Here is a 72,089-nt window from a genome sequence, read left to right as displayed (position 1 = left end):
CTGATATGGAAAATATGTAAAATTTTGACTTTTCGTTTTAATTGATTAATTAATTAGTGATAACGTGAAGGCCGCTTCAACAAGACGATAATATAGGTATGAAGGCATGAATCTGTAGATTTCATGATACCATGATCATTATGTTTCGAGGAGGGTAACTCGTGATATATGAGCTGATATGGGAAAATATGTAAAATTTTGACTTTTCGTTTAAATTGATTAATTAATTAGTGATAACGTGGAGGCCGCTTCAACAAGACGATAATATAGGAATGAAGGTATGTATCTGTAGATTTTATGATACCAAGATCATTATGCTCCGAGGGGGGTAACTCGTGATATATGAGCTGATATGGGAAAATATGTAAAATTTTGACTTTTCGTTTTAATTGATTAATTAATTACTGATAACGTGAAGGCCGCTTCAACAAGACGATAATATAGGTATGAAGGTATGTATATGTTGATTTCATGATACCATGATCATTATGTTTCGAGGAGGGTAACTCGTGATATATGAGCTGATATGGGAAAATATGTAAAATTTTGACTTTTCGTTTTAATTGATTAATTAATTAGTGATAACGTGGAGGCCGCTTCAACAAGACGATAATATAGGTATGAAGGTATGTATCTGCAAATTTCATGATACGAAGATCATTATGTTCCGAGAGGGATAACTCGTGATATATGAGCTGATATGGGAAAATATGTAAAATTTTGACTTTTCGTTTTAATTGATTAATTATATAGTGATAACCTGGAGGCCGCTTCAACAAGGCGATAATATAAGTATGCAGGCATGCATCTGTAGATTTCATGATACCAAGATCATTATGTTCCGAGGGGGGTAACTCGTGATATATGAGCAGATATGGGAAAATATGTAAAATTTTGACTTTTTGTTTTAATTGATTAATTAATTAGTGATAACGTAGAGGCCGCTTCAACAAGTCAATAATATAGGTATGAAGGTATGTATCTGTAGATTTCATGATAACAAGATCATTATGTTCCGAAAGAGATAACTCGTGATATATGAGCTGATATGGGAAAATATGTAAAATTTTGACTTTTCGTTTTAATTGATTAATTATATAGTGATAACCTGGAGGCCGCTTCAACAAGACGATAATATAAGTATTCAGGCATGTATCTGTAGATTTCATGATACCAAGATCATTATGTTCCGACGGCGGTAACTCGTGATATATGAGCTGATATGGGAAAATATGTAAAATTTTGACTTTTCGTTTTAATTGATTAATTAATTAGTGATAACGTGGAGACTGCTTCAACAAGACGATAATATAGGTATGAAGGTATGTATTTGTACATTTGATGATACCAAGATCATTATGTTCCGAGGGGGGTAACTCGTGATATATGAGCTGATATGGGAAAATATGTAAAATTTTGACTTTTCGTTTTAATTGATTAATTAAATAGTGATAACGTGGAGGCCGCTTCAACAAGTCAATAGTCTAGGTATAAAGGTGTGTATATGTAGATTTCATGATACCAAGATCCTTATGTTCCGAGAGGGGTAACTCGTGATATATGAGCTGATATGGGAAAATATGTAAAATTTTGACTTTTCGTTTTAATTGATTAATTAATTAGTGATAACGTGGAGGTCGCTTCAACAACACGATAATATAGGTATGAAGGTATGTATCTGTAGATTTCATGATACCAAGATCAATATGTTCCGAGGGGGGTAACTCGTGATATATGAGCTGATATGGGAAAATATGTAAAATTTTGACTTTTTGTTTTAATTGATTAATTAATAAGTGATAACGTGGAGGCCGCTTCAACAAGACGATAATACAGGTATGAAGGTACGTATCTGTAGATTTCATGATTCCAAAATCATTATGTTCCGAGGGGGGTAACTCGTGATATATGAGCTGACATGGTAAAATATGTAAAATTTTGACTTTTCGTTTTAATTGATTAATTAATTAGTGATAACGTGAAGGCCGCTTCAACAAGTCGATAATATAGGTATGAAGGTATGTATCTGTAGATTTCATGATACCAAGATCATTATTTTCCGAGAGGGATAACTTGTGATATATGAGCTGATATGGGAAAATAAGTAAAATTTTGACTTTTCGTTTTAATTGATTAATTAATTAGTGATAACGTGGAGGCCGCTTCAACAAGACGATAATATAGGTATGAAGGTATTTATCTGTAGATTTCATGATACCAGATCAATATGTTCGGAGGGGGGTAACTCGTGATATATGAGCTGATATGGGAAAATATGTAAAATTTTGACTTTTCGTTTTAATTGATTAATTAATTAGTGATACCGTGGAAGCCGCTTCAACAAGACGATAATACAGGTATGAAGGTACGTATCTGTAGATTTCATGATTCCAAGATCATTATGTTCCGAGGGGGGTAACTCGTGATATATGAGCTGATATGGGAAAATATGTAAAATTTTGACTTTTCGTTTTAATTGATTAATTAATTAGTGATAACGTGAAAACCGCTTCAACAAGACGATAATATAGGTATCAAGGTATGTATCTGTAGATTTCATGATACCAAGATCATTATGTTCCGAGAGGGATAACTTGTGATATATGAGCTGATATGGGAAAATATGTAAAATTTTGACTTTTCGTTTTAATTGATTAATTAATTAGTGATAACGTGGAGACCGCTTCAAGAAGACGATAATATAGGTATGCAGGTATGTATTTGTACATTTGATGATACCAAAATCATTATGTTCCGAGGGGGGTAACTCGTGATATATGAACTGATATGGGAAAATATGTGAAATTTTGACTTATCGTTTTAATTGATTAATTAATTAGTGATAACGTGGAGGCCGCTTCAACAAGTCAATAATATAGGTATGAAAGTATGTATCTGTAGATTTCCATGATACCAAGATCTATATGTTCCGAGGGGGGTAACTCGTGATATATGAGCTGATATGGGAAAATATGTAAAATTTTGACTTTTCGTTTTAATTGATTAATTAATTAGTGATAACGTGGAGGCCGCTCCAACAAGACGATAATACAGGTATGAAGGTACGTATCTGTAAATTTCATTATTCCAAGATCATTATGTTCCGAGGGGGGTAACTCGTGATATATGAGCTGATATGGGAAAATATGTAAAATTTTGACTTTTCGTTTTAATTGATTAATTAATTAGTGATAACGTGAAGGCCGCTTCAACAAGACGATAATATAGGTATGAAGGTATGTATCTGTAGATTTCATGATACCAAGATCATTATGTTCCGAGAGGGATAACTTGTGATATATGAGCTGATATGGGAAAATATGTAAAATTTTGACTTTTCGTTTTAATTGATTAATTAATTACTGATAACGTGGAGGCCGCTTCAACAAGACGATAATATAGGTATGCAGGTATGTATTTGTACATTTGATGATACCAAAATCATTATGTTCCGAGGGGGGTAACTCGTGATATATGAACTGATATGGGAAATATGTGAAATTTTGACTTATCGTTTTAATTGATTAATTAATTAGTGATAACGTGGAGGCCGCTTCAACAAGTCAATAATATAGGTATGAAGGTACGTATCTGTAGATTTCATGATACCAAGATCCTTATGTTCCGAGGGGGGTAACTCGTGATATATGAGCTGATATGGGAAAATATGTAAAATTTTGACTTTTCGTTTTAATTGATTAATTAATTACTGATAACGTGGAGGCCGCTTCAACAAGACGATAATATAGATATGAAGGTATGTATCTGTAGATTCATGATACCAAGATCAATATGTTCCGAGGGGGGTAACTCGTGATATATGAGCTGATATGGGAAAATATGTAAAATTTTGACTTTTCGTTTTAATTGATTAATTAATTAGTGATAACGTGAAGGCCGCTTCAACAAGACGATAATATAGGTATGAAGGTATGTATCTGTAGATTTCATGATACCATGATAATTATGTTTCGAGGAGGGGTAACTCGTGATATATGAGCTGATATGGGAAAATATGTAAAATTTTGACTTTTCGTTTAAATTGATTAATTAATTAGTGATAACGTGGAGGCCGCTTCAACAAGACGATAATATAGGTATGAAGGTATGTATCTGTAGATTTCATGATACCAAGATCATTATGTTCCGAGGGGGGTAACTCGTGATATATGAGCTGATATGGGAAAATATGTAAAATTTTGACTTTTCGTTTTAATTGATTAATTAATTAGTGATAACGTGGAGGCCGCTTCAACAAGTCAATAATATAGGTATGAAGGTATGTATCTGTAGATTTCATGATAGCAAGATCATTATGTTCCGAGAGGGATAACTCGTGATATATGAGCTGATATGGGAAAATATGTAAAATTTTGACTTTTCGTTTTAATTGATTAATTATATAGTGATAACCTGGAGGCCGCTTCAACAAGACGAAAATATAAGTATGCCGGAATGTATCTGTAGATTTCATGATACCAAGATCGTTATGTTCCGACGGCGGTAACTCGTGATATATGAGCTGATATGGGAAAATATGTAAAATTTTGACTTTTCGTTTTAATTGATTAATTAATTACTGATAACGTGGAGACTGCTTCAACAGGACGATAATATAGGTATGAAGGTATGTATTTGTACATTTGATGATACCAAGATCATTATGTTCCGAGGGGGGTAACTCGTGATATATGAGCTGATATGGGAAAATATGTAAAATTTTGACTTTTCGTTTTAATTGATTAATTAATTAGTGATAACGTGGAGGCCGCTTCAACAAGTCAATAATATAGGTATGAAGGTATGTATCTGTAGATTTCATGATACCAAGATCCTTATGTTCCGAGGGGGGTAACTCGTGATATATGAGCTGATATGGGAAAATATGTAAAATTTTGACTTTTCGTTTTAATTGATTAATTAATTAGTGATAACGTGGAGGCCGCTTCAACAAGACGATAATACAGGTATGAAGGTATGTATCTGTAGATTTCATGATACCAAGATCAATATGTTCCGAGAGGGGTAACTCGTGATATATGAGCTGATATGGGAAAATATGTAAAATTTTGACTTTTCGTTTTAATTGATTAATTAATTAGTATGAATGATAACGTGGAGTCAACAAGTCAATAATATAGGTATGAAGGTATGTATCTGTAGATTTCATGATAACAAGATCATTATGTTCCGAGAGGGATAACTCGTGATATATGAGCTGATATGGGAAAATATGTAAAATTTTGACTTTTCGTTTTAATTGATTAATTATATAGTGATAACCTCGAGGCCGCTTCAACAAGACGATAATATAAGTATGCAGGCATGTGTCTGTAGATTTCATGATACCAAGATCATTATGTTCCGACGGCGGTAACTCTTGATATATGAGCTGATATGGGAAAATATGTAAAATTTTGACTTTTCGTTTTAATTGATTAATTAATTACTGATAACGTGGAGACTGCTTCAACAAGACGACAATATAGGTATAAAGGTATGTATTTGTACATTTGATGATACCAAGATCATTATGTTCCGAGGGGGGTAACTCGTGATATATGAGCTGATATGGGAAAATATGTAAAATTTTGACTTTTCGTTTAATTGATTAATTAATTAGTGATAACGTGGAGGCCGCTTCAACAAGTCAATAATATAGGTATGAAGGTATGTATCCGCAGATTTCATGATACCAATATCCTTATGTTCCGAGGGGGGTAACTCGTGATATATGAGCTGATATGGGAAAATATGTAAAATTTTGACTTTCGTTTTAATTGATTAATTAATTAGTGATAACGTGGAGGCCGCTTCAACAAGATGATAATATAGGTATGAAGGTATGTATCTGTAGATTTCATGATACCAAGATCATTATGTTCCGAGGGGGGTAACTCGTGATATATGAGCTGATATGGGAAAATATGTAAAATTTTGACTTTTCGTTTTAATTGATTAATTAATTAGTGATAACGTGAAGGCCGCTTCAACAAGACGATAATATAGGTATGAAGGTATGTGTCTGTAGATTTCATGATACCAAGATCATTATGTTCCGAGAGGGATAACTCGTGATATACGAGCTGATATGGGAAAATATGTAAAATTTTGACTTTTCGTTTTAATTGATTAATTAATTAGTGATAACGTGGATCCCGCTTCAACAAGACGATAATATAGGTATGCAGGCATGTATCTGTAGACTTCATGATACCAAGATCATTATGTTCCGACGGGGGTAATTCGTGATATATGAGCTGATATGGGAAAATATGTAAAATTTTGACTTTTCGTTTTAATTGATTAATAATTAGTGATAACGTGGAGGCCGCTTCAACAAGTCAATAATATAGGTATGAAGGTATGTATCTGTAGATTTCATGATAACAAGATCATTATGTTCCGAGAGGATAACTCGTGATATATGAGCTGATATGGGAAAATATGTAAAATTTTGACTTTTCGTTTTAATTGATTAATTATATAGTGATAACCTGGAGGCCGCTTCAACAAGACGATAATATAAGTATGCAGGCATGTATAAGTAGATTTCATGATACCAAGATCATTATGTTCCGAGGGGGGGTAACTCGTGATATATGAGCTGATATGGGAAAATATGTAAAATTTTGACTTTTCGTTTTAATTGATTAATTATTTAGTGATAACGTGGAGGCCGCTCCAACAAGACGATAATACAGGTATGAAGGTACGTATCTGTAGATTTCATGATTCCCAAGATCATTATGTTCCTAGGGGGGTAACTCGTGATATATGAGCTGATATGGGAAAATATGTAAAATTTTGACTTTTCGTTTAATTGATTAATTAATTAGTGATAACGTGAAGGCCGCTTCAACAAGACGATAATATAGGTATGAAGGTATGTATCTGTAGATTTCATGATACCAAGATCATTATGTTCCGAGAGGGATAACTTGTGATATATGAGCTGATATGGGAAAATATGTAAAATTTTGACTTTTCGTTTTAATTGATTAATTAATTAGTGATAACGTGGAGGCCGCTTCAACAAGACGATAATATAGGTATGAAGGTATGTATCTGCAAATTTCATGATACCAAGATCATTATGTTCCGAGAGGGATAACTCGTGATATATGAGCTGATATGGGAAAATATGTAAAATTTTGACTTTTCGTTTTAATCGATTAATTATATAGTGATAACGTAAAGGCCGCTTCAACAAGACGATAATATAGGTATGAAGGTATGTATCTGTAGATTTCATGATACCAAGATCAGTATGTTCCGAGGGGGGTAACTCGTGATATATGAGCTGATATGGGAAAATATGTAAAATTTTGACTTTTCGTTTTAATTGATTAATTAATTAGTGATAACGTGAAGGCCGCTTCAACAAGACGATAATATAGGTATGAAGGTATGTATCTGTAAATTTCATGATACCATGATCATTATGTTTCGAGGAGGGTAACTCGTGATATATGAGCTGATATGGGAAAATATGTAAAATTTTGACTTTTCGTTTAAATTGATTAATTAATTAGTGATAACGTGGAGGCCGCTTCAACAAGACGATAATATAGGTATGCAGGTATGTATTTGTACATTTGATGATACCAAGATCATTATGTTCCCAGGGGGGTAACTCGTGATATATGAGCTGATATGGGAAAATATGTAAAATTTTGACTTTTCGTTTTAATTGATTAATTAATTATTGATAACGTGGAGGCCGCTTCAACAAGACGATAATATAGGTATGAAGGTATGTATCTGTAGATTTCATGATACGATGATCATTATGTTTCGAGGAGGGTAACTCGTGATATATGAGCTGATATGGGAAAATATGTAAAATTTTGACTTTTCGTTTTAATTGATTAATTAATTAGTGATAACGTGGAGGCCGCTTCAACAAGACGATAATATAGGTATGAAGGTATGTATCTGCAAATTTCATGATACCAAGATCATTATGTTCCGAGAGGGATAACTCGTGATATATTAGCTGATATGGGAAAATATGTAAAATTTTGACTTTTCGTTTTAATTGATTAATTATATAGTGATAACCTGGAGGCCGCTTCAACAAGACGATAAAATAAGTATGCAGGCATGTATCTGTAGATTTCATGATACCAAGATCATTATGTTCCGAGGGGGGAAACTCGTGATATATGAGCTGATATGGGAAAATATGTAAAATTTTGACTTTTCGTTTTAATTGATTAATTAATTAGTGATAACGTGGAGGCCGCTTCAACAAGTCAATAATATAGGTATGAAGGTATGTATCTGTAGATTTCATGATAACAAGATCATTATGTTCCGAGAGGGATAACTCGTGATATATGAGCTGATATGGGAAAATATGTAAAATTTTGACTTTTCGTTTTAATTGATTAATTATATAGTGATAACCTGGAGGCCGCTTCAACAAGACGATAATATAAGTATGCAGGCATGTATCTGTAGATTTCATGATACCAAGATCATTATGTTCCGAGGGCGGTAACTCGTGATATATGAGCTGATATGGGAAAATGTGTAAAATTTTGACTTTTCGTTTTAATTGATTAATTAATTAGTGATAACGTGGAGACTGCTTCAACAAGACGATAATATAGGTATGAAGGTATGTATTTGTACATTTGATGATACCAAGATCATTATGTTTCGAGGGGGGCAACTCGTGATATATGAGCTGATATGGAAAAATATGTATAATTTTGACTTTTCGTTTTAATTGATTAATTAATTAGTGATAACGTGGAGGCCGCTTCAACAAGTCAATAATCTAGGTATAAAGGTGTGTATCTGTAGATTTCATGATACCAAGATCCTTATGTTCCGAGGGGGGTAACTCGTGATATATGAGCTGATATGGGAAAATATGTAAAATTTTGACTTTTCGTTTTAATTGATTAATTAATTAGTGATAACGTGGAGGCCGCTTCAACAACACGATAATATAGGTATGAAGGTACCTATCTGTAGATTTCATGATTCCAAGATCATTATGTTCCGAGGGGGGTAACTCGTGATATATGAGCTGATATGGGAAAATATGTAAAATTTTGACTTTTCGTTTTAATTGATTAATTAATTAGTGATAACGTGAAGGCCGCTTCAACAAGACGATAATATAGGTATGAAGGTATGTATCTGTAGATTTCATGATACCAAGATCATTATGTTCCGAGAGGGATAACTTGTGATATATGAGCTGATATGGGAAAATATGTAAAATTTTGACTTTTCGTTTTAATTGATTAATTAATTAGTGATAACGTGGAGGCCGCTTCAACAAGACGATAATACAGGTATGAAGGTACGTATCTGTAGATTTCATGATTCCAAGATCATTATGTTCCGAGGGGGGTAACTCGTGATATATGAGCTGATATGGAAAAATATGTAAAATTTTGACTTTTCGTTTTAATTGATTAATTAATTAGTGATAACGTGAAGGCCGCTTCAACAAGACGATAATATAGGTATGAAGGTATGTATCTGTAGATTTCATGATACCAAGATCATTATGTTCCGAGAGGGATAACTTGTGATATATGAGCTGATATGGGAAAATATGTAAAATTTTGACTTTTCGTTTTAATTGATTAATTAATTAGTGATAACGTGGAGGCCGCTTCAACAAGACGATAATATAGGTATGCAGGTATGTATTTGTACATTTGATGATACCAAAATCATTATGTTCCGAGGGGGGTAACTCGTGATATATGAACTGATATGGGAAAATATGTGAAATTTTGACTTATCGTTTTAATTGATTAATTAATTAGTGATAACGTGGAGGCCGCTTCAACAAGTCAATAATATAAGTATGAAGGTATGTATCTGTAGATTTCATGATACCAAGATCCTTATGTTCCGAGGGGGGTAACTCGTGATATATGAGCTGATATGGGAAAATATGTAAAATTTTGACTTTCCGTTTTAATTGATTAAATTATTAGTGATAACGTAAAGGCCGCTTCAACAAGACGATAATATAGGTATGAAGGTATGTATCTGCAAATTTCATGATACGAAGATCATTATGTTCCGAGAGGGATAACTCGTGATATACGAGCTGATATGGGAAAATATGTAAAATTTTGACTTTTCGTTTTAATTGATTAATTATATAGTGATAACCTGGAGGCCGCTTCAACAAGACGATAATATAAGTATGCAGGCATGTATCTGTAGATTTCATGATACCAAGATCATTATGTTCCGAGGGGGGTAACTCGTGATATATGAGCTGATATGGGAAAATATGTAAAATTTTGTCTTTTCGTTTTAATTGATTAATTAATTAGTGATAACGTGGAGGCCGCTTCAACAAGCCAATAATATAGGTATGAAGGTATGTATCTGTAGATTTCATGATAACAAGATCATTATGTTCCGAGAGGGTTAACTCGTGATATATGAGCTGATATGAGAAAATATGTAAAATTTTGACTTTTCGTTTTAATTGATTAATTAATTAGTGATAACGTGGTGGCCGCTTCAACAAGACGATAATATAGGTATGCAGGTGTGTATTTGTACATTTGATGATACCAAGATCATTATGTTCCGAGGGGGGTAACTCGTGATATATGAGCTGATATGGGAAAATATGTAAAATTTTGACTTTTCGTTTTAATTGATTAATTAATTATTGATAACGTGGAGGCCGCTTCAACAAGACGATAATATAGGTATGAAGGTATGTATCTGTAGATTTCATGATACGATGATCATTATGTTTCGAGGAGGGTAACTTGTGATATATGAGCTGATATTGGAAAATATGTAAAATTTTGACTTTTCGTTTTAATTGATTAATTAATTAGTGACAACGTGGAGGCCGCTTCAACAAGACGATAATATAGGTATGAAGGTATGTATCTGCAAATTTCTTGATACCAAGATCATTATGTTCCGAGAGGGATAACTCGTGATATATGAGCTGATATGGGAAAATATGTAAAATTTTGACTTTTCGTTTTAATTGATTAATTATATAGTGATAACCTGGAGGCCGCTTCAACAAGACGATAATATAAGTATGCAGGCATGTATTTATAGATTTCATGATACCAAGATCATTATGTTCCGAGGGGGGTAACTCGTGATATATGAGCTGATATGTGAAAATATGTAAAATTTTGACTTTTCGTTTTAATTGATTAATTAATTAGTGATAACGTGGAGGCCGCTTCAACAAGTCAATAATATAGGTATGAAGGTATGTATCTGTAGATTTCATGATAACAAGATCATTATGTTCCGAGAGGGATAACTCGTGATATATGAGCTGATATGGGAAAATATGTAAAATTTTGACTTTTCGTTTTAATTGATTAATTATATAGTGATAACCTGGAGGCCGCTTCAACAAGACGATAATATAAGTATGCAGGCATGTATCTGTAGATTTCATGATACCAAGATCATTATGTTCCGACGGCGGTAACTCGTGATATATGAGCTGATATGGGAAAATATGTAAAATTTTGACTTTTCGTTTTAATTGATTAATTAATTAGTGATAACGTGGAGACTGCTTCAACAAGACGATAATATAGGTATGAAGGTATGTATTTGTACATTTGATGATACCAAGATCATTATGTTCCGAGGGGGGTAACTCGTGATATATGAGCTGATATGGAAAAATATGTATAATTTTGACTTTTCGTTTTAATTGATTAATTAATTAGTGATAACGTGGAGGCCGCTTCAACAACTCAATAATCTAGGTATAAAGGTGTGTATCTGTAGATTTCATGATACCAAGATCTTTATGTTCCGAGGGGGGTAACTCGTGATATATGAGCTGATATGGGAAAATATGTAAAATTTTGACTTTTCGTTTTAATTGATTAATTAATTAGTGATAACGTGGAGGCCGCTTCAACAAGACGATAATATAGGTATGAAGGTGTGTATCTGTAGATTTCATGATACCAAGATCAATATGTTCCGAGGGGGGTAACTCGTGATATATGAGCTGATATGGGAAAATATGTAAAATTTTGACTTTTTGTTTTAATTGATTAATTAATTAGTGATAACGTGGAGGCCGCTTCAACAAGACGATAATACAGGTATGAAGGTACGTATCTGTAGATTTCATGATTCCAAAATCATTATGTTCCGAGGGGGGTAACTCGTGATATATGAGCTGACAATGGAAAATATGTAAAATTTTGACTTTTCGTTTTAATTGATTAATTAATTAGTGATAACGTGAAGGCCGCTTCAACAAGACGATAATATAGGTATGAAGGTATGTATCTGTAGATTTCATGATACCAAGATCATTATGTTCCGAGAGGGATAACTTGTGATATATGAGCTGATATGGGAAAATATGTAAAATTTTGACTTTTCGTTTTAATTGATTAATTAATTAGTGATAACGTGGAGGCCGCTTCAACAAGACAATAATATAGGTATGAAGGTATGTATCTCTAGATTTCATGATACCAAGATCAATATGTTCCGAGGGGGGTAACTCGTGATATATGAGCTGATATGCGAAAATATGTAAAATTTTGACTTTTCGTTTTAATTGATTAATTAATTAGTGATAACGTGAAGGCCGCTTCAACAAGACGATAATATAGGTATGAAGGTACGTATCTGTAGATTTCATGATTCCAAAATCATTATGTTCCGAGGGGGGTAACTCGTGATATATGAGCTGATATGGGAAAATATGTAAAATTTTGACTTTTCGTTCTAATTGATTAATTAATTAGTGATAACGTGAAGGCCGCTTCAACAAGACGATAATATAGGTATGAAGGTATGTATTTGTAGATTTCATGATACCAAGATCATTATGTTCCGAGAGGGATAACTTGTGATATATGAGCTGATATGGGAAAATATGTAAAATTTTGAATTTTCGTTTTAATTGATTAATTAATTAGTGATAACGTGGAGGCCGCTTCCACAAGACGATAATATAGGTATGCAGGTATGTATTTGTACATTTGATGATACCAAAATCATTATGTTCCGAGGTGGGTAACTCGTGATATATGAACTGATATGGGAAAATATGTGAAATTTTGACTTATCGTTTTAATTGATTAATTAATTAGTGATAACGTGGAGGCCGCTTCAACAAGTCAATAATATAGGTATGAAGGTATGTATCTGTAGATTTCATGATACCAAGATCCTTATGTTCCGAGGGGGGTAACTCTTGATATATGAGCTGATATGGGAAAATATGTAAAATTTTGACTTTCCGTTTTAATTGATTAAATTATTAGTGATAACGTAAAGGCCGCTTCAACAAGACGATAATATAGGTATCAAGGTATGTATCTGTAGATTTCATGATACCAAGATCAATATGTTCCGAGGGGGGTAACTCGTGATATATGAGCTGATATGGGAAAATATGTAAAATTTTGACTTTTCGTTTTAATTGATTAATTAATTAGTGATAACGTGAAGGCCGCTTCAACAAGACGATAATATAGGTATGAAGGCATGAATCTGTAGATTTCATGATACCATGATCATTATGTTTCGAGGAGGGTAACTCGTGATATATGAGCTGATATGGGAAAATATGTAAAATTTTGACTTTTCGTTTAAATTGATTAATTAATTAGTGATAACGTGGAGGCCGCTTCAACAAGACGATAATATAGAAATGAAGGTATGTATCTGTAGATTTTATGATACCAAGATCATTATGCTCCGAGGGGGGTAACTCGTGATATATGAGCTGATATGGGAAAATATGTAAAATTTTGACTTTTCGTTTTAATTGATTAATTAATTACTGATAACGTGAAGGCCGCTTCAACAAGACGATAATATAGGTATGAAGGTATGTATCTGTTGATTTCATGATACCATGATCATTATGTTTCGAGGAGGGTAACTCGTGATATATGAGCTGATATGGGAAAATATGTAAAATTTTGACTTTTCGTTTTAATTGATTAATTAAGTAGTGATAACGTGGAGGCCGCTTCAACAAGACGATAATATAGGTATGAAGGTATGTATCTGCAAATTTCATGATACGAAGATCATTATGTTCCGAGAGGGATAACTCGTGATATATGAGCTGATATGGGAAAATATGTAAAATTTTGACTTTTCGTTTTAATTGATTAATTATATAGTGATAACCTGGAGGCCGCTTCAACAAGGCGATAATATAAGTATGCAGGCATGCATCTGTAGATTTCATGATACCAAGATCATTATGTTCCGAGGGGGGTAACTCGTGATATATGAGCAGATATGGGAAAATATGTAAAATTTTGACTTTTTGTTTTAATTGATTAATTAATTAGTGATAACGTAGAGGCCGCTTCAACAAGTCAATAATATAGGTATGAAGGTATGTATCTGTAGATTTCATGATAACAAGATCATTATGTTCCGAAAGAGATAACTCGTGATATATGAGCTGATATGGGAAAATATGTAAAATTTTGACTTTTCGTTTTAATTGATTAATTATATAGTGATAACCTGGAGGCCGCTTCAACAAGACGATAATATAAGTATGCAGGCATGTATCTGTAGATTTCATGATACCAAGATCATTATGTTCCGACGGCGGTAACTCGTGATATATGAGCTGATATGGGAAAATATGTAAAATTTTGACTTTTCGTTTTAATTGATTAATTAATTAGTGATAACGTGGAGACTGCTTCAACAAGACGATAATATAGGTATGAAGGTATGTATTTGTACATTTGATGATACCAAGATCATTATGTTCCGAGGGGGGTAACTCGTGATATATGAGCTGATATGGGAAAATATGTAAAATTTTGACTTTTCGTTTTAATTGATTAATTAAATAGTGATAACGTGGAGGCCGCTTCAACAAGTCAATAGTCTAGGTATAAAGGTGTGTATATGTAGATTTCATGATACCAAGATCCTTATGTTCCGAGAGGGGTAACTCGTGATATATGAGCTGATATGGGAAAATATGTAAAATTTTGACTTTTCGTTTTAATTGATTAATTAATTAGTGATAACGTGGAGGTCGCTTCAACAACACGATAATATAGGTATGAAGGTATGTATCTGTAGATTTCATGATACCAAGATCAATATGTTCCGAGGGGGGTAACTCGTGATATATGAGCTGATATGGGAAAATATGTAAAATTTTGACTTTTTGTTTTAATTGATTAATTAATAAGTGATAACGTGGAGGCCGCTTCAACAAGACGATAATACAGGTATGAAGGTACGTATCTGTAGATTTCATGATTCCAAAATCATTATGTTCCGAGGGGGGTAACTCGTGATATATGAGCTGACATGGGAAAATATGTAAAATTTTGACTTTTCGTTTTAATTGATTAATTAATTAGTGATAACGTGAAGGCCGCTTCAACAAGTCGATAATATAGGTATGAAGGTATGTATCTGTAGATTTCATGATACCAAGATCATTATTTTCCGAGAGGGATAACTTGTGATATATGAGCTGATATGGGAAAATATGTAAAATTTTGACTTTTCGTTTTAATTGATTAATTAATTAGTGATAACGTGGAGGCCGCTTCAACAAGACGATAATATAGGTATGAAGGTATTTATCTGTAGATTTCATGATACCAGATCAATATGTTCGGAGGGGGGTAACTCGTGATATATGAGCTGATATGGGAAAATATGTAAAATTTTGACTTTTCGTTTTAATTGATTAATTAATTAGTGATACCGTGGAAGCCGCTTCAACAAGACGATAATACAGGTATGAAGGTACGTATCTGTAGATTTCATGATTCCAAGATCATTATGTTCCGAGGGGGGTAACTCGTGATATATGAGCTGATATGGGAAAATATGTAAAATTTTGACTTTTCGTTTTAATTGATTAATTAATTAGTGATAACGTGAAAACCGCTTCAACAAGACGATAATATAGGTATCAAGGTATGTATCTGTAGATTTCATGATACCAAGATCATTATGTTCCGAGAGGGATAACTTGTGATATATGAGCTGATATGGGAAAATATGTAAAATTTTGACTTTTCGTTTTAATTGATTAATTAATTAGTGATAACGTGGAGACCGCTTCAAGAAGACGATAATATAGGTATGCAGGTATGTATTTGTACATTTGATGATACCAAAATCATTATGTTCCGAGGGGGGTAACTCGTGATATATGAACTGATATGGGAAAATATGTGAAATTTTGACTTATCGTTTTAATTGATTAATTAATTAGTGATAACGTGGAGGCCGCTTCAACAAGTCAATAATATAGGTATGAAAGTATGTATCTGTAGATTTCATGATACCAAGATCTATATGTTCCGAGGGGGGTAACTCGTGATATATGAGCTGATATGGGAAAATATGTAAAATTTTGACTTTTCGTTTTAATTGATTAATTAATTAGTGATAACGTGGAGGCCGCTCCAACAAGACGATAATACAGGTATGAAGGTACGTATCTGTAAATTTCATTATTCCAAGATCATTATGTTCCGAGGGGGGTAACTCGTGATATATGAGCTGATATGGGAAAATATGTAAAATTTTGACTTTTCGTTTTAATTGATTAATTAATTAGTGATAACGTGAAGGCCGCTTCAACAAGACGATAATATAGGTATGAAGGTATGTATCTGTAGATTTCATGATACCAAGATCATTATGTTCCGAGAGGGATAACTTGTGATATATGAGCTGATATGGGAAAATATGTAAAATTTTGACTTTTCGTTTTAATTGATTAATTAATTACTGATAACGTGGAGGCCGCTTCAACAAGACGATAATATAGGTATGCAGGTATGTATTTGTACATTTGATGATACCAAAATCATTATGTTCCGAGGGGGGTAACTCGTGATATATGAACTGATATGGGAAATATGTGAAATTTTGACTTATCGTTTTAATTGATTAATTAATTAGTGATAACGTGGAGGCCGCTTCAACAAGTCAATAATATAGGTATGAAGGTACGTATCTGTAGATTTCATGATACCAAGATCCTTATGTTCCGAGGGGGGTAACTCGTGATATATGAGCTGATATGGGAAAATATGTAAAATTTTGACTTTTCGTTTTAATTGATTAATTAATTACTGATAACGTGGAGGCCGCTTCAACAAGACGATAATATAGATATGAAGGTATGTATCTGTAGATTTCATGATACCAAGATCAATATGTTCCGAGGGGGGTAACTCGTGATATATGAGCTGATATGGGAAAATATGTAAAATTTTGACTTTTCGTTTTAATTGATTAATTAATTAGTGATAACGTGAAGGCCGCTTCAACAAGACGATAATATAGGTATGAAGGTATGTATCTGTAGATTTCATGATACCATGATAATTATGTTTCGAGGAGGGTAACTCGTGATATATGAGCTGATATGGGAAAATATGTAAAATTTTGACTTTTCGTTTAAATTGATTAATTAATTAGTGATAACGTGGAGGCCGCTTCAACAAGACGATAATATAGGTATGAAGGTATGTATCTGTAGATTTCATGATACCAAGATCAATATGTTCCGAGGGGTCTAACTCGTGATATATGAGCTGATATGGGAAAATATGTAAAATTTTGACTTTTCGTTTTAATTGATTAATTAATTAGTGATAACGTGAAGGCCGCTTCAACAAGACGATAATATAGGTATGAAGGTACGTATCTGTAGATTTCATGATACCATGATCATTATGTTTCGAGGAGGGTGACTCGTGATATATGAGCTGATATGGGAAAATATGTAAAATTTTGACTTTTCGTTTTAATTGATTAATTATATAGTGATAACCTGGAGGCCGCTTCAACAAGACGATAATATAAGTATGCAGGCATGTATCTGTAGATTTCATGATACCAAGATCATTATGTTCCGAGGGGGGTAACTCGTGATATATGAGCTGATATGGGAAAATATGTAAAATTTTGACTTTTCGTTTTAATTGATTAATTAATTAGTGATAACGTGGAGGCCGCTTCAACAAGTCAATAATATAGGTATGAAGGTATGTATCTGTAGATTTCATGATAGCAAGATCATTATGTTCCGAGAGGGATAACTCGTGATATATGAGCTGATATGGGAAAATATGTAAAATTTTGACTTTTCGTTTTAATTGATTAATTATATAGTGATAACCTGGAGGCCGCTTCAACAAGACGAAAATATAAGTATGCCGGAATGTATCTGTAGATTTCATGATACCAAGATCGTTATGTTCCGACGGCGGTAACTCGTGATATATGAGCTGATATGGGAAAATATGTAAAATTTTGACTTTTCGTTTTAATTGATTAATTAATTACTGATAACGTGGAGACTGCTTCAACAGGACGATAATATAGGTATGAAGGTATGTATTTGTACATTTGATGATACCAAGATCATTATGTTCCGAGGGGGGTAACTCGTGATATATGAGCTGATATGGGAAAATATGTAAAATTTTGACTTTTCGTTTTAATTGATTAATTAATTAGTGATAACGTGGAGGCCGCTTCAACAAGTCAATAATATAGGTATGAAGGTATGTATCTGTAGATTTCATGATACCAAGATCCTTATGTTCCGAGGGGGGTAACTCGTGATATATGAGCTGATATGGGAAAATATGTAAAATTTTGACTTTTCGTTTTAATTGATTAATTAATTAGTGATAACGTGGAGGCCGCTTCAACAAGACGATAATACAGGTATGAAGGTATGTATCTGTAGATTTCATGATACCAAGATCAATATGTTCCGAGAGGGGTAACTCGTGATATATGAGCTGATATGGGAAAATATGTAAAATTTTGACTTTTCGTTTTAATTGATTAATTAATTAGTGATAACGTGGAGGCCGCTTCAACAAGTCAATAATATAGGTATGAAGGTATGTATCTGTAGATTTCATGATAACAAGATCATTATGTTCCGAGAGGGATAACTCGTGATATATGAGCTGATATGGGAAAATATGTAAAATTTTGACTTTTCGTTTTAATTGATTAATTATATAGTGATAACCTCGAGGCCGCTTCAACAAGACGATAATATAAGTATGCAGGCATGTGTCTGTAGATTTCATGATACCAAGATCATTATGTTCCGACGGCGGTAACTCTTGATATATGAGCTGATATGGGAAAATATGTAAAATTTTGACTTTTCGTTTTAATTGATTAATTAATTACTGATAACGTGGAGACTGCTTCAACAAGACGACAATATAGGTATGAAGGTATGTATTTGTACATTTGATGATACCAAGATCATTATGTTCCGAGGGGGGTAACTCGTGATATATGAGCTGATATGGGAAAATATGTAAAATTTTGACTTTTCGTTTTAATTGATTAATTAATTAGTGATAACGTGGAGGCCGCTTCAACAAGTCAATAATATAGGTATGAAGGTATGTATCCGCAGATTTCATGATACCAATATCCTTATGTTCCGAGGGGGGTAACTCGTGATATATGAGCTGATATGGGAAAATATGTAAAATTTTGACTTTTCGTTTTAATTGATTAATTAATTAGTGATAACGTGGAGGCCGCTTCAACAAGATGATAATATAGGTATGAAGGTATGTATCTGTAGATTTCATGATACCAAGATCATTATGTTCCGAGGGGGGTAACTCGTGATATATGAGCTGATATGGGAAAATATGTAAAATTTTGACTTTTCGTTTTAATTGATTAATTAATTAGTGATAACGTGAAGGCCGCTTCAACAAGACGATAATATAGGTATGAAGGTATGTGTCTGTAGATTTCATGATACCAAGATCATTATGTTCCGAGAGGGATAACTCGTGATATACGAGCTGATATGGGAAAATATGTAAAATTTTGACTTTTCGTTTTAATTGATTAATTAATTAGTGATAACGTGGATCCCGCTTCAACAAGACGATAATATAGGTATGCAGGCATGTATCTGTAGACTTCATGATACCAAGATCATTATGTTCCGACGGGGGTAATTCGTGATATATGAGCTGATATGGGAAAATATGTAAAATTTTGACTTTTCGTTTTAATTGATTAATAATTAGTGATAACGTGGAGACCGCTTCAACAAGGCGAAAATTTAGGTATGAAGGTATGTATTTGTACATTTGATGATGCCAAGATCATTATGTTCCGAGGGGGGTAACTCGTGATATATGAGCTGATATGGGAAAATATGTAAAATTTTGACTTTTCGTTTTAATTGATTAATTAATTAGTGATAACGTGGAGGCCGCTTCAACAAGGCGAAAATTTAGGTATGAAGGTATGTATCTGTAGATTTCATGATACCAAGATCCTTTTTTTCCGAGGGGGTAACTCGTGATATATGAGCTGATATGGGAAAATATGTAAAATTTTGACTTTTCGTTTTAATTGATTAATTAATTAGTGATAACGTGGTGGCCGCTTCAACAAGTCAATAATATAGGTATGAAGGTATGTATCTGTAGATTTCATGATACCAAGATCAATATGTTCCGAGGGGGGTAACTCGTGATATATGAGCTGATATGGGAAAATATGTAAAATTTTGACTTTTCGTTTTAATTGATTAATTAATTAGTGATAACGTGAAGGCCGCTTCGACAAGACGATAATATAGGTATGAAGGTATGTATTTGTAGATTTCATGATACCAAGATCATTATGTTCCGAGGGGGCTAACTCGTGATATATGAGCTGATATGGGAAAATATGTAAAATTTTGACTTTTCGTTTTAATTGATTAATTAATTTGTGATAACGTGTAGGCCGCTTCAACAAGACGATAATATAGGTATGATGGTATGCATCTGTAGATTTCATGATACCAAGATCATTATGTTCCGAGGGGGGTAACTCGTGATATATGAGCTAATATGGGAAAATATGTAAAATTTTGACTTTTCGTTTTAATTGATTAATTAATTAGTGATAACGTGGAGGCCGCTTCAACAAGACGATAATATAGGTATGAAGGTATGTATCTGTAGATTTCATGATACCAAGATCATTATGTTCCGAGGGGGGTAACTCGTGATATATGAGCTGATATGGGAAAATATGTAAAATTTTGATTTTTGTTGTACATAAATTCCCAGAAAAATTCCAATTTTGGGAATCTTCCCAAAAAGTATCTTCCCGGGAATGTACCCATCACTAAGCATATTTTTGTGAACCGCGGGGCTTTTCTCGCGGTTCTCCCATTTTTTCACAATTTCTTGATTCCACCACTTCCTTCATTTTTCATCATCACCGTTTCCTTTAATCCCTCTAGCGGACATATTCGTGGGACGTAAAACTTAAAGATTTCATTTCATTTTCATTTACAGAATTATTAATATATTAAATTAAGTTTGCTGATTATTTGAAATCAGACGCTTTTCTAAAATGCACATTATGACTATCTATTCCGTGTCAATACTATAAATTATTAAGCTTTATAAAAGTAGAGGGAAAAAGGAAACCAATATAACATATTTTACAACTAACTTTTTATTTATTTATTTATTTATTTATTTTAAATCGAAGTCTGTGCAAGCCATTGAAACATTTCCAAATTAGAAATGAAATTATCATTTATATACAAAATAAATTAAACAAACGATGGGGCAATTTATGGTTTAATTGAATATGATGGTGGTTGCTGCGATTTAGAAGAAAGCAATTTTCTGTTGGCACTAGCATCGAAACTATTTGTGTTCAAACAAGAATTTCGCATAAGTATTTACTTGACTTGTTATTATAGTTTACTAATAAATAAAGAATTATATATTCGTGTAGAAGTAGTTTAGGTCGAGCTTTGGAAAAACAATCACCTCACATATCTATCTAGTTCAATTGCACATACGCGTATGCTGATGAACTAAATAACTGAACGTGTTTCAAACACTGAAGTAGCAACACTGAAGGCATAAATTATGGAATAGAGACCATGGCGACATCTCATGAGAAGTAGGTAAACTAGAACTGGGATTGTGTAAGTCTAGCTGAGTCGCGTTATATGTGGATGGTAGCGACATCCAACGGCGTAGCAGATTATTGTTAGGATTAGCGTTGTTTTGTCGCAAACCATTTCTGAAAGTGCCCAATTCATTAACACATTCAAATAATTTACAAGGTACTGGCACTCTGCGTCTAGAAGACCCTCTCCCGAGCGGCGTGTTGTTAAAGTCAGCCTAATAATATAAGGTTGCTTCTGTGAACGTTCTTGTAAATCGTTCATTAACACTGGCGACATAAAATATAAGGGAAGTATAATAAGTGTTAAATTCTTATTACATTTGAATTCACAATGGCTGGTGAGGCGTCTGTTAAGTTGGAATTGATGTTCAAAGAAGAAATTGCTTATGAGTTACCTCAGGAAGATCCACTCGAAGGGAAAGGGTGGACGTACGAACTGATGACTGACAATAAAGAGTTAATATTATCTACAACGGAAGGAGAGGAAACAATGGACAAGGATACATCTATGTATGTGTTCTTTGGATGTGAAACTAAACGTTGGTAGGGTGAAATCAAAATTAGCAGTAGAAGAAGGTCCTGCATTTGAAAGTAATATAGAAACGCTAAGAAAAATAGTGGCTCAGGAGTCTTGCGCGTCGTACTCTAATGACTCCCAACAATTAACAACAGAAAGTTTAAATTCAGTTCGGCCAGAAAGGTAATGTTAAATTTTACATATACTAATTGGCTCAGTTTGACAATACAGTTACATGCGTTCAGAAATTTTGTTGGTTAAAGCAATACTTCACGAGAAACTTTTAGGTATAGGAGATATCTCGAACGTAACTTTGTAACCTACAATTTGGAAATGGCATGGCACACATAGACTAGCTGTATACCAAATAAAAATAATAATAAGATCGATACCACTCATACAAATCTTATGTAGTTCATATCTTGGTAAAGTAATTATTTCTTTATTATTGATTACACATTTCTCACTAATTGTTGCACATATTTAAAATATGGGTGCTCGACGATATTGTTTTACTTATATAGAGACTTATGTAAAATAACAAATCGTGAGAATGGTAATTATTCTAAAATGTTTCAAATTTAAACGTGGAATTATTACATTGGAACAAAAACCATGGACGTTTGTGTTTTTACTTAGGATTTAGCTTAAATGGGTCTAGCCTCATTTTTCCGGAGGGCTTCGAAAAACACAAGATACAAGATACAAGATAAAGAATATTTTAACCAACAGTGGATTTTCATTAATTGTAGAGGTCCATACATCAATCCGTTTCATAGCTGCACACATTTCTTTCAAGGGAGTCGACTTTTTGCATTCCCAGGAATCATTCCTAGGGTATGGACCTCTATTTCTCAGTATAGGATCACTTTAGGGGCTTAGTGAACGTACATTTTATATGAATTATTTTTAAAACAACGCTAACAAGCATGAGCTAGATGGCCGGTAAAAATAAGTTTGCTATGCAGATTAGGGCATTACGCAGAATGTGGGTAAACGAGGATAGCGCAAAATTCTGTATTTAGGATCACTTATATGTGTTATGTGTTGAATGTGTTTTTGTACGTTCCTAAGTATTTTATATGTAACATCCTGAAATGCTTTCTTTGCTTGTATATTTGTGTTGCCAAGTAAGAAAATATATTAGGGACGTAACTTCTTAACTAGATGGATTCCTTCATTCCCAAACATTTTTCTAGTTCCGTGTTAAGATCTGCCACATTTAATTTTGATACTTCATTTCGCTTACAGTGGTTACTAGCTACCGTAACAAGGGGTTACTTTGCACATGGGGCATTACCTCCCACAAGATATGAAAAGAGTTTCACAATCCTCTGTCGGTAAAACCATGAACTGTAAACACAAAGTTTCAACTACCCTGTACGGTAGAACATGTATCTATTTTGGCGTTAATGTTGGGGAGTCAGCATCAGTTCTAATTACCGAAAGGGTTTGTTGCTGTACTGGTATGGAAAGCAGTCACTGTAAATACAGCCAAATTCTAAAAAAAAATCTGTCGATGTCAGTTTCGTAGAATACTAGTGTGCATAATGGGACTGTGATGTAATTGTTGAAATTGAAATGTGAAACGTTTCATAGGTGGGATTATTTGCACAATATACAAAAAAGTATGTTGAATATACCTATCTGTGCAATGTTTTCCCTTCAGTATTTAAATATTTTACTTTCTACAGAAAACTGCATGCATTTTATTAATATTGATATTAGAATGATGGTACCGTATCAGTACTTAGTTCGAATTATCGATATTTGTAAAGAAAATTTCGTATTCTCTGGTACCGACTCAGGAACCACACTCTAATAGTTTAGCATATGTCCCACAAAAGTGCCAACTCACGAACAGAAAAATTGATCCTCGTGAACTGATTTGACTTGGCTATTCCTTTTGTCCAAGGTTATTATTCGAACCGTAATCAGTGGAAGATTTACGGGGTTTGTAACTTTCAGGCTGAAGCCCACCCAAAATTGCATTTTTTTTTAAACGCATGTACTTAATTAGACTCAACCAGTGACTTTAATCGGTTCTGTCACTTCCTGGAACTGTTTCTGCGTGAGTCGCTTGTTGGAACTGTTCGTGCCTTATGTGACGTCCTTTTTGAAAAGTTGGTGGTAGTTCATATTTTTCTCACTAGGTGTCTACAGTCATATAGTAGTTTGTTACTGTGACGTCACATGCTCTGTCTGCTTGTATGTGTGGAATGGAGTGAGCGGGTAATTGAATTTTCGTTTCATGGCGACGATCGAGGTAGCAAGTGCAATTGAGAAACCGTAAAATGAATTTAGTACAAAGAATTGGTACTTGTCGTTTTTAAATAAGTTTGTATTAGATTCGGATAATAAATCATATCACTTTGCAGCACAGTGTGGTTTAATTGAGTTAGAGAAAACATGTCATGGTTGTGGTCGAAGGCTGAAGATATTTCCGACGTATGGTAAAAGTGGGCGTTCACTGGTTAGTCTTGTTTGTAATAATAACAAGTGTACTCGCTTTAATAAATCGACGTCTGTGCGGAAAAGAACATTTTTCAGCAATGTGAACTTGCATATTGCGCGTGTTTTCTTGCTGTCTTATTGTTTCGTGAATCATCAATTATGAGTTCGTTATTCATGAGTGTTCTGGTTCCGGAAGCATTTAAGATTGATATGTAAACTGCTCCGTTAACCGGATCAGATGAATCGGTTGCAGTTACTGTTTGACTGAAAATAAAGATTTGGCTAAATATATATTGTTAGTGATTCCTACGTGTATAAGCTGCAAGCCCACTCCCAAAGTCTAGTGATAAAAAAAAAGGTTTCTGAATCAGGGCCCTGTCAAACTACTTTTATGGATACGCCACTGTTCATAATTTATTTTCTAACAAGAAATTCATTCCGTCGTCTACGTAAATAGGAAATTTACCTAAATTCAAAATAGGAGGCTCCAGTGGTAATAATTTCCAATCTAAGCGTTATTTGGGACCGATGCAAAGTAACCGCGAGTAGAGACTAAAACGTCTTCTCCCAGTTTTACGTTTTTTATGATTTTAAAACGTTACACATTTCAATTTCAACGTTACACTATTGCCTCAAAGTCCCACTGTACGTGGTAGCGGTCAACGAAACTAATTTAGCTTTGACGCAAATTCTTATAGATGATATCTTTCAAATTTTATCAGCCTTTACCGTAACTGCTTACAATACCTCTACAAGAAGAGACTCTCCCGGTAGTTGGAACTGCAGTTAACCGCCAACATTATAGCCAAAATACAGTTACATGTTCTATCTTACGGTGGCAGTTGAAACTTCCTTTTTACTGCTCGTGGTTTTCCGACAGGAAACGGTGAAACTTTTGAAATTTTGTGCAAAGTAACGCCCGATGTGCAAAGTAACCCCGTCTTATGGTACTTCAAAGTACTTTTATGCAATAGATCATAGCTTTGAATGAACAGTAGGTTATATCTCATTATTTGGTTAACCTTAACTGGGGAAGAGGAAGTGCTAAGAAGATGTTATTAATTTACTCTTTGTCTCTCTCTGTCATCACGTTAGGAGTATAAAGCTCGATTCGTATACTAATTTATAACAGCAAGTTAATATACACTTATAACTAACATTATGAAGAAGGGTACTATAGATGCGAAAGACCCCAAAATATTAGCAAGAGTAAATATGAGATAATAATCGAATAGTGCCGCTATCAGTATCGAATCCATACTCTTCTGGGGCAGTAGGTGTTGCTCATTGGATTTTTTTTTGCTTAATTTTTATAATAATAATTTTATTATTATTATGATAAGGAGTTGCAAATGTACCGGGAATAAACATGGAAGTCGCAAGAATGTGTATTTTTATTTATTCTCAACAGCTTCTTATTTCAAAATTCTTTGTATATCCATTTTTTCCTGAAGCTAGTGCCATTTTGCCTGGCATCTGGTAAAATACAAGTTTGTACAGTATTATAACAAGAATTTTTACCTAATACTGCGCAAGAAATTCGTATTGTTTATCATTTGTTTAACATAGCATACAAAAGATATAACCGAAAAATATATATTAATAATCATAACCTATTGAGTAATCGGGGGCAATACATAATGATTCCAGTTATGTATAAAAATATTTATAACAATCTTTAAAACATTCACCACTCGAAATAGAAAATGGCCTCAATAATCATTACAGTTTGGAAACACGTTTCAAATAAATAATAAAAAGTAAGAAATATCTTGTGATTCATATCTAGGCCCATTCGTTCTGTAAGATCCTCGAAAATTTTAAGTCATTTAACTTGTCTTTTAAATGGTGTGATTTGAAATTATAACCCCTATGGTGGAAAGCTGATCGCACGCCATTAATACATCCAAATTCAAAACATGTTACAAATAAAACGATTGGGCATACTTCTATAGTTCTTACCTAGGATATTCTTATCCTTTCCTAGATTGTAGAAAATAATTAATTATTTGACTCATCGGATAGCGATAACGTGATCTGAAGTAAAACAATTTCACCTCAGTTTTTCAGAGCGCGTAAATGATAGGCAAAAATTTATAGCAGGTAAGGAATAGAAGAAATGGATAATTTTAGTTTCTGTTATCTACGGACATACTTGTATCTTTTGTATTGTATCATATAGCAACAAATGTGTTTCCCTCAGTTATTACGGATAAGACAATTTCAAATTATATCCTTTGAGTTGAAAAGCGGAAAAACTGTTGTTACCAACCACAAGTTTGATAATATTTCAAGAATAAGGATTGGAAATATTTTCCTAACTTGTTTCGGATTTGTACCTTTTACTTACAACTATTCTCAAGCAACTTTACGGAGTAAATAATTTCTTTCTTTTCATTTTTAGTAGTTAAGTTTAACAAATTAGGAGTTTGTGCTTTCTACAATTTAGAAATGTGTAAGAATATCCCCAGCTGGAAACTACAAAGAAAGTTTCAATTCGTTCTATTTCAAGGGCTTTCCAATTCAGATTTTTGTTTGCGCTGCTCTGAGCGTATCGTAGAAGTATATATTTGACATCTTGCTATTCCTTGTAGAAGAGAAAACTAACCCGGGAGTATTTTTTTAATGAAGAAAAAAGTTTTAATGTCCGTACTGGCAAACAATGAAAGAAATTTTGATCGTAGCATTAAAATTGTTTCAAACTTGGTGATCACAACGGCTCCTACTCTGCGGATGGTATAATTTGAGATCATTTCATTTCTTTTAGGTGAGTGAAATGAATTGAAACCTTATTCCAGAATATAAATGAATGTAAGAATATCCCAGGTACAAACCATAAAAATGTTTCCCGGTCATTCTATTTGAAACACGTTTCGAACTTTAACAGCTATTGCCAGTTATTTTGCTTCTAACTGCAGAGATTGTAATTTGAGATCACGTCTTTCTTATTAGGTGAGCGAAATGAATTTTGTTACTCTGCTTTTAGATTTTAGACAGAAGTGAGAATGGCCATAGATACAAGTCCCGCAGGATTTTGTATTTTTTATTTAAGAAAAGCTTTGGAATAGAAGATTAAGAATAAATTTATCAATACAAAATAACTATGCAAAGTACCTTTTTTTTTTACAAAATAGAGTCTTAATATCTTTAAAAAATTGTGCCCGACGTCGGTTTCTTCTTCTTGGGTTTCCTTTAACAGGGGATGGTCATTATAACTACAAATCGATTTCTAAGTAACGTTAGTTTCGATTTTTGTTATGGGGCAGTAGCATTTTGTCAGATAATTTTCTCGTTGTACCTTCGAAAACGGTATTTTATAAAGGATTTTCGTTCCTCTGTATATAACTTCTGTAGGCTGACATCATCATTATTATTCAAAATTCATTTCAGACCGATGTTAATTCAGATTTCATTGTGGGTTAATAATGATATACTCATGAGATGTACTCATAAAATGCCAATGAAGCGCTATTTATTTGTTTATAAATTAGCCCTGTACAGTCCAGATTAAGAATATTATCTTAAATACGATATTATTAAGTACATCCCGCCTTTCGAACAACATTTTTTAGTAGCATAGAAAACTACGCCATCTAAGCTGCATTTCATTCTTGAATGCAGGTTTCCATTAGGAAAGTATGATAATGGCTATGAATTCAAGGTTTTATGAGAGAATGATATAAACTGCTTTAAGGAAAACTATTGTCCAGTTTTGTTATATTTCTTACACCGGGGAATATGTTCTATGATCCAATCGAAAGTGCAGGAACGTGAGAGTACAAAAAACCAAGACTGACGAGGAGGTTATGGAGCTAATGGTTTATAGTTGTGTATCAGTTTTTTGATATATTTTGGGTTTCCATATATTTTTTCTTTTGTTTAATTTGCACCTTTTCTCAATTTTAAAATTTTTTTCGCACTTTTTTCGATTGAATTCTACCAAGATATGAGATTTGTATAATTTTGTCAGTACTTTTGTGTATTGATAGCTTTTCCCATACTTCATACTGCCTTTTTGGACAGGTCCATATTTTTGCACTTGAAGCTTCAAACGCTGAGCTATTCCATATAAAATCAGGAAGTTCACGAGTTAATCCTTAAAAATAAGTTAGATTTTATGTTTCAAATGAAATTGATGTTAGTTTGATTAGCACTTGCTGATTGCTCAAAGCCCATAAGATACAGGCTTGGGTATCGTTTTTAAACTTATGCATCACCCTTTACAAGAATTTCCATTATCAAATCTGGATTTCTTTAATTTGTACTATTGTTTTCTTTTAAGATTATAGCCTGCATTCTCCCTTTCTTTGTCGACTACTTACAGTTTTATCTAGGGCACTTGCCTTTTGCCGTTTTCTTCTTTGTAATGTTCTATTTCAGTTGCCTCTCTTTTATGGGTAGTTATAACTCAGTAGGTTACGATTATCCATTTTAAATGTTGCATCGTCTCGGAAGTTTAAACTCAATCCCTTTCTCCTTCGTTTCCTTCTATTCTTTAAAATAATTTCTGAATTTAAGAATTACTCTAGTAGGATATACCTTACAAAAATGGAAATCCTAAAAGAGCTGGGAGTGAAACAAAAAACTGCTTTCTGTTCTTTTTCTTCTCTAAAATATAATGTTACTATTTGGATGAATCTTTCGCGATTACTTCTCATTAGTATTGTCTTAAAATCGATACTATAAAGCGCGAGTAAAATTTAATTAAAACAAGAAGAAACTGCTGGCAATCAACAGGGGTATCATCTGAAAGTTTGTTGTTCTTGGCTTTCTTTTCAATTCTTCCGAATATCATTTTGTTATGGTTTGTTTCTCTTTTCCATATGGTCTATTGCTGTAGAACATCTGGAATTACAAACATGTATTATAACGAACATTAACAAAAGGAAGTTATGATAGTTCACTTTGGATTCAGACAGCTTAATTACAATTGATGCACTGCTACACTATATATATATATATAATGTGCCAGTGCATCATATATATATATATTAACTTCTATTACTTTGATCTGGTTACATGACAAGAAGCAAGGACATTTTTACCTTATATCAGAAATCTTTTCAATTCTGCATTATCGTGACAGAGTTTATTAATTAAGACATCTTTATTCACTTTATTTAGTATATGCTTTTATACTGTATTAACATAAACGACTCAATGTTGTCTTGCCCGAGGTTCGCCCATAATCTTTATTTAATAATGTTGAGTTTCAAAAACGCTCGTTTACAACTCTTTTACTTGTGTAAGAGGGATAGTAAGGAGGAACTTGTACATTTTAAAGACGTATGTATAACATAAGGCATACATGTGATATTCATGTATAATTTTGAACCCACACGTGAGGCAAGACTTGCAAGCTTACTTTGATTTCCATCATCCCTTGTTCAATATCGCATCACCATGCTTCCTCTTCATACTCACTAATTATATATTCAATATCATATTCAATCACAGCATCTTGCGATGACTTGGACTAAATATCTGCATAAAATTTTAGTTTTTCGATAGTTTTCTCTTTATCTATGCCACAAATTTTGTTCATTTCATTTTAGAGTAGTTCATCTTTTAAATCAGAAATCCGCCTTGGATCGAACCACACCAAGTCGTGGAAAAGGTTTTCGTGTTTCGAAACCCGGTTACTGACACTTTGATTTTTTTAAGGACACCACTGAAATCACACAGTCTCAAACTTTTCTCTTCTGTATTCCCTCATTTCATAACATGCCAATTCAGATCATGCAACGATGATATATATTTGTGAATTACTTCCATTTTTCTTATAGCTATTTTGGGCAAAGGTGCTACTTAAAAGTGCACATCTGTTGTTAAGAACAAGAAGAAAAAATATAATATTAATTTTAGATAGATAATCTGTAATTGTGGTTACAGTAATAACATAGATTTTTTTTCGGTTTGCTATGGCAACTGGTTATTATTAATGGAGATTACAGAATAGAAAGTAGTTGTGGTGAATGTGATGTGTCTAATTTGAAAGTTATGCAATCACTAGTTATTGCAAATGTAAGTATAAATTAAGGGTGCCTGATAGTGGTGACTTATCTTAGTAGTCGAACTGGGCTAATGTGATGAAAAATACGTTAAATTTAATTATAACGTTACAACCGAACGATTACATTCTATGGAAAGTAAAGTTTTACACTATCGCAGGGAAAGGTAGGCACAGTTTATATGATTTGATCATAGCAAAACGCATCCCCACTCCTGGTTTCCTCGGCACCTACCCCTTCCCAACTTCCCGCTACGGGCAACGCCCAATCTCTTACACTCCTTGTGGCTTACAACGACATTCTTGTTGCTATACCAGTGTTACCTTATTGTCAACACCTGGTGTGAGATGACCCATAAGGAAATTCTGCGTGGTCAACAACTCAGTTTCAGAAGTGGAGCGCACTATACAACAACGGATGCAACATACATATTTTCAATTTTGTATCCAAGCACTATGAGAATCGTCAAGGTAATTTAAATGAAATTTTTATTACTTGTTTATAGTAATGAAGAATTTGTTAAACAATTAATTTATATTTTAGCTGAGTGTGCTAATTTATATTTTCTTCCAAAACAAAACGCAGCGAAATGATAGCTATTCCATAATGATTTACTAATTTTGGAAAGACACGTGCTCGAAAACAGGTACCGTAGTGAGTCATCAAAATTGCCAGAAGGCCATTTTATAACTTTTACATTTGTAAAGAAAAGTTTAATCGAATATTTCTGATTCAGGCCTATACAGCAGTGATAACAATGCTACCAACTTAAATGTGCAAAATGTAGCTAGAGAACAAAATATTTAAACATGTACTAATTTTGCCCTGAAATCCAAATTGAAAAGTTGAATATAATACAATTCAAAGTTAGAGTAGTCACATAGATTGATTATTTTATCTCCTGGATTCAAACTTCAGAAAAAACGATCATATGGCTTTTCACTATATTTGACACAAAAGCCGTTGCTGGTAGGAAACGTAAACTGTTGGCCGTTATGTTAGTCCGACGCAGATTTCTTCCGGCGTTTGGTCTACCATGCAGTAACATGTTTCATCATATTCGGTATTTAATCTTCTAGTATAAGAATTACGGGAACCATGACCTGTAAATATTTCCATCATTTCTTTGTTTAATTCATTTTTCCCTTTCCTAATTGTAATAGCCGGTATATTTTCTTCCAATTTGTTCTTTTATGGTTAATTTCTACCATGATATGCATTTCCTTTTGATGATTGCGTTTAGCTACATACTCGGAATTTTTCCAAATATTTCTTAAATGATCACTTATTTCTCTTTAATCCAATATTTTATTACTTGTCCTAGTCAGCTAACCACTAACATTTAAGGAGACTGGCGTTCTAAGAAATAGTAACTCCTTCCTCCAATTGAATTTTTTCAGTTTATGTCTGATAGCTGGACACCGAACATGGCAACACGTATGCCCCGAGATATGACATGACAGTATATTTCTCTAATTGGAGCAAAAAAGAATGAACATTTCGCCATCACTTAGAGACGCACTAGATAGATTTGGTAAATTACATTCACGTTAAATTCTGAGATAAAAATTAATGCAAACAAAATGAATATAATAATATGCATCATGCTGAGACAGAGAAAGCATGGACAAGACAACGAAATTTTAACTCTTAAGCATAGAAAGTCTGCATTTCCCTCCTGTCCCATCTTTCTGTTTTTGGTTTTTCTTTTTCCTTTAAGGAATAGACCGCTTTTAGCTGCAATAGCGATCATAATTTACAATGCTCAATTCCCTAAAAAACAAACTGTAGTTCCAGGCTGCGAATCGAACGGAGTCTAAGTACGTGCACAATCTAAGGCGTATTTTCAAATCAGCCATAAAACTCCGCACTGCCATATAGTTGCCCCCGGATCCTTTTCAATTTTTAATTTTGTTTTCGGCTTTTAAATGTTTATGAGTTAACACCTGGCTTCAAAAAAAAAAAATAAATAAATAAAAATAAATAAATAAATAAATAAAAATAAAAAAAATAGATTTTTAGATCAACCTCAGGCAAAAGTTAATCCACAATCTTCAGAACTTACTGTTGCGTCTACATATATGTAGGTTTAATCGAGGATTTCCATTCAGAAAAGCTAAAATATACAAGCTAGAAGCACTTTGAATGTTGTATTGGCGTACAACGTTGCGTATATCATGGACCGAAAGAAAAAGAAATGAACAAGGACTAACGGACGCTAATGAAGGACCACAGATCATGAAAATAATAGGAAAAAAAAGAAACGATGCTTTGCCATCTTATTCGGCACTCCAATTGGATCACCATGCTGATAGCGGGAAATGCAATAGGAATACCAGGAAAAAGAAGACCAACGATACAATATATAGACAGTTACGAAGAAGAGACGTTATCAAGTTTTAAAACTGATCTCCCAATGTAGAGAAGAGTTTCCAAATTTCCATATTGGCCACCTACATATGGTTGGAGTGAATAGGAAGGAATCGAGGATTTAAAGAGTGATTTCCCAAATTTACTATATTCACACTAGTTCTTTAAGGATGATTAGAAAGTTGATTTCATAAATCAGCGAAGCCAGTTCTACCTCGTGCAGGAGGTGTACCCACCAATAATCCGTGCGGGAATGACATTTCTTAGCATTGTTATGTAATGTTCGGGCAGCTTAACTAAAACATCGAAAATAATATTTGCACGCTCTTGCATGAATACGTCGAAACTAGATGGTGTTATTTTTTGAAATAACCCACGATTAAGTATCGGCTGGTACGAGCTATATACCCTCAAAACATATGATATTTTAATAATAATTTGTTTTCTGCATTTCTTGTAGATATCTTAAATTTTATTGTCCAGAGGTTAGTGGAGGCTAGTGATATCTTTACACTATTTCTTTCTTTTGACTGCGTGGGTTTCTGTGGCCATGAAATCTTGTTTTTGTCGTTGTTAGAGTCTTGTAAATATAATCGTAACCTTCACATTAATTTTCGCTTTTTACCCAAAAGATTTTACATCCCTCTCTCTCTCTCTGTCATTTGTTTATTGCCTTTGTCCCAGCTTTGCTACGGGAAATCACGATTTCTTCCGTACCTACATTTTGTCATGAACCGAAGCTGGGGAGAACGGTAGACAAAACATAGATACCGTAAAGGTGGAAATGTGAGGAAATGATCAGATTAAAATCAAATATTAAGAAACGTTATCAAATATTAAATTATCTTGCGGTGCAAATCAAAAAACCTGGTTAAGCTGTACAGAAAATGTGATAATACTGAATATATTTCATAAAAATTAAAAGAAAATCAAAATATTACAAATGAACAAGTAACTTTTACTGAATATATTTTCGGCCGTTTTAACTTCTTTTATTTCCCCATTTATCTTATTTTATTTTATTTTAATACTGTACTGTGTGGCACAATTGATAGATTTAAGATTTCACTTACAATAATCTTAGGCCGGTCAACTTCTTTAGGGGCGTTGCAGTTATAAAGATCTCAAGCGTTTCACGTCGGATAATCCCAAGGGTCCGCTGGAGTCCTCTGCTGATAGTAATAAGCGATCGTCCAAGCCGGCACAATTATTCCTTCCTCTTCAATGATTTGGAGCCAGAGTTTGTCACACAAAACTGAGATTACAAACGAATGTTAGGATGCTAACACATATGTACTTGTCAATTCACCACTGATTTCTGGACAATATTAGAAAAAATTATTTTACACGAAGGCGTATCGAAATATAGTACTATCACTGATGATAAACTGAAAAAAAAATGGCTTTCATGTATGCAAACGGCGATTTAGTTTGCGAAGCTCAATCCATACAATTGGAGCACTCATAAGAGTATAACGTGTGTTTACTTTAGAACATTGCACCCCACTTGCCTATGTAGGTGCCCTTCCGAATGACGCCCAGGCGTTCGTGCAAAGCACTGAAGGTTCTTTAGCAAATCAAAGCTTGTATATGGTCAGCCGGGAAAATCCCGATTTTCACCCGTAGCATCGGGACCGGAATTATCGTCCAGTTATCTTTTAGTTATAACAGTGTGTAAGTGGAGGATGATTGTCCCGAAAGTGAGATATAAAGAAATAGTCACCAGAAATGCAGGACACACGTGATCAAGGTTCCTGCTTCTTGACCGTATATGGCCGTAAGACTGGAACTAGGCTTACTACCACAAATGTACAAAATACCAAACTACTGGAGAAAGATTCAAGATTGCTTCTCCATATACGAGCCTTGGTTACTAAAGTTTAAAATTAAAATTGTCCTATTTCTTTAAAATTCCAAAAAGTGAGCCTGAGGTCGGTAATATCCTATTGCTCCCGAACAAGGGAGAGAAGAAATTGATTCAATTGTGAAGAGAATCGTGGGCGTCAGAGGGTTAGTGGTTTTGGTTAAGTATCACTGAAAAAAAAAACTATATTGTGGAACATCTTGTATATACGTTCAATTCACTGGAAGTTCACCATGGAGTTAAGTTGATTTTGAGTTTAACGTCCCGTTCAGCAGCGAGGCTATATGAGACGTGGACGTACTGATTAACGTGGAATCCGAACCACATGAGCTCCCGCCGGGATTCGAACCCGGGTCTCCCAGGCCAAAGGCGCGTACGCTAACCGCTTAGCCACGAAGGAGCTCAAGTTCACCATGGAAATCGGTATATTTGGACTTCACTGTACATAATAAATCACTTTCCACTTGTTAACTATAAGGTTATTCAACCTCTATGAAAATAAGCCACCTGTATTAAAGCCATCTGTTATATTTATAATACCTCATTTAAGCCACCATTAATAAAAATGTTCATATTTTTCATTCATTTAAATTTGCAGTTTATAAGTCCTTTTCTTTCATTCACTTATTTATTTATTTATTTTTCAACTATGTGTTTCTCACAATGAATAGATGTTTCAATTGATTTTCCAATGATTTTCACTGACATATAACATGTTTGAAATCATAGTAAACAGTTGAATCTAAATGAATATACAGGTAGTCATTAACCTAAAAATACTTAATTACTGAACAGTAATAGAAAATGTGTATTTGGCATCACGTTAAAATACGCATACACTATAACAGTAAATTCATGTAAGGATGCCGCTCTACAACAGCCTTTCGGCATCTTGAAAATAGCCCTAAATCATTTATAATGCTCAATTGCCGTTTACTTGAACTGAAACGTACACAGATCTAAAATACTTTATACGCAATCATTTTGTTCGCTTGTTGAACGTTATCAATTTTCACGTGCCTAGTTGGCTCATGCCTTACTCCCTCAACATGAACAATGGGACCTATCCATCCATGTTTTTTTACCCATTTTGAGAGAGCATCAAAAAAACGCCGAAAATTTCCCTAACATGCACCCTACAAATGTTAAAAAATTCTGACACGCCCCTAATAATCGTAAAATTATGGTTCAGAATAGAGTAGCCTTTCAGATGGTATCACTCGCATGTCCCTCGGATATCCCTAAGACGGGAAAAATTGAGGAAAATTGGGATTATTGCTGAAAAAATCCCTTTTTTCCGGTTTGGAGCCCTGTGACGCGGCCCTGGGTAAACATAGAGATCCAGAAATCACTTTCAAAAATACTACGTAGTGTAGTAATTGCTTGTGCCAAATACCAATCTCGTATCTTCAACACTAAGGACGGGAAAAATATTTTCCTCTTCTGGGAATATTCCCAGAATACCCTATATAAATTTCAAAAATTTCTTGACACGTCCCTAATTATCGTAGGATCACGATTTATACACCATTTTCCTCAGAATAGAGCAGGGTTCCAGATTGTATTACCCTCATGTCCCTCGGACGTCTCTAAGGAGAGAAAAAATGAGTAAATAGGAATTTTTGCTGAAAAATCCCTTTTTCCCGTTTTGGGACCCTCTGGTGCGGCCCTGGGTAAACATAGAGATCTGGAAATTGCTTTCAAATATATTACGTAGTGTACTAATTACTTGTGCTAAACACCAATTTCCTATCTTCAATACTAAGGACGCGACGGGAAAAAATATTTCCCGCTTCTGCGAATATTTCCGAAATTTCCCAAGGATGCTATACAAACTTCAGAAATTTCCTGACACTTCCCTAATTATCGTAAGATTATGATTCATACGTCGTTGTCTTCAGAATCTAGTAGGCTCTCAGAAAGTACTACTGAAATGTCCCTATCATGTAGCTGAGCGGAGCAAGAATCACAAAAGTGGGATTTCAGGTCAAAAATATCCCTTTTTTACCCTTTTGTCCCTCTGAACCCCCTTTCTATGTTGAGGAAGAGATCCGAAAAAAATCTCATAAAAACTAATTGGTCCACTGATTGTTTAGGAAAAATGTTAGGATTCTAGGATTAAAGAGAAGCTCACCAAAAAATGTTGAAGTTAGACGTCAGTAAAAAAAAAAAAAGGAATTTTGTAAAATTACGTCATACCCCCCTATGTTCTGACGCTCGGAAACGTGTAGATCTTTCCAAGGCTTTCTTAAATGCCTCCTCTCTTGGAAAATTAAAAAAAAACCGGAACTAAATAGCATTCTTAGTTCTCTTTTAATCGAATCTTTAAGACACTACAATATCGGTCGAAAACGACCGAAAAAACTTGAAAGGGTTAAAATTTCCAATGCTGTCCTTCTTCTGCTTTCCACATTCACCTTTCATGTCCAAAAGCTGTGAGATCACAAAATATGACATCTAAGTAAACGTACCTGATTGTAGAGTGATATTGATGGTTTCTTGGACTGGCGCTTCAGTGGCGGTGGGCTCACATTTAAATCTGAAAAGTAGCCTTTGAAATTCAAGGGAATAATCAAATAAATAAACAATAATCATTTTTTCCATTCTCTAAAAGCTTAAAAATTCAAATTCGGTATTTGGGGCCGCGGTGGCTCAGTGGTAGAGCGTTCACCTCTGGTGCTTAGGGTCCCGGGTTCGATCCCAGCCCCCGCCGAGTGAACTTTGTGGTGGACAAACACCGTGTGCGTGGGTTTTCTCTGGGTTCTCCCGTTTCCTCCTACTTTCTTCATTCCACCATTTCATTCATTATTCATCATCACCGTCTCCTTTAGCCTAACCGGCATAAGCGTGGGACGTAAAACTTAAAGATTTCATTTCATTTTTTCAAATTCGGTATTTCTGATTTCTCGTCTCCTCCGGGGCTTAGTCCGAGTTCAGGTGAAGTTCACGCTATTATGCGCTAAGATTTTAATTTTCCATCTGTGCTGGTTACGCTTGTAAGCTGTAATTTAGCACGTTTCCGTGTACTTTTCCAGTTAGCTTCTTTAATTTAAGGAATCTTTCTTCTCCTTACAGCGCATTTAGTAAATTTCCACGTAATGACACGCCTTCGTTTACGACGATTGGATTTACGCTGCATTGCGATACCTGTCAAATTTCTTTTTATGTTTGCGCTTCCTATTACTGTATTTGCCATGTAGTTTACTATACAATGTTGGTACGTGTTTTCGCTTAAGCTTTTTAGTACTCTTCGTAGTCGATGTATACTTTTTCCGCATGTTTGACTCGAAATAAGCTAGCCTACAGCTCGACTTTAATTTGCATGTAGTTCGTCTTCGACCGAGTTTAGTTCGTTCCGAATTATGCTTACCAAAGCACTTTTCTTTTATTCTCAACTTATCTCCTACGGCACGCCTAATGCGTGGTTGTGCGCTCTGAGAGTACGCTGTACGTGGAGGTCGACGAACATTGTTATCATCACGAGCAATCAACTGTTCTGCATGCTGAGTAGCCCTACACTTAAATTTTCGCTCTTTACAATTTCGCAATAGTGGAGTACTAGCTTGAAAGTTCACACATTTCGGCTACTGAAAAGTAACAAATGTTGTATCTGAGGTACTGGTATTATGATCACGTCTGCTCATTTTAATTCTGCTGATTATGCTTCTCGAAATCGAGTTTACGTTAACTAATGTATTACGAAAACTCAACTGGGTATCATTGGCTATCTTATTTTTCTTTTTAGCCTTGGTGTTACATTTCGGCTCTATAATGTAAATATACTTTCGAATGCGTGTGCTTTAGTGGATGTGTTACTTCTACGCTTGTTTAGGGTGAACATTTCCGACCGATTGATTATGTACGAGACGTTCACTACGTAAAACACAATTCGCTTGGCGGGTTTACACTCTCAACTGTGAATTTGAAGTCGTTTCCTTCTACAATACTCAAAGCTGATAAAAGCGGAATGGATTTGCAGCAATAAAAAGCAACTCACGTTAGATATACACGGTTACAAAGACAAATTTGAATTTGTTAAGTCGCGTAAAATCATTTGCCTGCTACACAAACCCGACAACACTGTAACATCGTTATCATACAAAACCAACAATCAACTCTCAAGCCTTCCCTGGCTTCTTCGAGAGGGCGAATACGCGCAACCTCAACGCTACCGCTTACCATGTGTGAAACATCGGCATCCCTTGCCGGCAAAACAATTAGATTAGAAACATAATTGTCTACAGATACACGTAAGGATTCTTCCTTTTTCGCTATCTCTACACTGCATATTTCCTTCTCCTGACTGTAATCGACTTTCTGATTTATTTGGCACATATCTTCCAGAACGTGGGCCGGCTCAAATTCAAGAGTATTTACGGTTTCTTTTACGCCTTGCACTTCCTTGCACTGTTGTATTTTGTTGGCTTGCCTACACTCAACCTGTGCCGTTCGCATGTATTCATAGGACCCAGTGAGACCTTTCTTTCATTCCACTACACTATTTTTAAACGGGGCAGTTACTGAATCAACATGATTGGCCGCGTTAACTAATTCAGAGCGTACCTCAGTTAAGGAGTTATTGGCTACTTCGATATTATTACGTAAACTGCCAGCTTTGGCATTCAATTCACTCTTTCCTACGCTCCCAAATCGCTTCTGTTACAGACTGCTGGATATAACCTACTAATTCATCTATTTTTTGTCCTATACGTCCAATATTCATTTTCATTTTCTGAGCAATGGTTTCTAATTGTTTCTCTAATTCCTCTCTCAACATTACTTGAAAGAGTTCTAAAACACTAGCCTCCATTTTGATATGAATAACAAGCAACTAATTTCAAGTACAAAAATATAAATGTCTGAGTTTAATACGAAAATAAAAAATATGCACTTAAAACATGAAACAAACAACTTTGATATTACGACCATTAACAACCAATCCATCTTTTCACAACTCAGGTTTCACTTTGCGAAGTGCTTCAATATAAAATTAACCCAGATATAAACTAGTACCATATACAAAACATTTTCTCTTATTCATAAATGCGTATGAAGGTGCATAGTGTAAAACATGTATTTGTGTGTGTATTCTCAATCAGTTGTTTGCTATCCACTCACATCTACATAGCATTAAAAATCAACAAGAAAATTTTTTATAAGCTACATTAATCTCTCTCTCGCTCTCAAAGTCAAAACCTATATACTTAACTTACATGAAAAATGTACATTACTTATTTTTTGTGTTTATTTATCCGTGTTCTTTATTTTTAATTAATTGTGTTCGCGCATGAGCTGATGGTAATTGGCTGTCGACACTAGGCTAATCAGATTCAAAACTCAACACGTTATCTGTATAACTAATTGTATTGTAAAAGCAGTTGTAGGAAGATTACTATAATTTAATCCGGAAAACGGTCGCCATGTGGTTGAAGTCGTGTTTTTTGGTAGTTGATAGAATCTTGTAAGTATAATCGTAACCTTCAAATTGATTTTCGTCTTTTTCCCAAAATTTTACATATCTCTCTCTCTCTGCCACTTGTTTATTGCGTTTATCCCAGCCTTACTACGGCAAATCACGATTTCTTCCATACCTACGTTTTGTCATAAACCGAAGCTGGGGAGAACGGTAGACAAAACATAGATACCGTAAAAACGGAAAAGTGAGCAAATGATCAAATTAAGATATATTAACAAACTAAAATTATCTTGCGGTGCAAATCACAAAACCTGGTTAAACTGTACAGAAAATGTAATAATACTGAATGTAATTCATCCAAATTAAAGGAACATCAAAAGATTACAAATGAACAAGCAGCCTTCACTGTATATGTTTAGGGCCGTTTTGACTTCTTTTATTTCCCTCTTTATCTGATTTTATTTTCTTTTAATGCATGTGGCTATGTGGCACAATTGATAAATTAAGATTTCACTTACTCACAATAATCTTCGACCGGTCAACTCCTTCAGGTGCGTTGCATTTATAAGGATCTCAGGTGTTCCACGTCGGATAATTCCAAGGGTCTGTTGGAGTCATCTGCTGATAGTAATAAGCGATCGTCCAAGTCGGCACAATTATTCCTTCCTCTTCAATGATTTGGAGCCAGAGTTCGTCACACAAATCTGAGATTACAAACGAATGTTAGGATGCTAACACATATGTACTAGTCACTTGATTGCTGATTTCTGGACAATATTAGAAAAAATTATTTTACACGGAGGCGTATGGAAATATAATACAATCACTGATGAAAAACTAAAAAAAATGGTTCTCATGTATGCAAACGGCGATTTAGTTTGCGAAGCTCAATCTGTACAATTGGAGCACTCATAAGATTATAACGTGTGTTTACTTTAGAACAATGCACTCCACTCGCCTTCGTGGGTGCCTTTTCCGAGTAACAACCAGGCGTTCGTGAAAAGCACTGAAGGTTCTTTAGCAAATCAGCCGGGAAAATCCCGATTTTCACCCGTAGCATCGGGACCAGAATTATCGTTATATCTTTTAGTTATAACAGTGCGTAAGTGGAGGATGATTGTCCCGAAAGTCAGATTAAAGAATCAGTCACCAGAAATGTAGGACTCAGGTGATCAGGGTTCCTGTTTGTTGACCATATATAGCCGTAAGACCGGAGCTATGCTTACTACCACAAATGTATAAAATACCAAACTACTGGAGAAAGATTCAAGATTGTTTCTTCATATAAGAGGCTTATTTAATAAAGTTTAAAATTAAAATTGTCCTATTTCCTTTAAACTCCAAAAAGACGAGCGTCAGGTCGGTGATAACCGAAACGTTCTCTTTAAGGGGTTATGCTGTGTATAGTACTTAATTTTTGCACGAAACAATTTACATCTTGATTTAATTTCGCATTTTTGGACAGTAAATAAAACGGACAAACCAATACTTCCAAGGGTAATTAGGTGGTTAGATGGTTAGCGCGTTGATGTCTGGAATAAATTTTTCATTCTAATGTATTACACACAGCATGACAGCAGTTTTACCATTTTTCATTCTAAATATGTTTCTATATGCTCACATATATCATTAATATTTCTTTTCTTGCATTTCACGTATGTTACCTTAGGTCATGTGTTCATGGATTAGGGTAGTTTAAACCCGGTTTCGTTATATATACATACAATTTCCTATCTTTTCTTCAAAATGTATTTCTGTATGTTCACAATTGTTAATAATTATTTATATGTTTCAATTTTAGTGTTCATAGGTTAGCGGTGATTAGGTAAGGATATCTTTTCAGAAAATATAGAACGATGCCAAAGCACATTTTTTTTTACACCAATGCGTTATTTTTCCTTTATTCCGAATGTTACTGCGAGTGTGTGCTATGCAGCTGAACCTTCCACTCACTTCACTGTTAGTGCCGGTGGCATCAGTTTTAAGGACGTACACGTATTGTCAAATAGTTCTTTTTCTTCAAAAATGACGTATGGATTATTATTCTGATAAAATATAAAAAGTATCTGTGTTAAACTTGTATTGGTTTTATTTGGACTAGCACACATTTTTACATTATCTTTTATTCCAAAACTGGTGTCGAGTCTAGCGTTATATCACGACTATTTTTTAATTATATGGTAATAGGTTCGTTCTTCCTTAACTATCTATTCAAACCTGAATTTGTTCTTTTGACCATTTAAAATTTCAACGTTTATCGCTGTACAGCGAATATTGTAATATAGCGAGGAGTATTTGTTTGCAAACGATTCAGCGTCTTAACACAATTTCATACTATCCAATGTACCTTACCAAAAACGAATATGGTTCAAATTTGCTGTTGCTTCTAATTTCAAAAGTAATTTTCGTGTAGAATAAACGGTAAATGCTTTCATGGAGGTGTTTCTTATAAATATTTCAGCGTCCCTCGAATAAATTCAATTTCCTCGGTTAACCGTATACTCAAACCGAAATTTCTTCAGACTAGCCATTAGTTTCAGATTTAGCTAATGAAACCGTAGAAAGGAACGGTAAACTTTAACGAGAAATGTTTCTTCCAAATGATCCTGTGTCTATACACAACACATAATGAGTGGGTAGACGCTCTGCCAAAATGGGCTCTTTTCCAAATTCTGTATTGTTGCCAGTTTCAGTACCGGTTTCATCGTTCATTGCTGTAGTACGAACACGATAACAGGAAAAGAGAAGCGATTTGCTGCAAAGAATTCTGCGTCTCAAAACAACATATCGCTACTATCCTGGATATTACTAGTACTACTGGTAACAAAATTGATCTCCGTTGAAAGAACACTGTAACAGCTATCAGGAAGCGACTTTTTGCATAGGATGAAGTATGGCAAGCATAGGTTCCATCTTCTGTGTTGAAATCTTAATGAAATCAAACTAGGTTCTACTAGCCACTTACAATTTGAACTTTTATTACCAGAGTACGGAAACATAGCAAGGGAAACATAGCAAAAAACAATTGGGCTTCGGAAATAAATTGACTACAACACTCTACCAAGAGAAGAAGTGGCTCAAATTCAATATTAATTTAGGATTCAATAATTATTTCTATATGACAATCGCGGTAAGACATAGAGCTGCGTTTCTACAATCAGCTGAGCGTTCTAAAATAAGGTTCCACATTTTCCACTAAACCCTATTCAAAGCGGGGCGATTTAAATTAACAATTTGTGGTGTTAATATTTGTTATCGTAGGATGGAAACCGTAACAGACATTGAGGGTTTGTAGTAGACATATCATAACCAACAGTACGTTACGAAATCGGAAGTTATTGAAATTTTCTAAACTGGTAATTACAATACTGATTTCTGTAGAGTAAGGACGATTACAGATATCAACATACGGTTTCGTACAATCGATTCAGATTCTCAAGAATAGGTCCATCTCCTCCGTCCACCCTCTATTGAAACCGTGAGCGTTTGAAATTAGCCATTTCGGTTTTCAGCATTTAATCCTATAGAACTGAGAAAGTAACAGACAGCGAAGTGCGGCTTTCTGGAATAGTTTCAATTCTTAAATTGGACATATCGTGATTACCACAGAGCTCTTCCAAAAAAGACCGGTTTGAAATTTACTGTTACATCCGATTCGATGTAGTTTTCAAGTTTCTTTCCATAGAACAAGCAGATAACCAGAATTAGTTTTTTGCAAGCGATTGAGCGTCTGAATATAATACATAATGACTATTCACGACACTGTCAAATCCAGAAGTACTTCAAATTTACTACTACATCCAATTTCAATACTTATTTTCTTAGAGGTAGAATGCTAAAATCTATCACGTTGCGGTTCGCTGTAGTCGATTCTGTATTCAAATAGTATGTTTATTTTTTGCGTTGAAATTCTATTCAGACTGGACATGTTTAAAATTATCCGTCTCCGGTTTCAACATTTATCGCTACAAAACGAAAATGGTAATAGGTATGTAGCAGCTGTTGTTTGGTAAGTGATTAGTAATCCAGCTATTTAATTTTCATAGAGAAAAACTGTATAAGATGTCGAGCAGCTCTTCCGCGATCGGATCAGCGTCCCAACGATACCTTCTATCTTCTTCCTTAACTTTCTATTCAAATAGATTTGCTTCTAATTAACGATTTTTTCAACATTTATCTCTATAGAAGTGAAAGAGTAACGGATAACTAGTAATAGATTTTTGAGATAGATCCAGCGTCCAAGGAACAGATTCCTTCTTTGATCTTCTTACTATATGGGAACAAAATGTTTCAGATGTACAACCTCAAGTTTGAGTATTGAATTCGCATATTTTGGAAGTCTTAGATTCACACTGTGAAACGATATTCTTTGTTTAATTTGCGTATTGTATAACATGTTTAATACACTCCACCAGGTTGAAACTTTTAGTCACGCATAAAGAACGTGTAGCTATGTAACATATATTTTGCAGAAGTTATGTGAATGGTTAATAAAAAATGTGCCGCCTTCACACTTTCTTTTTCACTGCCATAAATTTTAACCTTTATCCTGACCTGAAATATTATTTTAGTACTAGGCAATGTTGTTATTTTGTTCGTTTTCCAGCCAATGATGTATGTCCTAAGCACAACAAGATTTTACGATTCCGGCATTTACGTTTGTTATTTCACCCATTCCGCTAACACAGTATCAACTGTTCATAAACGCAAATATTTTAGGAATTTTGTAACTTTTTGAACTAGATCATTATAGTTGTCTTAGTGTAAAAATATTTCTGAGAGATTTTTAAACACTTCTTTATTCCCTTTTTCCATTTTTATGCAATATTATCCCGCTTCTTTCCCACTACTAACTAGCATATAAATAAAAGCTCAAGATATTAGCTCTCTGGTAAAACCCAGGACTTACAAAAAAACTTTAAGTTCATGAGTTTGATTCCCGTTTAAGTCATTTTTTTGCATATAATGATATATATGTTAGTGCATAAAAAATTATGTAAGTAAAGTTTCGTCCGGTTCAGCAGACTTCAGTTGATATGTGTGTCCCCAAAGTTTACTAGTTTGTAAAAGTCTAAAGGTTAATACCAGTAACATCACTTTGCAGGAGAAATTTGCTTTGGAAGTATAATAATTATTGTAATTGCTGGCTGTTGCTTTAATCACTGGAATAAATTTAGTTGTTAGAATAGACGTATCACGAAGCTGCAGTTTTACTTGCAATCGATCAGGAAGGAGAAAATATCTGTTGACCGGCCTTACAAAACCTCATCTGAACTCTGAACAATTCTACAGAAAGACCAGATTGAGAAAAAGATGATCATCTCTTTTATCTCAAAAAATTGAAAGAAAGCATAGTGGTTTCCATAATCTAGTTTGATCTACTAATCCTCATAAACATGATTTAATTTTTTTTAACTATTAGCTTTCGGAAAAATTAACCTGCACAATTGTGCATGTTCAACGTGTTTTGTATATATTGGTGATTCTATCTACCTGCACAATTTTATAAGTCAGGGCTGAAAGGGTTAAAAATGCATATTAACAATCAGGAAAAAGACGTTAAATTTTGAATAACTTACTTAGCGTGAGATGAACGAAAGAAAGTTTCCGTGCTATATATATATATGTAGTTAAATTTACTGTAGGAAGACATCACATATTTTTACACAAATAATGAAATTGATATGTCTAGAATAGGCGGGTCACGTCACTTGCGTCAGTAATATGCTGGTGCACTGTAAAACTTTTGTGAAAGGTTGGTGTGTCAAAAGCGATAAGATAATATTATAAAATACGATACTCTAAGAATGGGCTCTAATAATCCAAGTTGCCATGGTTTAGTGTAGGATGATATCCAGTTGAGAAGTTAAATTTATGAGGTGTGGGACTTCGGGTTTGGTTAATCACTGGGTGAATGAGTTTCGTATATTCTTGGATGTATACTTAAGTTTAAAGTGAAGTATATATTTTACTTTTTAAGCTTTTAATATTTACTGCTAAAATTACACAGTGAAAACTACAATGAAGACTTGAAATGAAGGTCACGTTTGTTGCAATTAATTGACTCTTTCGGCCTTCATTCACAATTTCGCGAACGTATGCTTAGTATGTTGTACTTCCTTGTAACCAGCGAAACAAACATCTGATCACGACGGTGCTACCTCTGCAAAAGAATGTGCAGAAAACCAAAGCTTAACTTCAAGACGCATTTGCGCGAAGAAAATACACTTTGTCTGAAATAGTATAAATAAAATGTATACTTTCTTCGGAATGCGATGGTAAAATCTGGAAAAATTATTTTATTGAAAATTTATTTCAAATGTTAATTATTATTATTATTTTGTAGTTTTGTCGTTGTAAGTGTTTATAAGTGTCCGGTGATCATTACAACATTAAACATATAGTATTACGTGATTTTATTCCTCCAAGTTTGTGTTTAAAGATGGTATATTATGTATGACGCCATTAAAGGTACGTGGATATACTTAGTGAAGAGTGTCCGTACGTATTCTTCCGTGAGTATTGTATTGTAGTAACGCGGGAATGAAACAGGTAATATTAATGTGAATTACGGAGGAAGAAATAGTGATTCTTCGATATTTTTTCAAGAAGTACGTAGATATACTTCTCCATATAAGTAGATTGTTTCATATAAGTAAAGAAGCACGTCCGTAAAGGATAAAGGCGTTGTTTGAAAGAGAAATGATGAAAATACTTTGTTTCCCAGTAAATATTTTTTTAAGTCGTATACTACAAGCCTTTTTGCTGTTTTTGACGTAGCACTTGTTAAAACAGCTAAAGAAGTCTATAAGTTGATTTGAAGTTTACAGCTTAATTTCACAATATACCCTTGAAAACGTAATTTTTCTATAATTCTTTTTATACTAGCAAAACTGTGATCACTTGAGTGCATCAGGCAATGCGTGACGAAGTTCTGTACATTGCATATTAATTTTATATCATATGGTAAATTTATGTATTATGAAATCTGCGGAAATTGCCCGTTTTCATCTCGTAAGTAATAGATCACTTGCTCACTGGTATAGCGTAAAGACACCTCCTAAGCATAATCCACTCACAACTTTTAGCGTAAAACTTAAGTATGTTCTTTTACTCGTAGGATCTTCATTCTAGTAACAGTAACGTAAGAAAAGATATTTTTTTTTGTAAATGAATTACATGTCTGGCTAACTGCAGACATGTAAAATATAATATCAATTGATTCAGCCATTTCTGTAACTAATACCAGATTAGATTGATGTCAAATCTTTGTACTGAGGTATAGTATGCAGATTGTTCGTCTTTTCTCTCTTGAATGTTTATTTCCGAAAACTCTGCTGCACGCAATACTTTTTTAAAAGTAAAAAAGCTAGTGTGCCAGCTGTCCTTTCTCTAACAAGAGACCACTCAGATTATAATATTCGACGTACAATTTTAATCCTCTTCCCGTCTTTATGATACCCATTTGAATGAACGTAACGTAATAAAATGCCACTTAAATGAGCACGCTCAGCATTACATTTCAAACAGTTCAGCTCCCTGTATTTTATAATGTGATGCATAACATATTTCTCCAGTTTTTCGGTATTCACAGTGTAGTATTTATCTTCGCACGCCCTTTTTACTTTAGCGTAAAGAAACAATAATGACTAGAGTGTTTCACGATACTAATAACACTCGAGGGGCATTGTTTGCAAAAATCCTGTAAAGCAGTATTCCAAACCTAGTAAATATTTCGATTTCTGCGAATAGCATTACAACAGGTTATGATAAATTCTATGTTGAGAGCACAAACATAAAAGCACTAGTAATAATATAAGAGTAACGAAGGTGCTAATTCTTGTTCATATTATCTTAACGTGAAATTCTGGAATCATTATATCATGTATTTCAAATAAGTACATAAAGAGTACAAGAAATTGAAAACTCTATGCTTCTCAAAAGTATTTATTTTATTAGAATGTATCAGATGTAACTACGTAGCTACATATCAATACACGCAAATTTTACTATCTCAAGGTATCAGATTATATAAAAACGCAACTATAAATTGGTATACTTCATGAAATCACGTATCTTGTGCAAAATTTTGGAAGTTGTTATATCGTCCCTTTGTTTCTTTTAATCATAGTGACAGATTCTTGTAGCTGCAATTGAAAAAACCTCTTCCGATTTTTAAATTTTCTGACACTAAAAGTATTCATGTATAAATAATGTTAGTGAACGGGTCTCTATTTTCACTTATAATAATGAAATGTTTATTACACATAGCACAATATGAGTATTTTTGTATGTACCTGAGTTAACTCTGATATCGTATGTATCGTGACGGACCAGGTAATGGCGACTGCTTTGAAACAAATTCAAAGTATGAGAATTAAATCTGTCATATATGTAGTTTCGTGTGCAGAAAATACATACTTCTGGGTCATGCTGAGTGGTGGGTCCTATTGGGTCATGCTGAGTGGTGGGTCCTATTGGGTCATGGTGGTGGTCGGTGGCAGTGGGTGGCGTACTGTTGGCCGACGATCGACTGACCCACCGACTCGATGACTAACTCCAATTGTGGCACTTTTCAGAATATCCGTACAGATTTTGGAAAAGTTCCAAACGGTATGTAATGCTTTCATTTTAGGTTAAGGTTTTGCTAGTCTGCTGTTTCATTTTTGAATGCAATTACGATTCGCCGTGACTTTTTCTACATATTGTTTTTGTGAGAAAACGTTAATGAGCAACAGAAAATACAACTGTTTTTCGATTCGGATTGGTCTGGGTTAACAGCTTGAAAATGAAATCGCTTAATGTCAAACGATTATGTCTGTTAGGTTAAGGAAAACTATGATTGAAGCAAGTGAATTACGATGGACGAATTGGTGGAATGAGGAATTGGGCGTGTCCCGAGAAACCCCACGAGCACTATGTTGGCCGTCTCAACCTTACTTGCCTTGGGAACGAACCAGGCACTCCACCCATCAGATTGTTTAGTAGGCTAGGTCTCACTTTCGATTCCCGATGGGAAAGCCTTTGAGATATAAAAAGCCCTCGTTGTATTTGTGTTCGTGTCCCTGTCGTTCAAGGTTATTGAAATTACCTGTAAAACTAGAATAACCGAATATAATAGAGATAAGTTACAGAGATATTTTTTGTCTTTTTAAAATTTAATCTTGAATTCTCTAGACTGCACTATTTTATCATGACCAAAATCAATGATTCATGGTTAATAAAACATGAAATCGTAAGCGTTTGGAATTTCGTATATAGACGAGTGATTCTTGACTCTTACTTAAAAGAGCGGGTAGTGGCTTAAGCATTCGCTTCGTGTGTTAGGGGTCCGCGGTTCGATCCTCCGAGGATATTCAGAAAAAAATTATAATTTAGAATTTTCATATTTCTGATGTATAATAACATGAAAAAATATCAATTTGTCTCGTTCTTACAAGTTAGAGTTGGAACGACTTCCTTCAAAATGTAATTACATGACTTCATAGTCTACAATCTCGATTTCTACTGTCTGAAAACTTCCCTTGTTTCGCAAACAATTCATTAATACAAACGGGTCATTCTTCAGGCCTAGTATGAGTCATAAATTTGCCTGAAACGTGATTGTGGAACTGTTACTAAGTGCTCTTCCACCCTTACTAGAAATAATAATAGTGTTTTCGTTCGGCATTTACAAGTTCCATATATTCGTTCAAAAGAAATTGATAAATAATAACTATTATTTTTTTATATTTTGAGAATATTTCAATATAACGAATACATAGTCCAATGCTTTTTATCCAAAGAAAGGGTATTGTGATGATGACAAATCCTACTTAGCTTCTTTTAAGGCATCCGAATTTTCGATTTTCACATTATCCAGTAGCTGACACCGTTTTCCTATCTTTTCTTTGCAAAGTATCTCTCATAACTCAATTCATCCTTATATAGGGTCCAAAGAATTTATTTTCACTTTCGTAATTTCAGTATGTTTATTTGCATTGCAGTAGGACGTAACATTAAGGTCTCAAATATTCAGTAATAATAATAATAATAATAATAAATTCCGTTTGAGGACACATTGTATTAAAGCCTGTAAAATCGCCCGTAGTGTAAGCCAGAAGTTACAAAATAATCGGTATTGGAGAGAAGTGTCAAGACTAACAGCACATGGCCTCTCCATATGTTCCTACAACTAGCTAAACGTTATAACGGAAAATTTCTCTACAATTAGCTAAATTTTATAACGGAAAGTTTCTCTACAATTAGCTAAATGTTATAACGGAAAGTTTCCTTACAACTAGTTAAATGTTATAACGAAATTTTTCGAGGCAAATTTGGTGTAGAAAGTAGGGATTTTGAACTCTCAAGAGCCGTAAGAAAATTCCTTTTCAAGTAATGGCTATGCCGGCTAAGCTACAGAAGACGTCGATGATGAGAATGAAAGAAATATTGGAATAAAGAAAGTGGGAGAAGGCAGAACACGGGGAAAACATGTGAACACGTTTGCACAGCACAGTCCCCACTAGGCGGTAGCTGGGTGGAATAGTTTGTACTATTAAATTTACAACACTTCAGTAATAATAATATTAATGATGTAATAATGCTATTAAAAGTTTTAAAGTTGCCTTAAAATTTGGCAAAACTTACTTAAACGTAGGGGTTTCGGGCAAGGGGTTCCGTACCTTCATGAGACACCTCTCAAATTCAACGAAAGCTTTCCGCTAATATTTCGTGTAGAAAATATTCTACTGTACGTTTTCAGGAAAATAACTGTAATAAAAAGACCGGAATATAATTGAACACTAAAGCTTGGAATAAACTAACTTGTAGAGTTTGCAGATGTAATTATATAAGCTTTGCTACAAAAATATATACACAGACCATAATTCAGTGAGCTCTGAAATCCAAAGTAACAAAAGAATGTATAAGATTCAGTCTACAGAGCAATTGTTGCCTAAAGAGTGGCATACACTATTTCGAGAATCGAGATAAGACGAGAAATGTTTACGATACTTTTCGTCTCGTCTCGATTCTCTTCTCCAAAGCATGACGATAGTGTGAGTTAAGCTTGTCCCGGGTAGCATTAAAATGTTCAGTCTAATCCCGATTTTGTTTGATTTGTTTTAGAGTCTAGATGAAGAAATCGTCTTTTCATGGGCAACATTAAACAAAACCGAAGTATTTTTTGCCTAATATCACGTTTCTGCTTGTGATGGTATGACCTGAGCGAAAATAAGTAATTAATTTTTAAATATGCTTCGAGATTATTATTACTAGTATTAGTTCTTAAAATTGGATAGTTCAAGTGTTGAAACAAACGAGTATTCAAATATTTGAATGTAATAAGAAGTGTTATCGCCGATTAATCGCCATCAAAATTCCTAAAGTAAAAAAGAAAATTGCTCGACGCGTATTCGATCGAAGAACCTCCAGATTACTGGTCAAGCGCCTAGACCACTGAACCACGATCACTGCGCTGTAAATGATTCGTCTTTAGTCTGGTTACGTTAAGTTTCTCTGCCTCAGCTTGGAAAGTTGTATGTTTTTTTTTCGTTTCAAAAAGCCTTTCGTGTTCCTCTTATAATGATATAAGTACAGTTTATATTAATTAGTTGAGTTGTTCTTAAAACTTTGGATCACAAGTTCGTTTTTTCTCCACCCGAAACTACAGATAAGACATATTTAATTCACGTACTGTGCATTTGTTTCAAAGCAGCCGCCATTACTTGGTAAAAAACTTATGTCCGCTACAACATAAATGATGGTTCAATTTGACATAGTGAAACAAACCATAGCCTCTTATTTTCAGAATAGAGAGATATGGAGATTTCTCTGTGGTACTCCACTTCATATTTCTATAATATTTCATGTAATAAATTAAGCGTAATTTTATTATGAAATATAGCGAATGATTACATTTTTTTGTTGCTACTTAATCATTATCTCCATTCACATTTCCTTTTTTGTTGAATTTGTTACAGGCGCGATAACGTATTAACTTTCCACGCAGAAGAAGATACGTTTATTACATTAAAGAAAGCCGTTTCTCATTCTTATGAGGAATCTCATACTTGCCTCCAGTTTGGCAAAGGATTTCATCGATCACGTGTGTCAAGACATACGGTGACACAGGAAAGTGAAAAGCGCCATACATACCAAAAGAGTGATAAACGTTTTAGTAAAAGTTACACTTTGTCAAGCGGTAAGTTAGTTCATGCAGGTGAGAAATCCCACATCTGCGGAGTCTGTGGATTGGAATTTAGTGGATGTTCAAGTTTGGCTACGCACATCTTAATACATACAGGAGGAAAACAATACACATGCCAAGAGTGTGGTCGAGAATTTAATCGACCTTCACGTTTGGCTACACACATGTTAATCCACACAGGAGAAAGAGCTCACACGTGCCAAGAGTGTGGTAAGGCATTTGATAGGCGTTCAAGTTTGACTAGACATGAATTAATCCACTCAGGAGAGAAACGTAACACGTGCCGAGAGTGTGGTGAAAGATTTAGTCTACATTCAAATATGGCTACAAACATGTTAATCCACACAGGAGAAATGCTCACACATGCCAAGAGTGTGGTCACGGATTTAAATATCGTTCAAGTTTGGCTATACACATGTTAATCCACACAGGAGAAAAAGCTCACACGTGCCATGAGTGTGGTAAGGCATTTAATCGACGTTCGTATTTGAATAGACACATGACAGTCCACACAGGAGAAAAAGGGTACACATGCCAAGAGTGTGGTCTCGGATTTAAATATCGTTCAACTTTGGCTATACACATGTTAATCCACACAGGAGAAAAAACTCACACATGCCAAGAGTGTGGTAAGGCATTTCATCTACGTTCAAATTTGGCTACACACATGTTAATCCACACAGGAGAAAAAGCTCACATGTGCCATGAGTGTGGTAAGGCATTTAATCGACGTTCAAATTTGGCTAGACACATGATGATCCACACAGGAGAAAATTTTCACACGTGCCAAGAGTGTGGCATGGCATTTAACCGAAGTTCAAGTTTGGCAAAACACGTGTTACTCCACGCAGAAGCAAAACATTACACATGCCAAGAGTGTGGTAAGGCATTTAGTCGACGTTCAAATTTGGTTACACACTTGTTAATCCATACAGGAGAAAAACATCACACATGCCAAGAGTGCGGTAAGGAATTTAATCGACGTTCAAGTTTGACTAGACGCATGTTAATCCACACAGGAGCAAAACCTCACACGCGTAAAGATCCTGGAATGGAACTTATTCAACGTTCGTACGTGTTGAGCCACTCAGTACCAAAACATCACACTTGAAAGATGTGGAAAAGGATATTGTCTACGCTCAAACCTTGCAAAGCATTTAAATTCACAAGTGAAAAGCAAAGAGATGCAAAGAGCGTAGCATGGCATTTACTCAAGGTTCACAAATAGCAAATTAAATGTTAATTCACACATGACGAAAATTTCGCACGCGCGGAGAGTGTAGGAGGACATTTACCGGCAGTTCACATTTGGCAAATCGCATGTCAAAACACAGTTCAATAACCAAACACCAAGCGAAGGGTGTTCAATAGGATTTAGTTTGGAATCAGCTTTGGCAACACACGTAGCTAGACATAGCATATGGAAAAGAATTTTTTATAAGAAATGTTAAGTGCACGATAAATACCCTGCTAAAGAGGTCTACAATAGAATTAAATGTTAAAGGAATCAGACCACATAAGCCCTTGAAATGTTCTACCTGCCCTTTGTAATGGAATGTGAGCTTTGGAAGACAAGTTGTAAAGTCCGTATTTTGGGGGATATGCTACGCATCTACTCTACGAAATTGGTTCCGCATCTACTCTACGAACGGCGCTTCTGCTTTGCCGCCACAGGGATTGCTGCATAGTGAAAAGGTGGTAGATGCCCAGGAAGATTCAAGTGACGATTTCACAAGTGAATGTTTATCTAAAGATAAAAAACTCCAAATATAAACCTCTAAGACTGCTTACATGTAAGAGAGTTAGGGACACCGATAATAAGGGCGCACCCTCCTCATCAGCTACAAGTGTAAATCCAGCAGAAAACATGTTGCATGTCTATTCCAACACTAGGACTTTCTGGACCATCTGCGTTTTCGCTGCATCTTGCTGTCCGATACATGGTTGCACAGTTCCCTTTTCACCGCATATATTTATATTTCCTGTTTCCAGCACATTCTTTCATTCTCATTGACAGAAACTTTGGACCAGTTGAAGATAAAAAGCGGTGAAAAAATGAAGTCCGTCCGTTCCAAATTAGTTAAACTGATCAGACAAACCTTAGGTTAAAATCGTATTAAGGTTGTATGTGTTAAAAAATGACTCACTAATAATAGGGAACATGATTGCACTCCAGTTGTTGACGTCCTTGATTTCAAAGCGACATTAATGGCACTCTTATCCAAAGTGTTAATGACTTTACCGGAATTTGTGCTGTATGTTCGAAAAGAGGGAGTGTACCAAAATTCGTCACACAGTATCTTCTATTCTTTCTCGCTCACAGTCGTTTCTGAAGCTCGGGATGATGATGTAAAGTGAATGTGCATGTGGGTTGTTAAAAATAAGGTTCTTGCTTATCTTTCGTATTTATTACCTACTTTTTGTTGTGTACTCAGAAGTTGTTGAGCATACTGACTTACCAACTTTTCACTCGTTTTATCAGAAAAGTTGTTAAATCAGGTTTTAAGTTTTATTCAAAAACTTTCTGTTTACGTTATAAGTATTTGGTTCTTTAAGACAACGTCACACCTGTCGAAACGAACCAGCATACAAAATTTTAGACCACTGTATTAATATGTCGGTATTTCAACATATTTCTATAAAATTTAAAACTCGATCCTGTAAAATCTAGCAATAATGAGTTAGCAACTTCTGATTCTAGTGCGTCATTTGATTCGCGTTCAAGCTTGGCAAGACAAATTTTAATATACACAAGTGGAAAACTTCACACATACGACGAATGTGGAAAAGTATTTGGTCTATGTTCAAGTTTGGCAAGACATTTTAATACACAAATGAAACTCTCACACGCATGACAACACACAGGTGAAAAGATGATTTATATAGAGCTCACGTTTTACAATGCACATGTTAAAACACACAGGAGAAAACATGTCATTAAATACTAAGGAACAAACAAAAGCGTTCCAAGTGCGTACAAAGGACTTGATTAAGGTTTATATTTCGCAAGAGGTGTATTAATACAAATGGAGAAGAACTGCACGTGTCAAGACTATGAAAAATGGTATATCCGAAGTTCAATTTTGGGGAAACACTATCTCATACACGTAAAAAATGGCTGTACAAAATTGTGAAAAGCGTTTACATGAAGTCCATATTTTGTTAGTGGAAAGACATTGTAAGATGTGTGAAACTAGTTACTGAAAAATCATCTTTGTTCATAAAAAGTTATATTCAAGTTACACACGTGATAAAATATACGAATGCTAAACATCTTAGTTGTCAAAAGTGCGATATAATAAGTTCAATATCTCGTATCAATCTCACGTACTGCCAATTCACGTTTCCGCTCGCGACGATGACAATTCGGCCGTGATCGATTATTCACATTTTTCAGCATTGTGCATGATGCAAAGTGTATGTTTTGAAGCATTTAGGTTTAGTAAATTAAGACAAATCATTGTTGACCAAAAATATACGTTTAAATTAAATTACCATACTGCTAAATATGAGTGAATACACTCAACAAATCACAAAAGATTAGAATCTAACCTAATCGACATCCATGTCACTGAGCTTGTGATAATGCTGATATTTATTGCAGGGAGCACTAATGATTGAGTGATTTTTGCATATGTTTTTCCACAATATATAGACTAAAGGCGGGTTCAAATTTAATCAACATCCACGTCACTGCCTTCTTTCTGTCATTGCTGGCATGTATTGCAAGTAGTGATAATTGTTGACTGCTTTCTGAACACGTTTTTTCCACATTCATTACATTCAAGGCGAGTTCTGTTGTTTTCCCTTGACCCGCAGATGTAGCAAATATCTCCTAGGATTGGTTAGACTCGTTCATCATCGGTAGTTTGTTTTCTGTATTGTGCCAAGCACACCAGCAATTTTTTTGCAAAGTTGATATTTTAGGAGGAGCTTTCAGGTTTTCATTTATTAGTTCTAGTGCTAACTCGTACAGATATGGTCTTCTTGTATTATTTTTGATGTTAAGGCAGTTAAAAATGAAACAGTGTCCGGAAAATAATGAAAATTTTATTTACATTTTTATGTGAAGGCGAAGGGAAAAAAATCACGTTTTGGCTCGCTCTGTAGGAGAATGGCCGTTAGGGTGGTCCTTATTTCGCACGTTGTGTATATCTGAGACCGCACCCCTTTATCTTTTTCCTTTTAATGAGAAAAGTGTTCTCTGCAAATTTCAGTTCATTATGACGACGATAAATGGGACCGCAAAGACATTTTAATCCTTATAGCAATACGATTTAGAAAACAGTAGTTTCCTATATTGCTCAATAGATCGCAATACATTCACGGGTTTAAATTCTTCTATTTCATACCATTTTTTGTGTAATTTGGAGCAGATTTATGAACAGAATTAAATTGGAAATAATAAATAAATGTCAAACAATTGTTTTTACGACCATTTACAACTAAATTGTTCTCTTCTTTGGTTTTAATAACAACTGTTATTGTAAAAGAATTAACTTCAGACTATTTGTAACATGTATTTGAGTTTCTGCATTTTGTACTTGTAATCTTTTCATATGATTGTAATTTTTAGGGGATTGAATTTTCGTTGTGGTTTTTGTATCATCACATGTGATTAAATGAACAAAGTGATTATTATGTGTTCATTGTCTGGTGAAATCAGTTATCGTAGTGGTATTTACCTCAGTAATATGAGAAAACAGATATTGGGTTGATTCTAAGTTACTGACCAACAGACAAGTATTTGGTGCATTCTTTTATAGCATGCGAATGTGAAATTACCTTTAAGAAAGAATGCTCGGTTAGCAATTCGTGAAACAGAAATATTTTGGTCTAAAGCAAGAATACCGATCAAGGATACCACAGCATCGATAAATTCGTTGGATTGTACGAAATGTGACATCGGTTTCAAAAATCAAGTATAGAAAATAGTAAAGGGAAGAGGAGACAAGACATATTTCTTAGATACGTTAGACGATTTATTTGATATAGCGCATGCAAATGCTTTATTTAGACTTAATACAAATTCAAGAAAGGACAAGGAATTCCTTATATCTCAAATGCAAAAAGACGACTTGTGAAGTGGGCGATACGGGTGAATAGTCGATTATAAATTCAAGTGGTGAAGACGAAGATCTATACCAAACAGAACATACAAATTCAATGGAAGGAGTAGATTATGATGAGGTAGTGACAGGATCTTCGAGAACAAGAGGGAAAGTACGTTTTATTACTCCACAACTCGTTGAGGCTTTTGATCGCTATAAATTTATTGATAGAGCTCCATGCACATATTAATCGCAATAGCAGAGGCATTGGGACACTACTTCTTCTAATACTGGACGTATCAATGGAGCTTGTATTCTTCTTGAACAGAAATTGGGAAAAGATCTTTTACATCTTCCGTGTAGGAATCACATTTTTGAATTGAAATTAAGGTGTATATTTGAAGAATGTGTTTCAGTTTCTTCCGGTGCAAATGTGCCAATTTTTAAGCGTTTCCAGAAAGAGTGGCCGAGATTTCAACACAAAAATTTTGTTACATGAATTTCTGATCGAAATGTTAATTCAGTTTCTTTGCAATATAAAAAAAGATACGCTAGTTTTTGTTGTTCAAAATTTGGAAATGCAGAGAAGCATTGCAGAGAAGATTACAGAGAACTTTTGGAGCTTACAATAATTTTTCAAGGAAGTACGCCTTCTGGAGGTATTTCTTTACTTTTGCTTGGAGCTGTACATCAGGCAATTTGGATGGGAAAAGCCTTATCATGTTTAAAAATATTTCTCTTTAATAATCAGTTTAAATTAAATGAGCGGGAAGAAGAAGGACTACGTCAAGTGTGTACTTTTCTTGTTCTAAAAAGCTCGGTTTATGTTGTATGTAAAAGCTTGGTTTGCTTGTTCCAGTGCATCTCATTCACCATATCAAGTTTACAATTTTTGAAGAGCCTTCAAACGTACAAACTTCTAAACTCTGATGTCTCGAGAGTGGCTTTATTAAATTTTTCCTAACATCTATGGTACCTCTCAGAGAAGTGTGAGCACTTTCCTTTTTTGACGAGAATGCCAATAATGAACAAAACACAAAATATCAGAAAAAATTAAAAATAGTGGCAGTTCATATGAAATGATGAAGCGATTTGAACTGCACGCTAGTGAAATGGATGATATTGAAGAAAAAGAAATTGCTGATTTTGTGATAGGAAACATGAAGAAGTTCTTCGAAAGGTTTCGGATTTCTCCAGGTTTTCTAGACCTTGATTCGGTTTGTTGGTCGACAAATGATTGAATTTCTTTTCGGGATAAAAGTAGTTGATAAGCTGCATGTTACAAATGACGCAGCGGAATGAGCGACGTTAATGGAAGATCATAATGCAGTTATAATTAAAATTGAAGAACAGAAACAATTCCTTTTGCAAGGGGCGAAAGACTATAGAAACTTGTTTCCAGGATGTGGAAAAGCTACCTTGCTTAAAAAGTAAAAGTTATCATTAAGTCTATCTACAATTCAAATATTTTTGTCCATTTTTTGGAATATCAGCCACTATCATTTTTACCTGTATTTATTAGCTGATTGATTCTAACTCATGTACATTTTACTAAAGAAGCAAGTGGTATGAGAAACAGATCCAAATATCTTTTCCACAGTGGTTCATAACACTGTGCATTTATTACGGTCCAGCATAGTGCTGTTCGGTACCCACCCTCCTTAACCGGCCACCGTGGAGAACTCTCTATTCTTTGCCCCCAAATAATATAGCTTTGCACTATTTTATTTGTGGGTTCAGAAAGCTCGTCCCCACGACAATCGCTCATAGAAGGCGCGATGCACCTCACCGTACGGTCCAGACTCTGACGGGAATCACCTGGGCGAAGACCTAAGGCGTATTACGAAAATAGACGAGAGCATCACCTACTTTCATGGATTGAACACAAGTTATTCAACAATCACGTTCTCACTACGTCATGCAATCTGTGAAAGAAAAAACTGACAAAATTACATATTACCGTGCCATTTATTGGAAATGAACAAACGTACCTGAAATAAACAAGCTTTTCTATACATTTGTCGCCCCATTTACGTAATGAATTCGTAAGTATACTTTTACTACTCACTTCAATATTTTCTGTCCGCCATGGCTCGTCGATAGGTGTGATCACATTTTAAGTTGAAACACTGCATATCCGTCCAATCCACTCACAAAAACCGTCCTTTCTTCCGATTCATAGAATTTAACAGACAGCCATTTCATGCGAACGCAGTGACAGCATTATGTTGTGATTTCTGTTGGAGAATTGACTTATTTCGACAAATTTTTGTGTTAGTCGCTGACTATAAGTCCATTACCTTAGAGTGCCACCTGCCAAGTCCTTTGTTTCACTCTTAATCTCGATCACGCCCCCTCGTCGTTATAAAATATTACTTGGGGCCGATTTACGTTAATAATGACTTACTTGAAATCACCAGAATATTCAGTGTATTGCTGAATCATGTTTCGCACACACACCAACACACATCGAAGTCCAACTAAAACTCCATTCTTTCCTTTTCCTTTTCTTCTAATCTGACTTTTAGCACCACCAGGCGGCAGCATGATCAACAAGAAGCATTCACCGCACAAAGTGTACAAATTCAGATTAACGTCACATAATGCACCAACGCAGAATTTGCGTTTATACGAAAATATTTTAACCAAAATTTTGGTACAGTTACATTGGCGGTCGAAAGGAATGTACGTGCACCATTGAATAATGGTAAACGTTCAAGAACCCTGACTGTAGTTTCACTTCAATAATCACTACTATTCCAAAGTCAAGATGAACACTAGTTCACAAGGAAGTTTATAAGAACTTTCGTCGAGTTATACCTCATCAGATGTAAAAGTTTCATTAAATTTCATTTAACGTAGAAAAACGACAAACGCGTGGGGCATTTATACACTTACATAAAAGTTTTATGGGGCTTTTATATATAAAGTCTGTAAAGTCTTCTCTTTTTTTTTTTACCTTCGGTACTGCCACTAATTTAAACATTTATATATGCATGACTCACAATTGATATACAAATAATTCTAATGATATACCTTTAAAATACGAATTACAATATTGCTATATGCGCTCTTATTGTTAAAAATAACACAAACATTGTATGAAATCATGGCATTATTTAGAGGTAAAATATTCACATTATGCAAAAACTATAGAACATGAACAAATAATTATTATAAACAACTCAACTTTTCAACAAATAGATAAAACAAATATTATTTGAATAATATATTTCAATATTCCACAAAAGGAAATGAACAAACTTATTCTACACACATTATATTTAAATTGCATAAACGACGAAGCATACTTTCACTTCTCATGCTATTCTGACAAAGAAGTTACGAAAACAAAATTGTTATTCACAAATACAAGGATTACACATCATTTAAACATAATAACTACATGAAATAAGTTTATTACCACTCTTTTGTACTGTAACAATAAGAGTGAGGCCGGATAGAAGTAAGTCTGCCACACTTTTACGCTAACAAGCGCCTATCCACTTAAATTTTTAAGTCTCCCTTCCCCATTACATTTATAATTTCATCCCACCCCTTTGGAATGGCAACAAGACCTTCTAGTGAGGTAGGAGTATAAAACAACATAGAAAAATGAACCCAAGGTTAAAAATAATTGAGGGGGGGGGGGAGTTGCCATTCATAATTCAATACTCGCGTCAGAGTGTTCCACTGACACATAAAAACTTACTCTCACTCTGACAACATCAGAGCATATCATCGTTTACAATCTTAATAATACATGAATGCTATACAATTCACCTCATACATTTGGTGTTTTAAGATCTTACAGTTAGTCTTGATAACTTAACGCAAAGCATCAAAAAGACAATACGATAATTCATGTAAACGAGTTTGTATCTCATATTTCCTTTACATATGAATACTAATAAACAACATTTTCATACATATTAGCATTTAGGAAATAATCATATCTGTTATTTTTATTTTACACGTCACGTCTGTTTAGCTTAGGATTCAGCAATCGAATAAAGCTAACAAAAGAGTACGATACTGACAATCTAGCTTATCATTTAAATGTTGCAAATATGTGTCACATTTTAACAGCTCTTTCAACAACAACTGAACATTAAACTTTATTACATTCACTCTCATTGAAAACAGACAAACTAACTTTCGTTATATTCAAAGAATTCACATTTACTAACGTTTCCGGTTCACAAGAATCAGTTTTTTCACTATTTTCTTTTACAGAATCAAATTCCTTTTCATGAATATGTTTCTTAGCTAATTCTAACCAGATGTTCCTAGTTTTTTGAGTGGGTCTCCACACTCTCATACGATCAATAGAATGTACGCCACAAGATTCTCCAGTTAAAGGATCTACAAGTTCAAAGACTGTCTGAAATTTTATTTTTACAAAACAGTGGACCTTTGTAAAACATGAAAAACTTGCGAATCTTTTTGTCTACTGTTGAACTCAAATGTGATTGCAACAGAAATACCAAATCATTTTCTTTTATTTTGTATTTTCTTTCTTGGGATGCAATATATTTCTCATTTCTTTTTCTAACCTTTTCAATTTTGCGGTAGTCAGCCATTATGAGCTTATTTTCCCAATTCACAGGTTCATTTTCATCATAACTTTCGTTTGTTACAATGCCAAAATGCTTCAACACAGAATAATTTGCTTTTACATTCAAATGAAGACTAGCAGGGCTGGCACCCAAACTACTACACACAGAATAATTTAACAAAATGACAATTTGAGGTATGTGCCTCTCCCAAGAAGTATGTTCTTCGTTACACAACAATTTGAACAACCTATTCGTCTCCCTATGGATTCGTTCTACAATTGAGCTCTTTGGATGGTAAGGAATTACATAGTGAATTTTAATACCATATTCTTCCATTTTAGATTTAAATGTTGCTGATACAAAACATCCACCATTGTCTACTAGTATGGATTTTGGAATTCCCATGGTTACAAAGTAATAATATTCTAAACATCTCAAAACACATTTGGTCGTTGCATTTCTGATTGGGAACATTGTGTAATATCTGCTAAATACATCTAAAATTGACAATGCAAATTTATTTCCAGTATGAGAAGGTGGATAAGGTCCTAACAAATCAATCGAGACCATGTCTCTTACATTCTTTACAGCTAGAGTTTGTAAAGGTCTAGCTGGTGGTTAAGTTTCAACTTTCGTACGTTTACATACAGCACAATCACGCAAATAATTGCTAATATCTCTACGCATGGACTTCCAATAACAACAATCACTAACAAAGCCTAAAACCTTTTCAAAACCAAAATGACCTTGTTCATGATAATTTTGAATTACATCGTTCACAAGTGAAGAAGGAATACAAATTTTCCATTGATTAGGAAAATGGTAACTGCGATTCAACAAAATTCCATTTTCAATTTTGTAAAATTCACCAATATTACGATTCTTGACTTTAACATAAGGATCATTAGGATTCTCTAACTACTTCATGATATTTTCATACTCCGGATGTTCTCTTTGCTTGCTAATTAAATCTTGAACAGACAAATGTTTAAAACAAGAAGGCAACACCTCGTACTTATTAACTTCATGCTTTTCAACCTCAGGAAACAAAATGATACGTGACAATGCATCGCTAGCTTGATTATCTTGACCTTTAATATACACAATTTGTACATCAAATCCCTGAATTTGTAAGCTCCAACGAGCAAGTCTAGAGTTCCACTGTCTCCTTTTGTGCAAATATACCAATGAATTATGATCCGTGTAAATTTTTACATGTCTTCCATACAACAATTGAGACCAACGTTTAAGCGCGACTACAATTGAAAGACACTCACGTTCAGTCACAGTGTAATTTTTCTCTGCAGGTTTTAACGTTCTACTATAAAATCCTAAAATATGTTTCTTACCGTCTACTTCTTGAAAAAGTATGTTTCCCAAAGCAACTGAACTACAATCTGTAATTAAACAAAAATCATGATCTAACAAAGGATGTGCAAGCATCACCTCCTGAACTAAATCACTTTTCAATTGGTTGAAACTGTCTTCACAAGATTGATCCCAGATCCATTTTTTATTTTTCCTTAACAAACCAAACAAAGGTTCAGATTTTTGAGCGAAATTTTCAACAAATATGGCACACCACTGGAACAAACCTAAAACTCTTTGTAATTCTTTCAAATTTCTAGGCCTTGGTAGGTCTTTGATACACTGTACATAAGAAGGATTTTTTGTTATGCCTTGCGGACTGATGTCAAACCCTAAAAAACTAAATTTCGTGTTACAAAAAGTACACTTTTGTAGATTTAAAGTCATGCCAGCCTCGTAAACTTTCTGAAATATTTGATCCAAAAATTGTAACTGTTCTTCAAAAGTCATAGAAATTACAGAGACATCATCGATGTACGAGACTACTTTTTCATATAAACCTGCCCCAAGGACAGTTTGCAAACACAACATAAAAGCAGCTCCTCCGTTTATGTAACCAAACGGAACTCGAGTATACTGATACATTTTACCGTTCCAACAAAAAGCTGTGTATTGTTTACTTTCTTTACTTAAACATACTTGTAAATAACTTCCCACAAAATCTAAACAAGACACGAATTGAATTCCTTGAAATTTGATGAGAAGATCATCGATCTTATTGACTTTTAACTGCTTTAATTTTACAAATTTGTTCAATTGAGTTAAATCTACAACAGTACGAAGTTTACTAGTGTTTTTCTTAGCTACACACAACAAAGGATGACAATGCACAGAAATACATTCTTCCACTACGCCACATTCTAGCCACTCAGCTATTTACTGTTCAATATTTTCCTTATATTTAAAGGGTAATGGGTACTGACGTTTTACAATCGGTTGATCAGTCTCAACTTCGATAGCGTATTCAAATTTATTATATTTACCTGGCAAATCGCTAAAAACCAATCTATGTTTCAATAACAAATCATAAAGTGGTTGTGTTTGAACATTAGATAAATTTTCAATTTCAAGAACTTTTGTTCCAATTTCAGTAACAGAAGGAAAGTGACTTTGGGTATTACGAGTAGTTTTGCTTAAATTACAAATGTCCTGATTTACTTTTACATTATTATGAGACTTTTGAATTTCCTCATCCAATTTATGTATTTGTTCCCCATAAAAATGATACAAAAAATTTACTTCAGCAGCTTCGTTCAAATGTGCTTGTTTTATTTGCTCTACATTTAAATCATTGTTGGTAGTATACTTATCTACGTGTTCAAATGCTTTACTGTTTTCTAATAAACTATCCATGCATTCCTGCGTCAGCTGTTTCTTATGCATTTCTAAATTCTTAACTATTGGACACTCTAGCACAGGTTCGACTACATCTTCGTTCTCGCTTTCAATGGCAAAATCAGTGTCAACACAATTCACATTATTTAAATGAAAACCAACCTTATTAACACTCTCTCTAGTAAGTATTTTTACTTTACCTTTATTTTCATTATTCAGAAGGGGGTCACTACCAAATCCGTGCTCATACTCTTTCATTGGTACCTTACAAGTGTTAGGGTCGTAACCTACAGTAACAGATTTCTCGCCAAAGTCTAATTTCGCATTAGCTAGCGATAAGAAATCTCTGCCTAGCAGACAATTACAATTAAGGTCACTGACAACAATAAATCTAACATCACAAGTTACAGGTCCAATTTCTACACAGAGGGTAACCTCACCCTTAACTGATTTCGTTCTTTTTCCACTATAATCTACCAGAACAATTTGAGGAGCGGGTTGTAATACAGCGTTTGACACTATATTGGATATTTTCTTCCATGCGTTATAGCTTAACAAACTAGCCGAAGCACCTGAATCGCACAGAGCGTACAGATTCTCATTCATGATTTTGACAAGAATTTCAGCAGTGGCACATGAATTCACATTAGTTTTACAAAAATCTTTAGTTTCCTCTTCGTCAGATGAGAAAACATCATCCCACTGTACTAAGTTTATTAAATTTTTATCAAGCTTTACAAAAACAGTCTGACCATTTGGAAGGAGTGCATTATATAACTCACTACTACACGTTTGATTTAATTCCCTGCTATGAGCACTCTTCAGGCAGGGTGTTTCTAGTTTGGGGGAGGAAATCTATTTTGAAACCCAAAATTGCCTGCAGCAGTATTCACGAAATTTGGTCTCGGTGGCCTAAACCCAGTAGGATTACCAAAGTTCGAAGGATTTACAAAGTTTCCATTACTGAAACCAGTCTGAGGTGAATTCCTCGTTTGAGAATTACCATTCGTTGGCTTATTAGTCACACCACTAGTGGCTTCACTTTGGTTTACGTTATCATTGTTATTACCTACATTTGAACCATGATTACAAAAACACACACTTTCTTCATGCCTATCAGAACTACTATTATTACTCCACTTTTTCTTTTTGTTTCTACGAAAGGATTTTTTTCTTTTTCGATTACCTCTGTTATTTAAATTTTCGTTCGAATGTACCTGATATGACTCATCACAGTCATTAACGTTATTCTGATTACTTTTACGCTTACCGTTCTTATTAACAGACACCTGGTTGACTTTCAGGAACCTATGATTATTGCTGTTGTTACGGTTATCAGACCAGGGAATTGCTTCTAATCTTTGTATGACGGACAATACAGAAGACAAATTCATAGTAGACAAAGTTGTTAACTGACGTCGGTAGTAAGGTGGAATCAAATTGAGAATTATACTGATAGCTAACGATTCTTTTATGTCGGGATTAATTTCTTGAATCTTATTACATCTATATGACACGAAATTGTACACACTTCCGTCGACTTTTGCATCATATGGTTTGTATTGCAATACCATTAATTTGTTAGCACGAACCTGTTCATTCTCAAACTTTAATTTGAACAATTCGGCAAAACGATCGTAAGAAGTGAAAAACCCACAATTGTTGATGTACCAATTTTGCGCAGAACCAGTCAACAAAAATTTGATGTCTAAATATTGATTACGAGAAATTGACATAAGCGAAGCTTGATCTTCAAACTTGCGTAAGAAAGCAGTGGCAGTCAATTCATTTTCGTGACCAGAGAATTTCTCGAAAGAATCTAAATCTCGTGACTTTATAGCTACCTTTCTTTCTCGCTTTTTCCTCCGTTTGATAGTTTTTACCCCAACAAAGCTATTATCACTGTGAGAATCCGAAGAATCATTTTCACTCAACAAACAACTAACATCGTAATCAAGAAAAGGGTTGGTGTTTTTACGTACGCTAGTGTCAAATTTTTCTTCTTTAATTTCCACCTCAGATTTTACGTTTCCTACAAGCGTTGATGACCTAATTTGACTTTCAATCATACTCACGCGCAAGTTTCTGACCTCTTGATTCACTATCTCGAATTTACTTTCTACTTCACCCTTTACATCATCTATCATTGTTTGGGTATGATGAGCTATTTCACGGGCCGCAATACTAACATCATAAATCTCGCGGACATTTTGATCTAACTTCATGATTCTACTTTCGTGTTCTCCCACTTTTTCCTGCGCTCGCTCAGCTTTGTCATTTACTAAGTTGACATCGGAACTTAAATCCTTAACTTTATTTCCAATCATTATAATACGTTCCTCGGTGTCCCTAACTTGATCTCCTAACTGATTAGCTTTAGCATTGACAAAACGTATTTTGTCTTCGTTATTTTTCACGTCAAGCTTAACCTCATCAACTTTTGTTTCTTGTACATTTAATTTCTCTTGAAACTGTGCTGACAGTTTTTCAAAGTTATCCGCACAAGTACGACTAACCCTGTCTATTTCACTTCTCATTTGCACTAACTCAGTCGACAACGTCTGAATTTGCCCATCCATCCTATGTTCTAACGTTTCTAATTTACCTGTAAGGTCGTTAGAGAATTTTTCTATCTGAGCTTGGGTATCAGTTTTCGACTCGTTAATGACTTCATTGAGCTGTCGCTTAGTGTCATTTACACTACCATTAAGTGATTGCATTTGTTCTTTAGTATCGTTAACAGCATCATTAAGTGATTGCATTTGTTCTTTAGTATCGTTAACAGCATCATTAAGTGATTGCTTAATGTCATTAATAGCTTCAAGCAAAGTTTGCAAACTCAAATTTTCACTTTCTGCCATGATTGCAAGTTACAAATATACAAACACAACAAACACCAATAATATCTTCAATTTGGCGCATATAGCATATCATGAGAAATAAAACCTGTCAAATATTACACCTAGATCTTCTCCCAGATGTTACATCCGTTACGAATCAATTAATAAAAACGTGAATTATTATTAATTGATCCGTCCCTGGAGGGAAACGCCATTCTATTACGGTATCTGGGCTCGATCCGTGTACCTTCCTGATTGAGACTTTTGTCCCTGTGAAGGGCTTAGCCATTCTATTACGGTCCAGCATAGTGCTGTTCGGTACCCACCCTCCTTAACCGGCCACCGTGGAGAACTCTCTATTCTTTGCCCCCAAATAATATAGCTTTGCACTATTTTGTTTGTGGGTTCAGAAAGCTCGTCCCCACGACAATCGCTCAAGGAAGGCGCGATGCACCTCACCGTACGGTCCAGACTCTGACGGGAATCACCTGGGCGAAGACCTAAGGCGTATTACGAAAATAGACGAGAGCATCACCTACTTTCATGGATTGAACACAAGTTATTCAACAATCACGTTCTCACCACGTCATGCAATCTGTGAAAGAAAAAACTGACAAAATTACATATTACAGTGCCTTTTGTTGGAAATGAACAAACGTACCTGAGATAAACAAGCTTTTCTATACATTTGTCGCCCCATTTACTTAATGAATTCGTAAGTATACTTTTACTACTCACTTCAATATTTTCTGTCCGCCATGGCTCGTCGATAGGTGTGATCACATTTTAAGTTGAAACACTGCATATCCGTCCAATCCACTCACAAAAACCGTCCTTTCTTCCGATTCATAGAATTTAACAGACAGCCATTCCATGCGAACGCAGTGACAGCATTATGTTGTGATTTCTGTTGGAGAATTGACTTATTTCGACAATTTTTTGTGTTAGTCGCTGACTATAAGTCCATTACCTTAGAGTGCCACCTGCCAAGTCCTTTGTTTCACTCTTAATCTCGATCACTCCCCCTCGTCGTTATAAAATATTACTTGGGGCCGATTTACGTTAATAATGACTTACTTGAAATCACCAGAATATTCAGTTTTGCAATACTATTTTTAATGAGGTATATACATATTTGAAGATAACGATGGATTTTCCAAATCATATGACAACTAACACTCCTTTTTACATAGCGTCTGGTAACAAGATCATAACATGATCAGCAAAAGAAAATTGCTGAATCATGTTTCACACACACACCAACACACATCGAAGTCCAACTAAAACTCCATTCTTTCCTTTTCCTTTTCTTCTAATCTGACTTTTAGCACCACCAGGCGGCAGCATGATCAACAAGAAGCATTCACCGCACAAAGTGTACAAATTCAGATTAACGTCACATAATGCACCAACGCAGAATTTGCGTTTATACGAAAATATTTTAACCAAAATTTTGGTACAGTTACATTGGCGGTCGAAAGGAATGTACGTGCACCATTGAATAATGGTAAACGTTCAAGAACCCTGACTGTAGTTTCACTTCAATAATCACCACTATTCCAAAGTCAAGATGAACACTAGTTCACAAGGAAGTTTATAAGAACTTTCGTCGAGTTATACCTCATCAGATGTAAAAGTTTCATTAAATTTCATTTAACGTAGAAAAACGACAAACGCGTGGGGCATTTATACACTTACATAAAAGTTTTATGGGGCTTTTATATATTAAGTCTGTAAAGTCCTCTCTTTTTTTTTTTACCTTCGGTACTGCCACTAATTTAAACATTTATACATGCATGACTCACAATTGATATACAAATAATTCTCATGATATACCTTTAAAATACGAATTACAATATTGCTATATGCGCTCTTATTGTTAAAAATAACACAAACATTGTATGAAATCATGGCATTATTTAGAGGTAAAATATTCACATTATGCAAAAACTATAGAACATGAACAAATAATTATTTTAAACAACTCAACTTTTCAACAAATAGATAAAACAAATATTATTTGAATAATATATTTCTATATTCCACAAAAGGAAATGAACAAACTTATTCTACACACATTATATTTAAATTGCATAAACGACGAAGCATACTTGCACTTCTCATGCTATTCTGACAAAGAAGTTACGAAAACAAAATTGTTATTCACAAATACAAGGATTACACATCATTTAAACATAATAACTACATGAAATAAGTTTATTACCACTCTTTTGTACTGTAACAATAAGAGTGAGGCCGGATAGAAGTAAGTCTGCCACACTTTTACGCTAACAAGCGCCTATCCACTTAAATTTTTAAGTCTCCCTTCCCCATTACATTTATAATTTCATCCCACCCCTTTGGAATGGCAACAAGACCTTCTAGTGAGGTAGGAGTATAAAATGTTATATGATGTTTTGTTGTTCTGAGATTGGCGTAGCAATTGTGTACACTTTCTTTTGTGAAATCGTATTTGAGATCACTTCTTCACTCTCCACCCAGTATTACAAAGTTGGTTCGGAGTCCAACTCCCTTTTAGCCTCGGTCTCGAAAACGTCTTTGGCTTACTGGTTCGAAGATGATGAGAAAGGGCACTAACAGTGGTAGAGCTTGGTACTGGAAATCGAAACCCAGGTAACATATGAAGACTGTGAGCCGAATCTAATTAGGTGGGATAAGCTTGACTAAATCAAAGAGACCATTACACTTGACTTTTTATTTAAAAAAATAAAAATATAAATACAGATGAGTTTTACAAAATCGGTTACTTGGAATGACAACTTGGAAGTTTTACTACATCACTTAAGTGGGAGCACAACCCCTATAATACCTAATGGGTGCTAGAAAATTTTTATACTAAACCGCGATTTATTGAAAATAGTGAAATGTGAACTTCGTACATCGCAACTTGCATTGGCCCGAAGGGAAAAATGTTAATTCTCGAAGAGGGAATTTGGTCTCAAGTTGAAGGGACTTCGTATTCGACACTATACATTCTCAAAGTGCGACTACAAATCTCAAAGTACTCATCCCGAGTTGAAGGGGGAACTTAGAAAAAATAATCACATACCTGATGTTATACCAGGCGGCCGGGACTGAGGAAGACTCACACTCGTTGATCGTCGGCTTCAGAATCAACCGGAGCGGCGAGCAGGCCTCGCTTATAAAGGCGTTACGTCCCACTCATTTCTGCCAGTTTGACGTCGCTCGAAAGCGACGTCACGAGCCTCATCGAGCTTGGGAGAGACTTCTTCACGCGCATGCTCAATAGTGGTTACGACTTCTAGTTTTTTCTATGATTTTTCTCTATCACGCCGCGATTGAAATTCCTATTTTACATTTATTTTTAACAGTTTATATTTCACACCTAACTCTAACTACATAATAGATTTTGGAATATTTAGGGAATACCATGGTTTTCGTGGTATTCCCTAAATATTACCTCTAGGACCCAGCTCTGTGATCTGAGTAAATCAAAGCCAGGGTCATACCACTAATACATGCGTGTGGATTGGTGTCAATGAGGCATCAGGTCACTAATTCAATCTGACCCTCAACTGACTCCGTTCTCCCTATCTCTCTTTTCCTTACTACACACACAATTTGAAAAGCGCGGGGGTCTCGCCCCATAATTTGGGTCCGGCTTAGGACTTCGAGTCACAACTGTGTAACAGTTATCCGCCGACCTCGGTAAAAAAAAATAAACAAAAAAAAATGTCGAAAGTTATCTTTCTGGCATTTATATTCAAGTATAGAAACGGTTGTCCAAGGCAAGTTGCTGGGAGTTAAAGGGTTAATATAGAACTGGCCTTACGTCAGGCGCTAGGAAACTAAAAACAAACTTTCTTGAGGGATTGGGAGATTATGCACGACTAAACTGCAAGAGAGCGGGATTGTAAGATTTCATGTGTCTTAACTAACTATAGTACGTTTAAATGTTACTCAATTCCATTAACAAACTAGTAGATTAAAACTATGTAGGATGAAACCTTACAATCATGGATTCCTTCTAGCTTATAACTATCAAAAGGTTTTGTGTGACTCACAATAGTATATGTATTTTTTTTTTGTTTTTTTTAAACCAATTTCTAACCATATTATTAAGCATGACTTCGAACCGATTATGAGTACAACTTCTAGTATTATAAAGAAAA

The 72,089-nt window shown here is 34.6% G+C and overlaps 1 protein-coding gene across 2 annotated transcripts; it reads left to right on the top strand.

Moving 5' to 3' along the window:
* The first annotated feature begins 22,016 nt into the window (after positions 1-22,016).
* On the top strand, positions 22,017-57,418 carry LOC145690948 (uncharacterized). 2 transcript variants are annotated; one of them, XM_081766410.1, is made up of 2 exons: positions 22,017-22,470; positions 52,556-57,418. In XM_081766410.1, exons 1-2 carry the CDS (start codon positions 22,292-22,294, stop codon positions 53,202-53,204), a joined length of 828 nt encoding a protein of 275 aa, XP_081622536.1. In that variant the 5' UTR covers positions 22,017-22,291; the 3' UTR covers positions 53,205-57,418. The 2 variants fall into 2 exon arrangements, with proteins under 2 accessions (XP_081622536.1, XP_081622535.1); XM_081766409.1 differs by having other exon boundaries at positions 22,017-22,660.
* The last annotated feature ends 14,671 nt before the right edge of the window (positions 57,419-72,089 follow it).

The sequence above is a fragment of the Thermobia domestica genome, chromosome 7 (genome assembly GCF_964235325.1).
Source record: "Thermobia domestica chromosome 7, izTheDome1.hap1.1, whole genome shotgun sequence".
NCBI lineage: Eukaryota > Metazoa > Arthropoda > Insecta > Zygentoma > Lepismatidae > Thermobia > Thermobia domestica.
Note: the sequence above shows the minus strand (reverse complement) of the source record. Positions and strands in the feature narration are given on the sequence as shown.

Excerpts from the sequence above, each read along its gene's own strand:
- LOC145690948 (XM_081766409.1), top strand. The coding sequence starts at position 22,473 with ATGTGTTCTTTGGATGTGAAACTAAACGTTGGTAGGGTGAAATCAAAA. Across the intron at positions 22,661-52,555 it reads AATTCAGTTCGGCCAGAAAG|GCGCGATAACGTATTAACTT; the intron begins GTAATGTTAAAT and ends AATTTGTTACAG.